Source organism: Crinia signifera, chromosome 11 (genome assembly GCF_055691185.1).
Source record: "Crinia signifera chromosome 11, ASM5569118v1, whole genome shotgun sequence".
Lineage (NCBI taxonomy): Eukaryota > Metazoa > Chordata > Amphibia > Anura > Myobatrachidae > Crinia > Crinia signifera.
This window is the reverse complement of record NC_139227.1, coordinates 75,979,155-76,051,243: the sequence shown is the minus strand read 5'-3', so window position 1 is coordinate 76,051,243 and position 72,089 is coordinate 75,979,155. Positions and strand designations below refer to the sequence as shown.

The window sequence follows — 72,089 nt, the reverse complement described above, 5'->3', positions numbered from 1 at the left end:
AAACTTATATACAATGTCCACAGTAGCAGTGCCCCTCACACATAATGCCTACAGTAGTTTTGTCACTATTATACACATAATGCCCACAGCAGCAATACCCCTTACACAAAATGCCCATAGTATGTACCTCTTACACAAAATGCCCACAGTATTTACCTCTTACACAAAATGCCCACAGTATGTGCCCCTTACACATGCCCACAGTACGTGACTCTTCTACACATCTGTCTGTTATTGCAGCAGCTCACCACCCATGTTCTTCCAGCTGCTTCCCCTCATCTCTGTGTCCCTCCAGACCCCTCTCACCTTGTCTTCATCATGCACATAGCCTGCATCTCTTCGGTGTTCTTTTCACTTCAGTGCTGGTGACGGTATGACATCACATACGGTGGGCCTAAAAGAAAGCAGCGGACAGTTTTTTCTGTTGGAATTATTGTGCTGGGGTGTAGTGAAGAGGGAACTAGGGGTATGGATCATTCAATCGACACTCCTTAGGTTGACACCAGGAGGTCATTAGGGAATGAATGTCCACAGGGTCCTTAGGTTGACCGGTGGAAGGTTGACACTTATATTTGTAAGGCGTATAGATCTAGCTGTCTAGTTCTGGACACTAAGTGTACGGCAGCCCCTCACATCGCTCGATACGTTAACCATGTTTCAGGCACGGTGCCTACGCTCAGCACACTATTCTATACTCCCTCATGCCCTAGTGGAGGGTAGGGCATGGACTACCTCCTGTTCTGAAACCACGGTGAGGAAATAAAGAGATCTACCACAAAATTTACAAATGTATTCACAATTATTATGTATTTAACATCCTCAGCATTTATTATATTTGTACATCTGGCCACCTGAAATGGTTGTTTACTCTGTACAGTCAGTGTCGGTAAACTCAGTTTCAGTTGCAGGAACGGAGCTCCACCACCTGCTCAGTTCCACCAGTTAATCCTTTTGAATATGTCTAAGTTTGTGGTAGATCTCAGTGACCAGGTTGCTCCCCCTGATACAGCAATAAAATGAGAGTTGGATTGGAAACAAGTATCAGATCCTTTTAATCCTTAAAAAATTTGGAGGAATTGGGGCTTATTTCCTAAGAGTTGTGAGAACTGGGAGAGGATGCTCGACTGGTACATGAATTATATTAGATGGCCAGCACAAAAATGCCTATCTTAATTTTATTGATGAATTTGGTGGAGCCCATTTTGATGAAGGAGCCGGGAGTGACCATGAAGTCCTGAGACCTATGCTCAAACTGGTACTTGTGAGTTATCCGGGCTGCCGATTTTGTCCTTAAGTTTGGTTAACTTAAGGACACCCGACCGACGCGATGCCCGCGATTTAGCCCCAAATCGGGGGCATCGCGTCGGTCGTGGCCGTTATAAGGGGCCGCGACGCGATGCCCACGATTTCCCGTAGACAGTAATGTTAAAAGACACGATGGACCCGATTTCCCATAGACAGTAATGTTAAAAGACGCGATGGACCCGATTTCCCATAGACAGCAATGTTAAAATAAAATGACCATGTGAAATTGGCCAATATGTTTTTAAAAAAAATGTTTCATGGCCCCCCACCACCGTTAACGCCACTCCGCTATTGACGCCAACCCGAAGCGTGGCGAGCGCAGCGAGCCCGCGAGGGGCGGCGGTACGCGTCCTCCGACCTTTTCATGCCCTACTATCCACTAGGGCGTGGAGTGAGAATAGAATAGTGTGGCGAGCGCAGCGAGCCACCGAGCCCGAAGCGTGGCGAGCGCACGCGGACACCTGTGAAGCCCGCAAGGGCACGCGGATACCTGTGAAGGTGTCCGCGTCCCCTCGCGGGGCTCGCTACGCTCGCCACACTTCGGGCTCGGTGGCTCGCTGTGCTCGCCACACTATTCTATTCTCACTCCACGCCCTAGTGGATAAAAGGGCATGAAAAGGTCGGAGGACGCGTACCGCCGCCCCTCGCGGGCTCGCTGCGCTCGCCACGCTTCGGGTTGGCGTCAATAGCGGGGTGGCGTTAACGGTGGTGGGGGGCCATGAAACCTTTTTTTTTTTAAACATATCCAATGTGAAATGGCCATATTGGCCAATTTCACATGGTCATTTTATTTTAACATTGCTGTCTATGGGAAATCGGGTCCATCGCGTCTTTTAACATTACTGTCTATGGGAAATCGTGTCGGAAATCGGGTCCATCGTGTCTTTTAACATTACTGTCTATGGGAAATCGTGGGTATCGCGTCGCGGCTCCTTATAACGGCCACGACCGACGCGATGCCCACGATTTCGGGCGCGATGAAAAAATCGGCAGCCCGGATAACTCACAAGTACCCTCAAACTAATCAAACAGTTGGATGTTTTTTTTATTCCAAAGAAAATATAAAAGTATTAAGGGCAGCAAATAGGCCTGACACTTTGGATTGAGGCTTAGAAGACTAGGCTGAAAAATGTAATTCAGTTTACCTGATCTTAAGTAAAATTCATTTAAGATGAATACTTCTTAAGGTGCCCACACACGGTACAATTGCCACTTGCCACATCCCATTTCACAGCTCAAAAAGTATGTGCTGCACATACTTTTTGAGAATTAGATCGCATCGCATGCAATGCGATCTAGTCAATAATGCATACAATTCTTGTACCGTGTATGGGCACCGTTATATCTCTCTCAATTATCATGAAAGATTTGAGGCGCTTGTGTCCAAACAGCGTAGAAACTGAAATCCACAATGTGTGCACTGAAGCAAGAACGTTTGCTATCCAAGTGCGTTGCAATATTGCAAACCGAGAAAGAAGTTTTGGAGGTGGCAAACAATATTATCAAGTTGTATGGAAAATTATATGCTACACCCAGATAAAGACGTACAACTAATTAGGTAAAGCGGTTCAGATGTTATGTATGTTGTCAGGCTATAACTTACATCATCACATCCAGGCATTGGCCACATAACTAGGTTGGGGAGAAACCAATACACATTTATGATTGAATAGAAAATCAGAAAAGCATCAGATGGCGCAATCAGAGACAGACCTACCTTTACCTGGGAGATCAACTTGTATTTCTCCAGAAATTTACCACACCTTTTTTTTTCTTTTTTTTTTTAACTATTGATTAGAAGATTAAGACATGTGTGATATTATTTCAAGAAAGCAAGTAGTTTAAAATATTACTATAATCCCATTGTTTATTATCTATTCTACAGGGAACCAACAAATCAGTCCAGGCCATTTTAGAATATCTTTGGAGCATAAGCAATAATTTATCTCCCGATGCGAAGACATAAAAATGCCGCCCCCCCAATACATAACGTGGTAGTGAAGAAATCGTCGGCGCCCTAAAAAAGGGGGTTTAATATAAGGGGTGTGGCCTAGCTATAATGGGTGTGGTCTAGCAGGAAAACAATTACCTTACACCTCACTTTTGCAACTTGCATGACCAGACATTGGTTACCGCAGGAATGGTCGGTGTCCTCCCATGCTTAAGTTGGTGGGCGGAAGGCCACACAGTGACATATAAACATAAAGGCCCACACAGTGACCTAGTATGCCTCACAAATCAAGCCCAAACAATGACCGGCTACATAAATCAATATACACTGTTTATCCGTGATACCAATTACACATTATGCCACACACCGCGATGCTAATTACGCATTACGTCCTACACCGTGATGCTAATTACACATTATGCCCCACCCCATGATGCCCATTACACATTATGCCGCACACCGTGATGCCCATTACACATTATGCCCCACCCCATGATGCCCATTACACATTATGTCCCACCCCGTGATGCCCATTACACTCCACACTGTGATGGCAATTACACAATACTCCCCACACCATAATGTCCATTACGCCCTACACCACGATGCCCATTACGTCGCCCATTATACATATGCTCCCCACAGTGCCAAATATGCCCCCACAGTGCCAGATACACAAATGCCCCCTAATGCTAGTGTCAACCTTCCAACCCTGTCAACAGTAGACATGTCGATATATTTCATGTGTCGACCTAAGCCATGTTGACCTTCAGTGGTTGACCCAATGTATGTTGATCTAATATGGGTCAACGCAATGACTGTATACCCTGCAGTAATACATGGGGCTCCTGAAGAAGCAGTGATGGGATCCCAAATGTTCTCCCAAATCACAGGCTCCTATCAGAGCTGATGACTCTACCGGTGTATTTAAAAAAAAAATTGCAGCAGTAAAAACCCTTTCACCATTTACTTCTAGGGCTTTTCACAACATCTCAATTCTCATAATGAGCTTCCTAATAGTGGCAGAATATGGTGGGCAGCTCTGCTGGTCTGCGAAAAGAAGCAAGGATGTCTTCTATCTTTCTATTATCTACATATTTTGGGGCTCACTTGCCATAGGATCGCAAAAGCAACGGATCGCATTGCAATATGGGATCCTATTGGTGGGATGTATGACCCTGCAGAAGTCCCTGCGATCTGTTGTGCCAGGTGTCGGGGGACTGGGCATACGTAGCTATAAACAAAAATACAAGAAAAACCACAGCGCTTGTTTTGAGGAAAGATCAAATTAATAAAACACCATGGGATATTGCAATTATAACACTATTTATTTAAAGAATTAAAACTTAAAGAAATATAATAAAAAAATATATATAATAAAACACCTAAGTAAAAACTTATGAACCATGAATAATTAGCGTGGTGAATTTAGGCAGTCTCTCACATTGGTGAATAATTGTATGGTGTAGTCCCGTTCCTAGAATTACCTCTTGACCTTATAACATTCCCCTCGATTTGAAAAGTCTCATACACTCACTTCAGCAGATCTCACTTGTAGTTAGCTCAATTAGAGCGATGAGTTCCTGGAGTGGAGGTTCTTGAGCCCAGAAAGATGTAGCTGCAAGAACTTGGGGTCTTAGGGGCTGGTTCGGGGCGATCCTTAATCCAGTTATAGTCGGATATCCACACACCAAGCTTGCTCCCGCGACCAGCTGATTACCTCTACGGCACCGCCGCCAGAGGTTTCTTTTCATCAGAGACCATCTCTGGTCGCCGATGAAAAGGGGGCATGGAGCGATATATCGTTCGCCGATATATCGGCCGGCAATATATCGCCGGGCGATATATCGCCTTGTGTGTACACACCTTGAAATTTGGACAGACTTTTTCAAAATACCACCCCAAAGGGGTAAAAATAGGTCAAAATTGCCAGTTAACCTGATCTATTATTCCGGGGCAGTATACCTATTGTTGCTGAAGCAAAAATGAGTTATTTTTCAGTAGGTGTATATATTTTTAAGCAGCATGTTAATCCAGGTTTAAAAACAATTATTTTTTTCTTCAGTTTACATTGGAGGATTGTTAGGAGTTTAGGGGCAGATTTTTTTTAACCTGGAGAAATAACAAAGTGGCCGGTGATCAGGCTGATTTCATCGCAGCCGCCGAGTAAATCCAAAGCTAATCAGAGCCTGCGAACAGTGGTGCCCAGTGGGGAAATTATTAACCTGTGAGCGTCTTCCGAATGGTTTTAAAAATATTCCCACGGCTGCAAAGTCTTTGCCGTACACATCTGTTCACAAGGTGTCCAGATTTTTTCACAAAGTGGGATATCACTCTGGCAGGGTGACGTTTACCTGATAGCTGGTTGCTGCAAATTAGCAGTTGTGTAATCAGGTCTGAGTAAAGCCTCTTTTCCTTATTGCTACCTGGATCCTAATTGCAGTTACACTTTCAGACTATGGCCCTTATTCTGGTTCACTCGTAAAGGCAAATTCCTTCTCAAATGGACAAAACAAGTGCACTGCAGGTGGGGCAGATGTAACTTGTGTAGAGAGTGAGTTATTTATTTCTGTGCAGAGTAAATAATGGCTGCTTTATTCTTACACTGCAATTTAGATTTCAGTTTGAACACACCCAACCCAAATCTAATGCTGGCCACACATCAGACCAACTTTCCACCAACCATCCAACTAGTTGCTTGGATGGAATACAAATATGATACTGGATGGGAGCAAAGGACAATCAGAAATGTGTTCACAAACCCAGGAAATGGACAAAAACATTCAGTCAAATTGTTTAAAATCAAACAGGTTCAACTACTGTACCGTGTCTGAGCGACAGTTTTTGGCCTTTTCCAGATTTTGGGAGTAAATATCTGAAATAAATATTACATTTGCTCCCATCCAGTATTATATTTTTATTCCATCCAAGCAACTAGTTGGATGGTTGGAGGAAAGTTGGTATGATGTGTGGCCAGCATAACTCTCTGCACATGTTACATCTGCCCCACCTGCATTGTACATGGTTTTGTCCATTAAAGGAGTTTGCTTTTGCAAACCAACCTGAATCACCCCCTATATACCTGCCTTACCCTCAGCTTATGTTTTTTTTGTTAAGCTTCACTACAACTTTCTGATGTTTGTATAGATATTTGAAAATGTTCTTGTTTGTCACACATCCCTCCGGCGCTGGATTAAGGGCCTAATGTGGGGTACACACCAGGACGATATGGCCCAAAATGAGCCAATTTACATACAATCTCGACCGATTGTATGTAAATCGGCTATGTTTTGGCCCATTTCCCTGCCCTTTTGATGCGATCCCGATCCGACGCGCGGCCCCGCGGGTTGTTAGGTCTTTTCTGAGATCCTACCTGCTGCAGGTAGGCTCTCAGAAATGACCATTGTAGTGGGTGCGGATTGCGATCACATCAGGGGCTTTTTCTGTGCCGGTCGGCTGCTCCATCAACTCGTGAGTGGGTCGTACTTTCCTGTGACGACCCGCTCATGAGCAGGATCGTCCTGGTGTGTACCCAGCATAAGGGCCAGATGTATCAAGCTAAACAAAATGATAAAATAGAGAATGATAAACAGCCATCCAATCAGCTCCTACCTGTTATGTTACAGCCTGTGTTTTAAAAATATCAGGTAGCAGCTGATTGGCTGGTTGTTTATCCCTCTCCACTTTATAACTTTTTGAAGCTTGATATATCTGGCCATAAAACTGGAGCTAAAAATATTCAATGGCTTATTGTGAAAAGTGGAAGAGGTGATGCCAGTTGGTGTCTGTCTGGTCATCAACATGTAGGGTCTACTTTTATGTAGACACCTGGAGCTGCAGCTCCATCTGCCCCATTGTTTATTTGGCCCTGCCTCCTGGGAGCTGTAATTTTGGACTTTGGGCATCCTGCTGTAGCATGCAAGTCCTTTTATGAAGTCATCTGAGAAAAATGATGGTAGGTGATCCATCAGATTCAGCACCCAAATGAGCCAGTACCAATTACCAGAGGCAGCATAGAGTGTACACAATGTAATGCCGGTCTTTCCACTTAATGCGCAGGGCACAAGTAATACAAATAAAGCCAGCTGTGGTCCAGCAGGTGGCAGATGTACAGAGATGAAGGTTAGATGTATAACACTTCCTGCTTCACCTCATTAACGAGGAGCCTTGGCAAGATGTATTAACATCTTGTCCACCGAAGCAGGGTAGCATAAACTCCCCCCTCCCGCTGTACTGGGCATGCACAAGAGATCTCGCTATTCACGAGATCTCCTGCGCAGCCCGGAGCCATTGACAGGGACAGCGCTGCATCGATATCGCCACCTGCAGCTGTGGAAGTCGATAGCTGCACAGGGCGAAATGCTCAGCGCTGCAGACCATTCATACATTTACCCTGCATATCTGCCTGCTATCTTTTATAGCACGGGGTCAATGCAGGTAGGAACGCACCTATTTTCTGTTAAATTGCACCTTTACATAGAAACCAAGAACAATACCCCAGTGATTTTGAATTGATAGAAAGGCCTAATTTGTTCCATCAGATTTCTTTTACATTACATATAGGTGTCATATATGTGGACATTGGGACTGTCTTAATAATATTTCATGCTTTCCAGTGTTTAAATATATATATTTGGAGTTTTCAATACTGTTGCTAAGATGGACTCTGCTGCAGTGCAAATAAGCTGTGTACACACGGGGGCGATAGGGGCTGAAATCGCTGGAAATATGGTCGCAGGCGACCATATTGCCAGTGATGGGAGTGTGCCCCGGCAATAAATCGCCGGGTGCGCGCTCCCGTTTTCAGCCCCATTCTAATCCAGCTGATTACCTCTGCGGCACCGCTGGCAGAGGTTCCCTTTCATCAGTGACCATCTCTGGTCGCTGATGAAAAGGAGAAACTGAGCAATAAATTGCTCAGCCATATATTGCTAGCAATATATGGCTGAGCAATATATCTCCCCCATGTGTACGGGGATATAGAAGGTACAAAATTAACCGAATTAAATGATTCCCAATATTTGTTAATTTAGCAGCTTCTGCTGGGCATGCATTGTTTAATTACTGGCCCAATCAGCTGATCATTAAACAGTGTGATAAAGCGCAGAAGAACTGCGTATAAGCAGCAGTGCACACAGTACAGTAGTCAGTATCTTCACTTCCTTCACACACTCATTATAGATCTCGGGATACGGTCATTGGGTCACCAGCATGTTGGTCGACATGAGGTTAGGTTGACAGGGTCATTAGGTCGACATGGGTTAGGCCGACAGCCAAAAGGTCGACATGGTTTTTTTCACACTTTTGTTGAGTCGACATGTGCCAACAGGTGGTATTTCATGCCCTACCATCCACTAGGGCGTGGTGGGAGAATAAAATAGTGTGCAGAGCGTAGCGAGACATGCGAGGGGACGCGGTTTGCAGAATGAGGAGCACTGTGTTCGAACTGTCTGCCATCACCGAGGACAGCATTGCTGCCATGCAGACCATATTTCAGGTGGATGCTAAGGTGACCACCATGGCCCAGTTCAGTAGCGCACGCAGGGGGGGTTTCTGGGTACTCAGTCTAAGGGCCCTCAGCTAAAAGCTGAGGGTCCCCTCTTTCCATGGGTACAAGAATTGTAAAAATCGGCCCTTGGGAACCGGAGATATCTGACTTCAAAGCAGTGGTCCCCATCCAAGCCTATTAATTGTTATTCCCAGTCAGATATTTCAGGTTCTGTCTGACTTAGAGTTTTTCTGAGGGTATATTCCAAAAGCTGGGACTCTCTTCCTTTGATGGACACTAGTAGCTTGTCTCTACTGTTCCCAAAACCAGAGATATCAGCCTTCCAGCAGCTGGTTACTGCTCCAGCTCCACACACCTGGTATGCAGTTTTATATCCTCGTGGGCAGATTGCTCTGCCTCCTGAACTCTGATCCCCTAGTCCCCAATACCATTTGGTAGGTGGGATTCTCTAGTTTTTAATTCCATTAAAATCTAAGAAATCTATTTCCGGGAACTGGAGATATCTGCAGTCAAGCAAGCTGTCCTCCCACCAGAAAATTATGAATAATGAGCCCACTCCACTATACACCCCTCCTCTGCATATTAAACATCCTCTACCACCCTGGAAGTTATGTATCGGGGCCCCTTCATTCAGCCCAATGCCCCCTTTTCCCACCCCAAATCCCACCATCTGTGCAGTAAATGGGTAATTAGTGGAAATTACATGCAGATCGGTTGATATAATACCCCCTACCACCCGCAGGACATCAAAGCTTCCCCCACCCCTACCGCTGGAGGATCGGTAGGGGCCCCAATACATTGCTATGTCCAGGGGTCTACAATGCTGTTGAAGCCCCTGTATTTATGTATGTATGTATATATATATATATATTTTTTTTTTTTATTATTATTATTTATATACATTTGGTCTATCTATAATACTTTAACTGACCCGGCATATACTGGGTCACCTAAGTGTCCATCTCTGTGCTTTGTTCCACCACTCTGGAAACCCCCTTCTGAAAATCCTGCGTTTGCCACTGCAGTTAGAGAAGAAAAGATTGGCATCTCATCTGGATTCATACACATGCCCTAAATCTGATCTTCTGGGTAAAGCTCACAGATTATGGAGCGGTTTTAGTGTCATTTGTCAAAATAGGTGTGAAAACTGCCAAGAAAACATATTAATTATAAATAATAATATATTATTATAATAACATATTATTAACCCTTTGAGTGCCAACGAGATCCTCAAAATATCCATAAAAAATGCCAGCACATTTTTTGGGGGTTCAATTAACAAAACACAGCGACTGAAAGAACAGTCGCTGTGAGCGATGCTGGCAGTTTTATATTTTGAGGATTGTTCACAGCAACATTGGCACTTAAAGGGTTAAAGCTCTGGCTACCCTGTGATGATACCCAGCGTAAAAATCATTCGATGGTGAGCCTGTTAGGATGGGTTTTGGACATCTTATACCCCATTCACACCAGAAATGCAGGGACAAACCCGGGAATTCAGTTCCCGGGACAAGCAGGGACATTCCCGGGTTTGGACCCATTCACACCAGAAATGTCCCTGCATTTTCTGGTGTGAAAAGGGGGCGGGAAGGAGGCCGGCAGGAGGCGGGCAGTCGGCGGGATGGCGTCGGGCAGTCGGCGGGATGGTGGCGGAGGTGGGGAGAATACTCACCCCGGTTGCTTGTCCTCCGCACAGGCCAGGGATCCACACAGGTGGCGGCGCAAATGACGGGACAAGCGGCGGATGAAGATGGCGCAGCTCTCCGGCGCCCTCACTGCTGCCGGAGAGCTTCGTCATCATCATCCACCGGCTGTCCCGTAATTTGCGCCCGCCGCCTGCATTAATTCCCGTCGGACAGGACACGGAGGACCCGGCAACCCGGGTAAGTATACCCTACACCTTTCACACCAGCCAGGTCCCCGGGTTGAACCCGGGAACAACCCTGCTACCTAGCGGGTTGAAATTAGCCCGGGATTTTGTCCCGGGAACCTTTTACACCAGCGCTAGTACCGGATTGTTCCCGGACTCAACCTGAGAATTTAGGCTGGTGTGAATGGGGTATAAATTGAATGGACCCTGCAAATTCACGGCTGAACGATTATGGGCCAGATTCTCTAAGCTTCAAAAGTAATAAAATGGAGAGTGATAAACAGCCAGCCAATCAACTCCTGTCTGACATTTTTTAAACACAGTCTGTGACGTGGCAGGTAGGAGCTGATTGGCTGGCTGTTTATCACTCTCCATTTTATCACTTTTGAAGTTTAGAGAATCTGGCCCTAAGTCTGAATTGGCCACTTTGTGTGACAACAGGTGTGATGGCGGTTGTACAAACTCTGTCTGCGAGATGGGAAATATACGGTTTCTCCCTCCGCACAATATTTGGGTGCTACATAATAATTTTGGGGTACTTCCTTATCTTTGCGGCCACTGATACGCCAGTTACGTTAGCTGCTACTTAAGGATTTTCGGCGAGGAAGTACCCTACCCTCCTGTGTCCACGCCACCCTCCTGTGTCCATGCCACCATCTATTACCTTTAGTAAAGTTGTGGCGAGCGAAGCAAGCTGCCGGGCCCGAAGCGTGGCGAGTGGAAACAGTGCTACGTAAGTTCTGTAGTAAGTGGTGGCCGCATATCCACAGATATTTCATGATAAATAGGCCTCAGTGTATGCCCAGCACATCTGCTGAAGAATTGTGTACATTATGTTTTGCTTCATAATAATATGAAAGACAGTAGAATAATAACAATTATAATACACTGCTGTTTGGCTTTTTCAATATACTGGTATTGTAGATGTTGGGACACTGGAGAGACTAGTTTAGAGTAAACCTATATACTGTACAGTGGTAGAATGGGCTGGGCTAGTGTATATGACACAGACAATGCAGACATACACAGGTATCTCCCCACATATCACACGGGTGTGCTTCTGCGCTGTCCTGTATTACCCTGCCTGCCAGTCACAGCTGCAGATGCCTCATGGGCCCGGATCACTTGGGCGGAGACTGGGCAGGGCGCCACGCTGCCAGCAGACCTTGCATAAAGTTAGGGCGCAAGGCGAATAGTGACGTAAGGGTTAATTAGAGACGGACAGAACCGTGCAGCATGGCTGCAGTGACGAGCAGGAGTCCTGCATTATTATATATGCAGGGCTCAGGCTGGGTGGAGGAAATTATAAAATATAGATACACTGCGCAGCGTGACATGAAAGTGAGAGACTGGCGATAGCAGGGGGTGTCTGTCTGAGAGGTTGCTGGGGAGAGCCGGAGATAGGGAGTGTCTGCTAGAGAGACAGCCCAAGCAGGGAGTGTCTGCAGGACGGCCAGGGCAGGGAGGGGACTGCTGCATACAGAGACAGCAACAGCCCTAAAAGAAGTGCTGCTGCGGCTGCGAGGAAGGGTGAGACTGCATACACCACTGCTGCTGCTGCGCCCCGAGACCCTCACCCGACGCTGCCAGGCTCCACTGCTGCCCAGGTGGGTCTCGCTGCCAGTCCTGGCGACACCTCCCTCTGTTGTCCTCTATTTGGAGTTGGTCAGGGTCCTTGGACAGGATTGGGGGCACGTATGGGGTAACAAGGCGCCCTGGCTGGCACCACTTCTATTATTACACGGAGTGGCTGGTACCGGTGGGATTGGGCAGCTGGTACAGTGTCTCCCCTGCAGGGTTTGGGCTGCTGCCGCTCCGGTTTGGCACACCTCCAACATATTCTGTAATTACATTTTTGGAAACCAGAAATGTAACACTTGTGTGTTCTAAGCATGTAACCATTTTTGGTCCAAATAGTAAGTGCTTTAATTTTGTTTTATCCCAGTTGTACAGTACTGCACACTATATGCTGATTCTATAGAACTAAATGTAAATTCATTTTATAGGTCATTTTCTCTATTGTAAGTGACGTAAATTGAGTATTTCACAAGTAGACAAAACTAGATACACTAAAGTTTGTATCAACACAAGAGATTGTTTATTGCTTAATGCATTTTACACTATTCTAAAACTTGTTGCCAGGCAGTGGCGTGAACTCTTCACATTGGTCATACCGATTCGCTAGCGTTCCGGTAGGCAGCTGCCCATGGGCGGCACGGATGGTTTAATGGGTAGCATTACTGCTTTACAGCACTGAGGTCATGGGGTCAATTCCCACCATGGTTCTAACTGTGTGGAGTTTGTATATTCTCCCCATGCTTGGGTGGGTTTCCTCTGGTCACTCCAGTTTCCTCTCACAATCCAAAATTATACTGGTAGATTATTTGTCTTCCAACTAAAATGAACCCTAGAATGAATGTGTACATGTGGTAGGGAATATAGATTGTAAGCTCCACTGGGGCAGGGACTGATGTGAATGTTCAAAATATTCTCTGTAAAGCGCTATATAAATAACTGGTAATGGACAAAAATAATTGCAGATGAAGTTTGTCCTATAACACATACCCAACCAGGCTGCCCAGATTTGGCCTACTGGTCCACTAGTAGAAAAGGAAAAATGAAAAGATATTTACTTTAGCAGGAAAAAATGGGTTCTATAATCATTAAAGTTCTTTTTTCCATTAATAAATGTTCTTGTACCACCACTTTCCTTATTAAATAAGAGAAAATCTTTGCCAGAGTGTCTTGGTGAAAGCTATCACTAATAATACCGGGAGATGGGTTATCACCACCTGGTGGGCTTTAGGTAATAGAAAGATACCCTGTATTAGGGATGGCCATCGTTGCCATTGCCATCGTTGCCATTGCCATCGATGGCAATTCTGCAACAGGCCATCGATAGTGCTAAACTATGCAATGGATGACCATCGATATTTTTACATATCGATGGTCATTCATTGTGTTTGATTGATTGGCCTGTGGAGCAGTCAAAACACGGGGGGCGGGGCTTCGCGGGTGTCGGGGGCGGAGCTATGCTCCGTGTTCCGACACTTTGAAAGAAAAAAAAAAAGGCAAAACATCGTTTTGCTGTTCCATCGATGGAGGGAAACCATCTGGTTCTCCCCCATCGATGGCAAAAGTATTCGACATCGGCCATGAACCATCGATGATTTTGAATCATCGATGGTCGATGGCCATCCCTACCCTGTATATCTGTCACAAATACATTTTCTCCCTATAATAAATAGGCCTGCAATGCACAAAACATACTCCATTAGATAATGTGGCTGCCAATCCCGTAATGACTGGAAGATATTTTTTATTAGTCACCAAGGAAACTAAATCATCCCACTGACTACATGTAGACAGAACAGCATTGTGCTTAGTTACCGTCCCCTCACTTTTTAGCTTTTTAAATCTACATTTTCACATTAAACCTATAGCTGGCTATTCTGAACGTGTCTACATCCTTCATAAATAAATATTGGTTACTAGTAGGCTTTTAAAAAATAAACAAAAGTTGTAATCCCATAATATTAGGTTAAACCAGACTAAACCACAGTCTGTTCTTGAGTGCAGTTATTGAAGTTACAAATTCATCCCATGAGCACAAGGAGTTGATTGTGATCCTTCTTTGGTTGGGATCATGCAAAGTACAGCATATGCAAAATAAATGAATCATGTTTGTTGTAGAACCCCATAAGAGTGGATGTTTTGGATATATTTGCCTGATTTAGAGACTGACACAGTGTCATTATTAACACAGTTGAGCCATTACTGTGCATGTGCAAATCCAAGTGTCCGATAGCGATGCAGAAAGCAATTGCAAACCCCACCACCTGAGGAGACGTTTGCAATCCCTCTGGGTGGTGACTGGGAGGTGGCCTAAAATGAACACAAATTTTGGCTGTGTTATGGGAGTGTCACAGGCTTGTGTTGGAACACTGATTCATTCCTAATCGCAAATCCACTGATGCAAAGGCAATGTTCAGTTGGATTTGCCGAGAGTAGCTAGGATAGAACCTAGGCTACCATTAATGTTGATGGCGCACCCGATGTTGCATCAATGTTTGAATGTTCACGCTTTCCATCGCATTTGCACAGACTATGGGGCCTGAAAGTACCCACCTCAGCGCTCATACACTCCAACGCACGGTGGAGCACAAATGAAAAGGCTGAGATTAGCATGTTTCCATAAACATTGATTGAGAAATGAACATTTTCAGAAGTGAAGCAAATCCCGGTATCGCAATAATGCATGCACTGCCTCGGGGTCAGTCACTTTTTCCACAGTCCGTTATGATGCTGTAGTGTTACTTTTGTAGGGAACACAGCCAGTCTCCGTCCTGCAGTGAAGTATTCCACACAGTGTATATGCTGTATTTTACATGAGCCATGCTACCAAAGGAGAAGTGTTTTATGTTTATGGACTCATGGCTCTTTCCTCTTCTTCTTTTTTTGATCCATTCTATCAATGCAATTTTGTAGACCCTTTTTTGTGCTTTCCAGGTGCTGCATTATTAGTGATATAAACACAAACTAACATAGAAAGTGCAGTAATACGCATTTCTTTAAAAATAGACCACACAAAAAGAAAACAAATTTATGTGTGGGGAATTTTACAAAGGATCAAATTACTTTTTCTTATTTCTTGTAGATATGTGTTTAAAACTTGTATGTATAATTCAGTGACTCATGTTTTCCAGAAGTAAACTCAGATCTGTTGGGGAGCCAAGATGAGTGAGGAAGTCATTGTTCCAGTGTACGCTACAGGAATCTCTGCCCAGCTGCAGAAACAACGGGACCAGGAGCTGGGTATAGGAAAACATGAAAACGCTGTGAAGTTCTTGGGGCAAGATTACGATCGGATTCTGCATGAATGTTTGCAGAATAGGACTCTCTTTAAGGATGAAACCTTTCCACCCTCTCCTTTCTCACTGGGGTTTAAAGAGCTTGGTCCAAACTCATCTAAGACCTACGGAGTTAAATGGATGCGACCTTCGGTAAGAGACAGTACTGTATATCAATGTCATCGATGGGTCTATTTATATGTGTAATACAGAATTTGGTACTTCCTCATCTTTGCGGCCACCACTTATGCTATGGAACTTACGTAGCGTAATCATCCCCTTGCCATGCTTCGGGCTCGGGGGCTCGCTTCACTCGCCACAACTTTACTAAAGGTAATAGATAGTGGAGTGGTCACAGGAGGGTGGTGTGAAAGTACCTTAAGTTGTCGAAGACAGGTGGCCAGACCTCACCAATTGCTTTCAGAATAGCAGCATAGCGGTGACCGCAAAGATGAGGAAGTACCCAGAATTCTTATTTTCCATATTGGCAGAAGAAAAGAGTCATTTCATTTTCATGGTACACAGATTGGACGTGCTGGCCCCATAGGTGATAATGAAGTTTTGGCACTTCCATAATTGAAAAAATAAACAATGGTATTGAATTGCGGCACTATAGTGATGATGATACGTGTACTTATCCATCTGCACCTCGGAGAGACGATGGAATGAGCCTGATCTCTTTTAGATTTTTTCCCTACTCCACTAGGCAGATTTTAATGTGACATCACAACATGTGTGTCACACTGTGGTACTTTTCAAGAGTGACATCCGCTTCAGCACAGTAATGTTAATGATTTATTTCACAAATCGCTTCCGTGCCATCGAACCTGCTGTCAATCACCAGTGAATCTATTCAGATTTAGATATTTGGCCAGATTAAACATATTTAACATTTCTTTAAAAAGATCCCTCAGAGGTCCGTTGATTCTGAGATGATGTACCACTGGAAATCACCGAGCTGTCTGGCAGCCCACATTAATTTGCTGTAGTAAATATACACTGATCTATCTGTGCACCTCTGTAAGCAGAAATGAAGCAAAGGCAAGTGGCTGCATAGTGCACCTGTGACTATTGCAGGGATCCTACCAGGCCATTGCTGGATTTGTATACAGAGCACTTTGAGTGTATTAATAGTGTGATGCATACAAATGTACAATATCTCACCAAAAATGCAAGTCCTGATCGAAATGCAATGTAAAAATGACAAAGGATATAGCTATTTTTAAGACGTACATCAGGAACTATGGGCCTAATTCAGACCTGATCACAGGACAAATTTGTTCTCAAAATGGTCAAAACTATGCTGCACTGTAGGTGGGGTAGATGTAACATGTGCAGAGAGAGTTAAATTTGGGTGAGTTATTTTGTTTCTGTACAGGGTAATTACTGCCTGCTCTATTCTTACACTGCAATTTAGATTTCAGTTTGAACACACCCCACCCAAATCTAATGCTGGCCACACATCAGACCAACTTTCCACCAACCATCCAACTAGTTGCTTGGATGGAATACAAATATGATACTGGATGGGAGCAAAGGACAATCAGAAATGTGTTCACAAACCCAGGAAATGGACAAAAACATTCAGTCAAATTGTTTAAAATCAAACAGGTTCAACTACTGTACCGTGTCTGAGCGACAGTTTTTGGCTCACATGCGAGGCCTCTGCAACTGCCAGGATCCACGGAAGCTGGACCACAAATGATAGAGTGTATGCGGTTCTTTAGTATACGATGTATTGTATGCGACTCCCAGCAAGTGCTACCAGATCCTGATGGATCCAATAAATCTTATTTGCAGCACTTGCGATCTTCGGATCCGCTCCGATGCGCACGGGGTCATACGATTTGGGCACTTTTCACCAGATTTCTCAGCCCGATCTATCGGAACCGGGAGAAAAGGGCCCTAATCGTTCAAGTGTATGGGCCCCTTTACATTTGCCCCACCTGCGGTACATAGTTTTGCCCATTTTGAGAACAAATTTGTCCTGCGATCAGGTCTGAATTAGGGCCACTGTCCATCTCTGCATCAGTTCTATGTGTTTGTGCACACAAATAAAAGCAAACCATGCTAAATATATAAAGACCTTAACCTCTACTGTAGACTTAGGCAACCAGCTCCTCGGTCACTTTTGATTACATAACCCCCTATCAATGTGTACCGGCAAGAAGAGCTTGAGTTTTTATTTACTGACTACAAAAGTCTCTTCTTGCGGAGTGACATGAAGCGATGAGTGATATACAGCAGCGAGCCACACCCATTGTACTGAGTGGTATAGAGAGGCTGTGGTCACTGCAGAGAGATACTGCCACATCAGAGAGTCATGTGACTCATCAGTTATTGCACGCAATCTCTTCAAAAAGCTATATGATAATAGTAAATATAGTATGACCGTGTCGCTTCAGCAGTATGAAGAATGGGACAATTGGAGTAGGCCAGGAAGCTAGCACCCATACAGCCATATTTTATTTGTTCTTCAGGTTATCCAAGTAGAGACGGTCTCACTGTAGCTCTGAACTAGTTTTTTTTCTACTGAGTCACGACACAGCACTGAAAAGATTTGACCCACCAGGATATTCCCCTGAGGCCACCGAATGACACGTAGACCTCTGCAGTACTTACCATAAATGTATGACAGTAATACATTGAGCTGGGGTGGTGTTTTGTAACAAGACTGGGCAGGTACTGTAGCAGGAGGAAAACAGGATAAGGAAAACAGGATAAGTGACATTCTGCTAGGTAACCTTCCTGCCCCTTGTCTTTACACTACAGAACAAGGCTGACTGGTGCCTCATCCATAAGATATACAAATTATGTGATCAGGCGATACAAGCTGCACCAGGCAATTGCAGGCCAGATACTGTATAATTGCAGATAAGCAGAATTATCTATAGGTGTGGTAGGGGATTGTGGTTGTTACCGGGCCTGAAGGCTTTTAGCTGTGTAACACTTAAACCATCCAGCATAATATTGGTAGATACTGTAGTAGTGTCAGTGTCTTACTGCAGAATGTATCTGTCTGCAAATATATCCTGAAAATGTGCATGATCATGATTTTAGCAACCATGCAAAATAAATCATTTGATTTAAATGGGAATCTTGAAAAAGCCAGGTAGTCTTTTTATTAGTTTCTTTTCAGTGGAATAGGTGATTCCGCAGGCACGGCAGCCTGAAGAACCTTGGTTTTAAACCAATCGGCATGATGTCACCAGGTACTAGCTTATTGGGTTCTCTCATTCCCAGGCAATCCTTTATCAGAAGTATGATCTTGTACTAGCTGAGGGAGATAAGGATACGAATAAAAGTTGTATTCTACCTGAGGTTTAAAATATATACTGTACTTCTGGCGGAATCGGTACATTTAGGGGCAGACTTATTAAGCCTGGTGAATAATGTGATAAAGAGGCTGATACGTTATCACAGGCCAATCAGCTCTTAACTGTCAAGTTACAGGCTAGGTTTGAAAAATGACAGGAGCTGATTGGCCGGTGATAAACTACCAGCCACTTTATCACTTCACCAGGCTCAATAAATCTGCCCCTATGTATATATGTATCATAATTACATGTTATGTATTCTACGGTTCTTGCTGACTTTCAGTTTGAAATTACTTCAGGTCCATACACGCTGGGCGATTTTTGCCCATGTACAGAGATGATGCTAAAAATCGCTCAGTGTGTATTTTCGCCGGTGTAAGTGATTTTTCCCGACTATAGCAGGATGCTATGGAAAGCCATCCACCTCATTGCTCGTCTGCTGTTAATACCAGCAGACGAGCAGCGGACGCTGGTGGTTATGCGGGAGTGCGCATCAGCTCCCTACGCTCATCGCTGTCACATACAAACTGGGCGGCTTTTGAGCTGAAAGCAGCTCAAGCGACAAAACTGAGTGGCTTTTAGCCCAAGGTCGCCCAGTGTGTATGGGCCTTTAAATGTATTCCCCTTGCAGTAATAAAATAAAGAACACGTGTATATTACCTCTGTTTCTGTGTGTTAAAGCAATTGCTGGTATAAAGGCCTCTAGGGTTTAGAGTTGCAAATTATGATTGGCCTATTATGGCTACTGATAATAGGTCCTCCAGGGCTTGGGGAAACTAGGCTACTGCATCAGTGTTCACGACTGAAACTCTGCGCTATTAAGTTCATAGAAGATTATGGGAAATTTTAGGATTGAGGATTTTGATTATAGTACATCTTAATTTAAGCTTACGTCCTTTTACGTTGTTTTTCCTAATGTTTACATGTAATCGATCTTATTGTTAGCTCAGCTCAGTTATGGCAGTCATAGTTAAAATACAGACAAAAGCAAAAGCAGATCCTTGGCAGAGTTCACGGAGCAAGCTCAGGGGGTGGATTTGGGCCATGATGGCCCCACCCACCATTGTGCAATGCCACGATTTGGGTCATCACACAGCATGATGCATTAGGCTTACCAGCCTTGTCCCGCCCACTGCACTGCTTGATTGGGCAGGATTCAGATGACTGGCCTATTATACTGCGAGTCCAACATTCATGAGTTGTGGGCGGGTAAGATACAACTCAATGGGAACGGAGACTTCTGTTTGGTACATGTATACAGAGAGAAAAGTTGGATAAACTGAATGAGCGATATTACAATGATGTTTAGGGGCATTTATCATTCATATAGGAACAGTTATTAGTTAGGGGGTGTTTTATATAGGATATTGCATTTACTCTTCATTTTTTTCCAGTTGTCAGAAAGCACCTTGATCACGCATATCAAAACTATGGCCCTCCAGCTGTTGTGAAACTACAAGTCCCAGCATGCCTTGCCACAGTTAAGGAATGCTAAAACTATGGCAAGGCATGCTGGGATGTGTAGTTTCACAACAGCTGGATGGCCACAGTTGGAACATGCCTGACCTAGTTGCATGCTGGTACATACATCTCTGCTCCATACTGAGGTACAGCCATAGAAGTGATACCTAACATGTAATAATTACATATTAGCAGCTTTGCCTCCCAGTAACATAGATGCTGATTGTCACTTGCTTAGTTGTATTTCTCATACCTACAATTACATAATTAATTCATGGTAAGCATTTTTAAGTGCCTACCATAAATCAAGGCAGGTCTGTGGTGCTATCATGCTGATGATGTTATTGCTTTTGCATAATTTGAGGCACATGTTCTAAAAGCCTGAAATTATTAAAATAGCAATACAAAAAAAATCCTATAATCCACAATAAATAAAGTTGACGAATCACATTTACATAAAAACAAGAGTGCCTAATTTATTCCGGGTACAGGCACTGGAGCGATTTCAGAACGACAAATAGCCTACATTGCTCAGTATGCACACTTGTATGGTCTCATGCGACGTCAACAGGTTTGATGCATTGCACATCACACCTAGAGATATCAAGCTAGAACAGAGTGATATGAAGATTGTTCTAATGTGTACAGGAGCAACAATAGATCCCATGTGACCAAACAATGCATAAATCCCATGTGACCAAACATATGTGCTGTTCCCAAATCCCATGTGACCCCCTGTTCAGCTATTGGCAGGATTGCAGTGTGTACGCCCAATCTTGCTGATTTTGGGCTCAAGGGAAATTAACAGTGAAGTTGGCAGGATTGCTGGTCGTTCCGGTGTGTACTCAGCTTAAGCGCTGCATGCAACTTTGTGGTACAACCTTTATAGCAGCCAATTCTTATTTTACATCAGAGTATAGAGCTACAGCTACAACTATACATCAGGACTACAAATGTGTGTGGTCTATGCTTAAACACCCTCCACAATGTTGCTTTGTCCGAAAGCCAAATATGACTGACCTCTCACTTCAAGTACACAAATAGCAGTTTTACATTTGATAATTAATGACATTATATTAATGTTGTGTACTAATATCAAAGTGGAACGTTCACATTTATTCATAACCTCTAAATACTCCGGCATTGTTCTTGAGATTTTTATGGGAGGCTCAAGGTCGCTCTGCACAACCCAGGAGAATGACAGGAGCTGAAACCCTGAACCCGCATTAGCCTCTGTGTAGGAACATATCAAAGAAACATCATTGTGGCCTGTAAATGTGCTCCTTGAGCCTGGAATGTCACTGATGCTTGTCCTCGGTCCAGTACAAATTATGGTATGATGCACAGGGACTGACACAGAGATGGAAGTAAATTGAGCATACAGTACTTAAAATAAATATAATCTGGCAAAATATACGGGGCTGTGCACATCTCCAGGTCTGCACCAGCAGCCCATGCACCTAGTTTAGTAGAATCACACTTGCCTACTCTCCAGGATCAGTTGGGAAGCTTCTGAAAATCAAGTGACCCTGCCCAGACCTCCAGAAGGGTAGATCTGGTACCCAGATCTACACTCTGGAAGCCAGCTCTCTGCTTATCACAGCCCATACTGGCAGGTCTGGAGGGAGGAGACACCTCCCAATGGGGATACCTTTATTGTGGGTGAATAGCAGGTACTGACTTCCAATAGGAAATAACAGTGAAGCCAGTACTGTCTCACGAACTGCATCTGGCTTCACTGACGCTGAGCAAGGTGGCAGGCCATAGGTAGAACCACTGATAACAAGTCTGCTGTGTGTGTCAGAGTACTAGACTCACAGAATGAGGGCCAGATGTGTCAAACTTCAAAAAATTTTTTACAATGGAGAGTGATAAACAGCCAGCGAATCAGCTCCTAGCTGTCATGTTGAATGCTGGGCTTGAAAAAATGACAGGTAGCAGCTGATTGGCTGGTTGTTTATCATTCTCCACTTTATCACTTTTTGGAGATTGATACATCTGGCCTACACAGAGAGAAACTGGTAAGTGGCTTACCGTGATCATTGGGCCTATATGTCTAAAGAATTGTATTACATTAAAGCCATTTAACTTGACAATAGCTTGTTACATACACCTTGATGTGATAGCGAGAATCGCTCTAAACTCAAACATTTGAAAGGTCCCCTCTAGAAATCCTGCATTTGTCCCTAATCCCAGAATCTCTAATTATGCAAAAAATAGGAGACAGCATATGTATGAGCATAAGTAGTATCAGAAGTAACTTTATAGCTACAATATAAAACATTGTTACAACAGCAACGTTAATGCTATTCACTATATTGTAGCTAAAACCTCAGTGATCTCAGAATTCCCGAGTGTGTTGGAAACACTATTTATTGCATCATATTCTCATTCAATTGTAACAATTCCATTGATACATTCTGTGCAAAAATATCAACTTGCACCTGGCCACAAACTAAAGCCTCATGAATCTAGGAAACTACATGAAGAGAATAATGGCTATACCTGAGCTTCATACAGTAGGTGACGCAATTCCTGTGTGAAGGCGGGAGGTCTGACCGACTGTCCACTAAGAGCTGTGCGGCTTTAGAGTGATGTGAGAGACGACTACCTGGGGTTACTGCTGGTATTGCTGCCACGCTTTTCACTTTGTATTTTAATTGTACAGTATAGGAGCTTTTTATTATATAAAGTTACTTCTGATACTTATACTCATTCGTGTGCTGTCTCCTATTTTTTTGCATGTCTGTGGAGCCATGGGATCTGCTTTTTGGAGAAGAGCTGCGCCGTACCTATCTATGAACACCTGAACTAGTTCACATAAGGTCTAGCGCAGCCTGTTTTTTTTCAAGACGTTTTTGTTGTATAAAGAAACCACTAGTGTTTGTTGCCATTTTTTTCTCAAAGTGTAATGTGCTTATGGCCGGGTGTGGTATAATACCCCGACAGTCGGGATTCCAACAGTCAGTACTCCGACATCGGAATCCCGACTGCACAGCGTGGGGAGCGCAATGAAGCCCCTTGCGGGCTCGCTGCGCTCGCCACCTATTTTATTCTCCCGCTATGGGGGTCGTGGACCCCCACGAGGGAGCAGTCGGGATTCCGACGTCGGAGTACTGACTGACGGAATCCCGACTGTTGGGGAGCCGTCCGGCACCCCTTATGGCCTTATGCCAGTGATTCCCAAGCTTTTCTAAATCACGACACCCTAGAGTGTCAGCATTTTTCCAAGGCACCCCTAGGCCCCCCAAAAATGCTGAAAAAAGAAATATAAAATTAAGTAGATTATGTTTATATGTGTTTTTTTTTTTTCCGGTTCAGTTCTGTGTTAAAGGGCAGGATTTGCTTCTGTTTGTACACATATTTTATGATTTGCAGCCACCAGCACTGGATTGGTCCTGGACCACAAACCTTGGGCACCCCTGCAAGTGTCCCACCCCAGGGAGCTGTGGCACACAGTTTGGTAACCACTGCCTTATGCATACCTCCCAGCTGTCTGTCCCGCTAATTGAAGGCTGTCCCGTGGGCGGGGAGTGGCCAGTTGGGGGGGGATCCGGAAATCAGCACTGCTAATCTCTGAAGAGCAGCCGGTGATCATTAAGCAGATGCCGTGCAGACCATTTACCATTTTAATAGCAATCTTCTTGTAGTCCAATGGCCAATAGCAAATCTGCATAGCTGACTGCAGTTTGTCATAATGTAGCCATCATTATAATGAATGTTGTTCTGTCAGCTGGATGAGTCAGTACACAAACAGAAGTCATCATCTTTACGCCAGGCCTCTAGGTCCTATAAAGCATAAGCCTGTGAAATGTGTATAATTATACCACATAGCCAGGAGGCATGCATGCTACATATACGTATACATGCAGTCACTGCGCTTCACCTACATCTGTCTGAGTCTGTCCCATTTTTCCAGATGTAAGTTAGCAGTGACTGTAAAATACAAGAGACGCTATGGGGCTATTCAATCCCTGTCCCTTCCTCGACTGGCTCGACGTTGATTCCGCAGGTGGGATTCAATGTCCCACCTGCTGAGTGCCGAAAATGGGGCGTGGCCACAAGAAACAGCCGGAAATTGTCGAGCTGCAACTGGGAGCTCAATAATTCTCAGCAGAACGGGCCCGACTGCTTGTAAAGTCAGGCCCGTTCTGCTGAGATCCCTGTTCAATGCATCGGATAGGGCCCCACCGCTATTTCCCCCGTCGGGAATAGTGGCTGGAGATTGAATACTCCCCCCCCCCCCCCATGTAAGTACAGTAATAATTGCGTATTATACCTGAGTTAATGTGTCCTGATGAGCATTTGTATGATGACTTGTTGGGTTTCAGGTATGACATGGTTCAGTGAAAGTTACCCCAGCACGGTGAAGCACTATGACTTTGGGCTAGGAAATAGTTGCTTATCATGCTGATTTGTGTCATAAGTTGTAGCGTGAGAACAACCCTGAGAGCATGAGAGCATTTCTTCCTTAGCAGTTAATGGCTATGTATGTCTTTATGAATGGTTTTATTGCCTAAAGAAATGCAGTTGCTGATCCATTATTTTCCCCAAGAGACTGTTTTAACATACTGTTATGTTTGTTTGTAGGTTGGCGTCCGTGTTTCTGATGGTTAAAATGGCACACTTGTATAGAAAGCCCTAGAGCTGACCCTGCACTGGCCTACCTAGTGGCCCATCTCTTATAGCTGCCCCTGCACTGGCCTACCTTGTGGCCTATCTCTTATAGCTGCCCCTGCACTGGCCTACCTAGTGGCCCATCTCTTATAGCTGCCCCTGTACTGGCCTACCTAGTGGCCCATCTCTTATAGCTGCCTCTGCACTGGCCTACCTAGTGGCCCATCTCTTATAGCTGCCCCTGCACTGGCCTACCTAGTGGCCCATCTCTTATAGCTGCCCCTGCACTGGCCTACCTAGTGGCCCATCTCTTATAGCTGCCCCTGCACTGGCCTACCTAGTGGCCCATCTCTTATAGCTGCCCCTGCACTGGCCTACCTAGTGGCCCATCTCTTATAGCTGCCCCTGCACTGGCCTACCTAGTGGCCCATCTCTTATAGCTGCCCCTGCACTGGCCTACCTAGTGGCCCATCTCTTATAGCTGCCCCTGTACTGGCCTACCTAGTGGCCCATCTCTTATAGCTGCCCCTGTACTGGCCTACCTAGTGGCCCATCTCTTATAGCTGCCCCTGTACTGGCCTACCTAGTGGCCCATCTCTTATAGCTGCCCCTGTACTGGCCTACCTAGTGGCCCATCTCTTATAGCTGCCCCTGCACTGGCCTACCTAGTGGCCCATCTCTTATAGCTGTCCCTGCACTGGCCTACCTAGTGGCCCATCTCTTATAGCTGCCCCTGCACTGGCCTACCTAGTGGCCCATCTCTTATAGCTGCCCTTGCACTGGCCTACCTAGTGGCCCATCTCTTATAGCTGCCCCTGTACTGGCCTACCTAGTGGCCCTTCTCTTATAGCTGCCCCTGCACTGGCCTACCTAGTGGCCCATCTCTTATAGCTGCCCCTGCACTGGCCTACCTAGTGGCCCATCTCTTATAGCTGCCCCTGCACTGGCCTACCTAGTGGCCCATCTCTTATAGCTGCCCCTGCACTGGCCTACCTAGTGGCCCATCTCTTACAGCTGCCCTTGCACTGGCCTACCTAGTGGCCCATCTCTTACAGCTGCCCTTGCACTGGCCTACCTAGTGGCCCATCTCTTACAGCTGCCCTTGCACTGGCCTACCTAGTGGCCCATCTCTTTTATAGCTGCCCCAGTACCGGCCTACCTAGTGGCCCATCTCTTATAGCTGCCCCTGCACTGGCCTACCTAGTGGCCCATCTCTTATAGCTGCCCCTGCACTGGCCTACCTAGTGGCCCATCTCTTATAGCTGCCCCTGCACTGGCCTACCTAGTGGCCCATCTCTTATAGCTGCCCCTGCACTGGCCTACCTAGTGCCCCATCTCTTATAGCTGCCCCTGTACTGGCCTACCTAGTGGCCCATCTCTTATAGCTGCCCCTGTACTGGCCTACATAGTGGCCCATCTCTTATAGCTGCCCCTGCACTGGCCTACCTAGTGGCCCATCTCTTATAGCTGCCCCTGCACTGGCCTACCTAGTGGCCCATCTCTTATAGCTGCCCCTGCACTGGCCTACCTAGTGGCCCATCTCTTATAGCTGCCCCTGCACTGGCCTACCTAGTGGCCCATCTCTTATAGCTGCCCCTGCACTGGCCTACCTAGTGGCCCATCTCTTATAGCTGCCCCTGCACTGGCCTACCTAGTGCCCCATCTCTTATAGCTGCCCCTGTACTGGCCTACCTAGTGGCCCATCTCTTATAGCTGCCCCTGTACTGGCCTACATAGTGGCCCATCTCTTATAGCTGCCCCTGCACTGGCCTACCTAGTGGCCCATCTCTTATAGCTGCCCCTGCACTGGCCTACCTAGTGGCCCATCTCTTATAGCTGCCCCTGCACTGGCCTACCTAGTGGCCCATCTCTTATAGCTGCCCCTGCACTGGCCTACCTAGTGGCCCATCTCTTATAGCTGCCCCTGCACTGGCCTACCTAGTGGCCCATCTCTTATAGCTGCCCCTGCACTGGCCTACCTAGTGGCCTATCTCTTATAGCTGCCCCTGCACTGGCCTACCTAGTGGCCCATCTCTTATAGCTGCCCCTGCACTGGCCTACCTAGTGGCCCATCTCTTATAGCTGCCCCTGCACTGGCCTACCTAGTGGCCCATCTCTTACAGCTGCCCTTGCACTGGCCTACCTAGTGGCCCATCTCTTACAGCTGCCCTTGCACTGGCCTACCTAGTGGCCCATCTCTTACAGCTGCCCTTGCACTGGCCTACCTAGTGGCCCATCTCTTTTATAGCTGCCCCAGTACCGGCCTACCTAGTGGCCCATCTCTTATAGCTGCCCCTGCACTGGCCTACCTAGTGGCCCATCTCTTATAGCTGCCCCTGCACTGGCCTACCTAGTGGCCCATCTCTTATAGCTGCCCCTGCACTGGCCTACCTAGTGGCCCATCTCTTATAGCTGCCCCTGCACTGGCCTACCTAGTGCCCCATCTCTTATAGCTGCCCCTGTACTGGCCTACCTAGTGGCCCATCTCTTATAGCTGCCCCTGTACTGGCCTACATAGTGGCCCATCTCTTATAGCTGCCCCTGCACTGGCCTACCTAGTGGCCCATCTCTTATAGCTGCCCCTGCACTGGCCTACCTAGTGGCCCATCTCTTATAGCTGCCCCTGCACTGGCCTACCTAGTGGCCCATCTCTTATAGCTGCCCCTGCACTGGCCTACCTAGTGGCCCATCTCTTATAGCTGCCCCTGCACTGGCCTACCTAGTGGCCCATCTCTTATAGCTGCCCCTGCACTGGCCTACCTAGTGCCCCATCTCTTATAGCTGCCCCTGTACTGGCCTACCTAGTGGCCCATCTCTTATAGCTGCCCCTGTACTGGCCTACATAGTGGCCCATCTCTTATAGCTGCCCCTGCACTGGCCTACCTAGTGGCCCATCTCTTATAGCTGCCCCTGCACTGGCCTACCTAGTGGCCCATCTCTTATAGCTGCCCCTGCACTGGCCTACCTAGTGGCCCATCTCTTATAGCTGCCCCTGCACTGGCCTACCTAGTGGCCCATCTCTTATAGCTGCCCCTGCACTGGCCTACCTAGTGGCCCATCTCTTATAGCTGCCCCTGCACTGGCCTACCTAGTGGCCTATCTCTTATAGCTGCCCCTGCACTGGCCTACCTAGTGCCCCATCTCTTATAGCTGCCCCTGTACTGGCCTACATAGTGGCCCATGTTTTGTGCATACAGCGCTTTGTCACCGGATACCTAGATTACATTTTAACCCTGTTTATGTTGTTTATTTATTACCAGTTATTTATATATCGCATTATTTATATATCGCACAATATTTGAACATCTGTCCCTGCCCCAGTGGAGCTTACAATCTGTATTCCCTATCACACATACACACATACTTTTATTCTAGGGTTCATTTTTTGGGAGCCAATTAACCTACTAGTATATTTTTGTATTGTGGGAGTAAACCGGAGTCCCTGGAGGAAACCCATGCAAGCACTGGGAGAATTTACAAACTCCACACAGTTAGGAACAGTAGGAATCGAACCCATGACCTCAGTGCTGTGTGGCAGTAATGCTAACCATTACACCTCACCATCCATTCTGCCCAATGACTAAGGATCCTCATTGGCCAGGCAGCAGTACATGATGTAATGTGGAGATAAAGTGTATATGCTACTTTATAAAAATATATATCATTTATGTGCCAATTATAAATATAATGCACTTGATATCGGTGGAGTATATCTTATAAAAAAGTATTAAGATACAATATTTATTTTTCACTGATTGTTAGTTATAACGAATAATAAAGCAATATATACTGTATGGTATCCACTTACTATTATTATGGTTCTCTCATTTTTTTCTCTCCTTTTTGTCTTTACAGCAAATTGTCTCCAGTCCCCAATTTATTGTAGATGGTGCCACAAGAACAGACATTTGCCAGGGGGCTCTTGGTAAGCGGGAAAAAAAATCACAAGTTTTGGTTTTGTGTGTGTATAGTACAAAAGAAAGAATAATGCTATGTATCTTATAATATTCCATGATTATAGATGCCTCGGAATTGTACTTGAAAATCTTGCATTCAGTAATCTGTAGAGCATTCTCATAACATAAACATTTTTTTAATATATATATAGAAGTCTCAAAGTTAAATTATAATTTGATATACTTGGCTTAATGTTTCATTTTTTTTATTATTATTATTATAATTATTATTATTTTTTATTTTGAATAAGAAAAATATAAGCTTCCATTTGTCACACAATTTAATTGAAAGCTTATTATTTCTGCGATAGGCTGCTTATTGGGGAAGTACAGTGTAAGTGCAGTGCTTGTGCTATATTAATTTTGTGCATCGGCACACATCACATCACATCACACAGCACAAAAAGTTTGAGAATACTTGTACTAGATTGCATTGCATCTCATTGCATCATGTTCAGTTCTAGTACAAAACGCACAATACCTATCTCACCATGTATGGGCACCTTTAAGATATTTGTACCCCTACCCCCCTCTACACTGTCGCAGTGACCGGAGTTATTGTTGGGTCTCAGCTCGGGGTAAATTTGCTTCTAAAATTAACCCAGTGATCTGGAATAAGGAACAGGGTTGGACTGGGAAGTACCCCTGTAATGGGGCAGTGTAAATGTACAAGTCGATGGAGAGTTAGCTCATAGGCACTTGCAGATGAGGTCCAGCCTGCACTGTAAATGGGTTTTCATGCTACGATAATCCTGCTTGAAATCTGTGTTCTGTGACCTGGGCAGGACGCGGGCCTTTGGTGTAAAAGGGATATTTTTCATGAAGCAATTTGCCCTTGAAATAAAAGGAAACTGCTGTAGCCGGATATATGAGGGCAGAATTGAGTGTTGCTTGAAAGCAACATGCTTTCTGGTTGCCAGCCCTTGCAAACAGCTACACCTACATTTTACCTTGAGGGTTGTAGCTAACAAGATCCCAGAAACTTAGCCTTTTGGGTCTTGCATGCATGTTAGTCCATTGCATTAAGTGCAGAAGCCCTTTTGAAGAGGGATCTTGTGATCCCTCTATGTAGGCTGTGGAGATCCCAATGCCAGCCTAATAATTTTTGGATTGGCCATTCGCAGCTGGTAGCAGTGTCCCAGCCAGCTCCAGAATCTGTAAGCAAAGGTAGCCATACACTTCTCCCAGGGGAGGAGTTGCTCTGAATCCCCCTTAAACAGCCCTGCAGGTTCACTGGTGACAGGATCGCATGCGATACACTGTATGTGCTCCTTTTTGCATGTGATGCTTCATATGCTATCCCAGCCAAGCCTGCCTGCCTTGGCTGCGATGCGACACATCCTACGTGCGACCCAGTAGCTCCGATGCACTGTGCACGGGGCCGCGCATCGCATCAGACCTGATGTCAAACACATTAGATTTGGACACTCTTGAAGTGATTTATTGCTGTAATCTTATAAAAATTGTCCATATCGCCCTAGTGTATGGGCACATTAACAATGATGGCGTATGTGATAACTCACTGAAACTTGGAACCGGCTATTTTTGTAATCCATGTCCAGGTGACTAAGACTTCTTTTAAAATCCCTTTTCCAATACAGATTAGCATCTGCAAATGTAAAAATAGCTATACATGTAACATAAAAAAAAAACAAAAAACATTTTATAGTGCAGGTGTAAATATCCAGTATTATAGCAAGGGCCAGTAGCAAAGACAATTCTGCAAGTCTGGCATAGCCACTAGAGTTATGATCAGTTTTCAGCAATATTAATGTATTTGACAAGGCAATGAAAGCAAAGTGCAAGTAAAAAAACCTTTTCAGTGATTACCATTATGTACACACGGGACGATTTTAGCCAATATCGCTGGCTAAATGGTCGCTTAGCGACCATATCGCCTGTGGTTTCTGTGTGTACTGGGCGATAAATCGCTAGGAATATGCTCCCACAGTTAGCCGTTAATGGTAGCCAGAGCGCTCCGATTTTCTAGTCAAAATAGAATAGATGTTTAAAGAAAACAAAAGTTAAAAAAAAAAAAATTCGAATGAATGGGCGGCCACTGATTGGCAGAGAGTGAGGTCTCTCTACCAATCATTGGCCATCCATTAATTTGTAAGGGAGTTTTCTAATCTCCCACCCGCCACTGCAGCAGGGGGGTGCAGAGAAGGTAGAGTGCATCTCCTGCCCGGCGCTTCCCTGCCCTGCAGATATCAGCCAGAATCTAGTGAAATTAAACCCAAATCACATAATGTATGGGGCCTTTAAGCCCCCATACACCTTATCCGATCCCAACAGTCAGGATGTAGAATACTGATGGCTGCATCCAATGGATATAATCCCAACACTTTTTGAAATGTAAGCTAATGCTACCCCTCTCCCTCACCCTATCCTTACCTACATGCATTCCCCATCCCTCCCGGCAAACTTAATTTCAGGATTCTGACTGTTGGGATTCTGGTGCTGGTTTTCTGTACACTGGTTGTGTGAACATTGGGAGGCTAACTACATCCCGCTAACCTACAGCACGTGTAATACTTGATAGGCAGTAACACATCCATGAAAACAAGGGTTACACAGTGATTGGTAGGAAAAGAGACCATTTCACATTACTTGCGGAAACAAAGGGATCTTTCCATAGGATTGGATGCCTCCTGGAGTGCTATTTTGACAGAATTTCTGGCATTTGTGCATGTTATGCTCCAGTCTTGTAACAGGGAGATGCTGTGTTTTATGCAAGTAGAATCCTTTATCTTAAGTGTTCTTACATTAAGGTAGCATCAGGTGTGCTCCTATATCTGCTGGTGTACTACAAAATGTTCCTATATGTATCTGTAGTACAGGTCACTGTTGTACACATACCAGTTTGGTGTACCTCAGTTCTCTATTGTATTCTATCCATTGTTTGTGCAATTGAGCACAGGGGGCGTTCCAGGGCGTGCTGTGTGTGGGTGTTGTAGGCTGGCTATGCAGTGTGTAGTTTTATATTTGGGTGTGTGACACAGGGATTCCCTCAGGCGTCCCTCCCTCCTCCTGTCACATTTCTCTTCTCTGAGTCACTGCTCTTTAGCTAAGGCGTGTCTGTATTCCTGTGTGTTGTGCATTTACAGTAGTGCACCCATTATGCAGAATGTTGTGTTACGCTTCATTATCACTTGGTACAGAAAGATTTATAGCACTGTAATATACTTTACTCTCTGTGACTGCTGTGTGCTGATGCCGACCTTCGTGCTCTCATGTTCTGTGTCATTTATGTCTTCTATATGTGGATCATAAATATACAGTAAGGGCTTGGTTTCTAGAGAATGGGCATATAGTTTGACTCAAACTTGTGCCACTCTGCATTATGGTTTAAACCCCTATACCGCCCATTGTCATATTTCTTCTTCACTGTAAACTATTCAATTTTTTTATTTTGTTTTCCAACGGAATAGCCGCCATTCCGAATGCTTTTGTCTGAAATGCGGCCAAATTCGTCAGGTTTTGACCCGTTTCTGACCATCTCAACCCGACTTTAAAATAAAAAGTCCTATTGTGGAGATGAGGCAGGGAGGATGGCGCCATCTCCTTCTGTCGCTTACCCGGCGCCTGGCCCAGTGAGCAGCAACAGCTCACCCTGCGCCTTCGTCCATTGTCCCGCCTCCTCCCATCGCTCACTAGTCCCGATGCAGAGCCGGATGAGCAGCAACAGCTCACCGGCGCCCAGTTGTCCCACCGCCTCCTCCCGTCACTCACCCGGTCTCGTAGCCAGGCCGGGTGAGCAGCAGTAGCCAAATCCAACATTCAGATTTGGCTGCATTGAATAGGGGTTGTTTTTTTTAAATAAAGTTTCTTTATTAGCCAGTAAAATAGAAACTGTACAGATCATTGTAACGCATTGATCAAACACATACAAAAATAATTATGCATATCCATTTCAAGCATGAATATAATCTGCATACGATTGTATTATATGTATGGTGTTATGCACTTGTATAATTAAAGACAACGTTAAACTCTTAATGTCTGAGTTCTGTACATTTGAAATATTTATACCAATATATCAATTTTTAACATTTGAAGAAAGAGAAAAGGAAAAGAAAGTATATAAGAAAAAGAGGGTATCATGCAAACATCGATGAGGGGATATAATCCACATACCAAGAGAGTATCACATTGAAACAACATGTCCTAACGAATAGATAGGTAGGAACCGGTCGGCGCGAGATAGTAGTGACCTAATTCAGACACATCTCTATTTCAACTACCAATCCCCAAAGTGGTTACTAGAATGCAGACCCAGTGATATTATGAATGAAATGAAGAGTGTGGGGATTCCAACCATCTGTTCCAAATTTTTTCAAACTTAGCCATAGTACCTCGGGACATATATACATATTTTTCACTCTGTACAGTTGTGTTTACCAGGGCCTTCCACTCCGCCAATGTAGGTCCCAGACCAGCCATCCAGTGCCTAGCTATCACCACCTTCGCAAGAGAACAGAGATTTATTACATACTGACATTCTGTATTGGTAAGAGGGGCATTTTCCCTACAGCCCAGTACACATAGCTTGGGGGTCAGTGCCTGATCAGAGATCCCAGTGGAAACCACAGTCGCCTGAACCCCAGCCCAGAAAGAGGAGACCAAGGGACAATCCCACAGTAGATGCCAAAAGCACCCTTGCAGGGAGTGGCATTTAGGACAGTCTGGGGTGGCACGTCCTCCAAAGGTCACCAGTTTTGCTGGGGTCAGATATGTCCTGTGCAGTATGAATAGTTGCACCTGCTGAAATCTCGCAGAGACCGTAGCATGTCTGGGGAGTGCCAACGCCTCCTCCCACTCTTCCTCCCCAAGCTGCCCAATATCCACCTCCCACTTAGACAATAGGGGTTGTTTGATCCATTTCGACAAATGCATTGACAGATGACCTGGGATGTATAGTTCACCAACAGCTGGAGTGTCAAGGTTAGCCATCACTGCCCTAGTGTATGGACATCTTCACTGATCTGACTTGCCACAATATTCTACAACCTCTCAGTTGTTTGAGAAAGACTCATCCCCTGTAAAACTTGGTTTGTATCTTTAACATAAATGACTTTGGTTGACTGCAAGAAGTAAACCTGGCTTTATACACTTTTCCTTTTTAAATTCTGAATGGTAACATATGATTGACCCATGAAAAAGTTCGACATGCACTTGACAAAAGGCAGACACAAGCAAAAGGTCGCCATGTAAATTTTAAATATACTTTTTAAGTAGTGGCTATTATTTATGCCATGCAAGGGACATGTATAAACTAGTACACCGTCTGGAAAGCAATTCCTATGTATTGTACAAGCTGTGTCGCAGTGATTTCCACATGTCTGGTTTTCAGTGTCTGACCACTACATTTCTAACACTTTCGAAACCTCTGCTTTTGAAACCTTTCACCATTCTATTTAGATTATTAATTACTATTTTCTGACAGAGGTCTTAAGGCCCATACACAGGTTTTCCCCTACAACTTCCCCTTCATTTTCAGTATGATCACAACCGCACTGCTCTGTTTCTCCTATAGCCGCCGCCTTGTTGTGCACTTGTGGGCTATCAATCATATTTTCTCACGTCACTCGCTTTCTGTGACTACTGCAACTTACACTGTCTGCACATTCTATTTGGTCACATTCTGCTGCGGCTGCTTTCGCACCTTTCCCATAGAATCTGTAACCATATACTATTGCTAGTAAAAGTACTATTGTGTGTCAGAATGGGCTTTGGGCATCTTTAGACGCTATAATACAGATTGGTGTGTCTGTATGCGCCACCACTGGTCTCACTACCAAACTTAAGGGCACCATACATCAGCAATTAATTGTGACAATTTTCAGATATGGAGATGATTGCCACAATAAATTTTAGATGTGTGGGCTCCCCCTTTTGGCAATCCCAATCAAAATCGCCAATCGATTGCTTAATCAGGTTTTTAAACATGCTTAATAATCTGGTATTATCTGCAGATCTTTTTTATATGTGTGGGCATTCCCAATTTGTCTTCTTCATCTATTTACATTATGAACAGCAATCGATTGGGCAATTTCCAGATATGAAGATGCAATCTTTAGATGGAAAAAATCTGCCGATCACTGAAATAAAACTGTAATGTGTGGGCAAAGTCAGATAGATTGTAAAATCCATTTATCTGGCCAAAAAATCCCTGGATCTGGAAATCCATTAATTGTGATTGCTGATGTATGGGGCCCATTACACCAGCTCCATGATAGGTGCAGATTTTCCATCTGAGTATGCCCTACAGTGTAAGCGATTTAGAGCATACAATGGACCAATGGCGGAGCAATATTGTGTTTCGTAACAACATATCCCCGACCGCGCACAGTGTGTGCAGGGGATTCCGTGGTCACTAGAGACTGCTGCTTGCATTGATGTGCTGCACGTCAAACAAGGAAGTACGGAACATGATCATTCCATTCCACGTCACTCCAGTGTGTACACATAATCTGGGCTGATGAGCATTTGTTCAGCAATCATCTGTAATGCTCCCATAACATCCCTAAGACAGTCTATCAACATGTATCTGAATAGGCACATTCTAATCGCAACCAAGGAACCCACAATACATTTTCAATACACTTTGGTGTGCTTTTAAAATGGCTACTATGATTTTTTTATTTTTTAAACACATTTTTATTACTCTACTATGATTCTTTATTATCACAATTGGGACACATGGGCTGTGTGACTTAAAGAAAATCACTGAATCTGTGAATCTTATTAAGTGTAATTTTCACCATTTTCTCATTCTCAGGTGACTGTTGGCTCCTCGCTGCCATTGCTTCTCTCACACTAAATGACACAATTCTCCATCGTGTGGTTCCGCATGGCCAGAGCTTCCAGGACAATTATGCAGGAGTCTTCCATTTCCAGGTAACACACATTCATACCTGCAGGAATAGGAGGGGGTAACACTCACTTCCTCCTGTCATTAAAAAGTCAAGGAATACATTAGCTCCCCGTATATTTGGGTTTCTAGAATTCTGTGTATTATCTCTTGTTACAGTAAATATAAAATCTCATTACATAACCGTTCCGTATACGCTGATAGAACATGAGATGTATTGTAAGTAAGAATGGCCTTCCTTGTTTATAATCAGCCTTGTTGGGTCTGGTACGCTTAGGGGCACGGAGGCTGGAATACATAGATGAAATACTTTTCCCATGACCACATTAACATCATACATATCCTAAAGGTCTATAGTGCACCTCCCTCGTTAGTAACCATGTTGTCATGGGTCCTGTGTTGCTGTCAGGGCTGTTTGCCTAGCAACATGGGCTGGAATGAGATATTACAAACTAGCCATCAATATTCATCTGTATTACTTGGTTTCCAATTTATTGATTGGAATGATTCTCGTAGCTTGATACAGCAAAGTGGCCCAATAATGAAGTTGCCCATAGCAACCGATCAGCTCTGAGGTAGCATTTATCAAGTGCATTCTATAAAAAGTTAGGTCGATACATTGGTCCGCATCTCCTATTGGGACAGCACAGTAGAGCAGTGGTTAGTATTGCAATGTAATTGATCTGAGGTCTTGGGTGAGATTTAATGGGATGAGAGATTCAGAAAGTGAGAGATTTGGTGAGAAATCTCCATTTTTTTTAAAAGCGGCAATCATTTACACTGCAAAATCAAACAGTGTAAATGATTGCCACTTTAAAAACCTGGAGATTTCTCACCAAATCTCTCACTTTCTGAAACTCTCATCCTATTAAATCTCACCCCTTGGCCTGTATCTTACTTAAAAGAAAACAAAAATAATCACAGCACTCAGAGCATTTCTGGTGTATAAAATATAGAGGGTAAGATACTAGCAAAGGTTTCCAGTTCCCAGCACCTCACCCTCAAGCTGTCATTCCAAGAAGCACAAGTCACCAGCTGTCTACACTCTACACATGGCTTTGCGATAAGGGCTGGTCCCTGTTGGAGAAGGAGACTTGTGCAAATTGTTATCTCTATCCTCTCTGAATAGACAAACTAATACACTAATGAGACTGGTTATGTTACTGGGATGCCAGAACTGGATGGATATATATATATATATATATATATATATATATATATATATATATATATATATATATATATATATATATATGTGTGTGGATGTCAGAGGATCGTTTGCTGGGATACTAAAATCCGAGTAAAGCACACTCTTCTGTGACCACTGCCTTTTTTCACCCCTTGCCTGGCAGGATCTGACTACTAGGTTTACTGTAATGTCCCTTAGAAATCCACCAGTGAGACTATCCCATAATGCTTCAGTATTTCTACCCCTTCTTAGCTACTAAAACACTAATGAACAATGCATAAACTATTTGTGCTTTTAGATCTTAATTACAAAAAAAAAAAAGATAGACAACGGGGAAGAAAATCAGCTCACCAATCTACCCAAAAGTGGTTAAGCAGAAGACCTATCAGAGCCTTTATGAGAGTGAAAACTGCTTGCACAATAAAACTGACACCCAACAATATATAACATACAATATAAACCAATCATATAATGTGTGAACATCTGCACCAGCCAGCTTCATGCTGGCTGGTGCAGATGTTCACCTTTTATGGTTCTGTATGTTCACCTTTTATGGTTCTGTATTACAGCGGTATATAACGGTAATACAGAAATTGTCTCTTCAACTGACCCGATTTCAAATTAAATAGAGGTAGCAAACACCCTTTAACCCCTTCCTGACAGAGCCAGTTTTTGCGTTCCTGACAGAGCCCTTTTTTTCAAATCTGACATGTCTCACTTAAGTGGGGATAACTTTTTTTTGCTTTTACTTATCCCAGTGATTTTGAGATTGTTTTTTCGTGACACATTGTACTTCAAATTAGTGGTAAATTTGGGTCGATACAGTCTGTGTTTTTTTGTGAAAAATACCAAAATATCGTGAAAAAATGGAAAATTTAGCGATTTGCAAAATGTTAAATTTTCTGCTTGTGAGACAAATAATCTTACCACTCAAAATAGTGAATAACTAACATAGGCCATATGTCTACTTTATGTTGACATCATTATTTCAACTTCCTTTTAATTTTTTGGGACACTAGGAGGCTTACAATATGAATAGCAAATTCTCAAATTTTCAAGAAAATTTCAAACACTGATTTTTTTAGGGACCAGTTCAGTTCTGATGTAACTTTGAGGGACTTGTATGTGAGACACCCCCATAAATGATGCCATTTCAAAAACTGCACCCCTCACAGTATTCAAAACAGCATTTTGGAAGTTTGTTAACCCTTTAGGTGTTTCACAGGAATTAAAACAAAGTGTAGGTGAAATTTCAAAATTTCTTTTTTTTTGCAGATTTGCAATTTTAATACATTTTTATAAGGAACACAGTACATTTTACTAGAGAAATGTGACTAAAAATTGATTCCCCCAATTCTTTTGTTTTCATAAATATCCTATATGTGGCCCTAGTGTGCACGGTGACCAAACCACAGGCTTCATAATAGAAGGAGCACCTACTTGATTTTGGAGCCTCCTTTTTATGAGATTATTTTTTAGGCACCATGTAGGTTTCAAGGCACCATAAGATGCTAAAAGTTAGGAACCCCCCCACAAGTGACCCCATTTTGCAAACTACACCCCTCAGGGAATTCATCTAGGGGTATAGTGTACATTTCAAACCCCCAGGGGTTTCACCAATTGTGGTACAACTGGGCAGTGAAAATGAAAAATTATTTTTTTTACACAAAAATGCAGTTCTGGCTCCAAATTTGTCATTTTCAGAAGGTATGAAGGAGACAAAGCACCCCAAAATCTGTGCCCCAATTTCTCCCGAGTACGGCAATGCCTCACATGTGACCAAAAAATACCAGTTGGGTGCATGGCAGGACTCAGAAGGGAAGGAGTGATTTTTGGATTTTGCGGCTCAGATTCTGGTGGAATTTTGGTGGGTGCTATGTCGCATTAGCAAGACCCCCCAAGCACCAATACAGTGGAACCCCCCCACAAGTCACCCCATTTTGAAAACTACACCCCTCAGGGAATTCATCTAGGGGTATAGTGTACATTTCAAACCCCCAGGGGTTTCACCAATTTTGATACAAGTGGGCAGTGAACATGAAAAATTACATTTTTTACACAAAAATGCAGTTCTGGCTCAAAATTTTTCATTTTCAGAAGGTATGAAGGAGAAAAAGCACCCCAAAATCTGTGCCCCAATTTCTCCCGAGTACGGCAATGCCTCACATGTGACCAAAAAATACCAGTTGGGTGCATGGCAGGACTCAGAAGGGAAGGAGTGATTTTTGGATTTTGCAGCTCAGATTCTGGTGGAATTTTGGTGGGTGCTATGTCGCATTAGCAAGACCCCCCAAGCACCAATACAGTGGAACCCCCCCACAAGTCACCCCATTTTGCAAACTACACCCCTCAGGGAATTCATCTAGGGGTATAGTGTACATTTCAAACCCCCAGGGGTTTCACCAATTTTGATACAAGTGGGCAGTGAAAAAGAAAAATTACATTTTTTACACAAAAATGCAGTTCTGGCTCAAAATTTTGCATTTTCAGAAGGTATGAAGGAGAAAAAGCACCCCAAAATCTGTGCCCCAATTTCTCCCGAGTACGGCAATGCCTCACATGTGACCAAAAAATACCAGTTGGGTGCATGGCAGGACTCAGAAGGGAAGGAGTGATTTTTGGATTTTGCAGCACATATTCTGGTGGAATGAATGGTGGGTGCTATGTTGCACCAATACAGTGGAACCCCCCCACAAGTCACCCCATTTTGCAAACTACACCCCTCAGGGAATTCATCTAGGGGTATAGTGTACATTTAAAACCCCCAGGGGTTTCACCAATTTTGATACAAGTGGGCAGTGAACATGAAAAATTACATTTTTTACACAAAAATGCAGTTCTGGCTCAAAATTTTTCATTTTCAGAAGGTATGAAGGAGAAAAAGCACCCCAAAATCTGTGCCCCAATTTCTCCCGAGTACGGCAATGCCTCACATGTGACCAAAAAATACCAGTTGGGTGCATGGCAGGACTCAAAAGGGAAGGAGTGATTTTTGGATTTTGCAGCTCAGATTCTGGTGGAATTTTGGTGGGTGCTATGTCGCATTAGCAAGACCCCCCAAGCACCAATACAGTGGAACCCCCCCACAAGTCACCCCATTTTGCAAACTACACCCCTCAGGGAATTCATCTAGGGGTATAGTGTACATTTCAAACCCCCAGGGGTTTCACCAATTTTGATACAAGTGGGCAGTGAAAAAGAAAAATTACATTTTTTACACAAAAATGCAGTTCTGGCTCAAAATTTTGCATTTTCAGAAGGTATGAAGGAGAAAAAGCACCCCAAAATCTGTGCCCCAATTTCTCCCGAGTACGGCAATGCCTCACATGTGACCAAAAAATACCAGTTGGGTGCATGGCAGGACTCAGAAGGGAAGGAGTGATTTTTGGATTTTGCAGCACATATTCTGGTGGAATGAATGGTGGGTGCTATGTTGCACCAATACAGTGGAACCCCCCCACAAGTCACCCCATTTTGCAAACTACACCCCTCAGGGAATTCATCTAGGGGTATAGTGTACATTTAAAACCCCCAGGGGTTTCACCAATTTTGATACAAGTGGGCAGTGAAAATGAAAAATTACATTTTTTTACACAAAAATGCAGTTCTGGCTCAAAATTTTTCATTTTCAGAAGGAATGAAGGAGACAAAGCACCCCAAAATCTGTGCCCCAATTTCTCCCGAGTACGGCAATGCCTCATGTGTGACCAAAAAGTGGCAGGACTCAGAAGGGAAGGAGTGATATTTGGATTTTGCAGCACAAATTCTGGTGGAATGATGGTGGGTGCTATGTCGCATTAGCAAGACCCCCAAAGCACCAATACAGTGGAACCCCCCCACAAGTGACCCCATTTTGCAAACTACACCCCTCAGGGAATTCATCTAGGGGTATAGTGTACATTTCAAACCCCCAGGGGTTTCACCAATTTTGATACAAGTGGGCAGTGAACATGAAAAATTACATTTTTTTACACAAAAATGCAGTTCTGGCTCAAAATTTTTCATTTTCACAAGGAATGAAGGAGACAAAGCACCCCAAAATATGTGCCCCAATTTCTCCCGAGTACGGCAATGCCTCACATGTGACCAAAAAATACCAGTTGGGTGCATGGCAGGACTCAGAAGGGAAGGAGTGATTTTTGGATTTTGCGGCTCAGATTCTGGTGGAATGAATGGTGGGTGCTATGTGGCATTAGCAAGACCCCCGAAGCACGGTGAAATTATGAACCTAATATTCCATAGATGTGTGGTATATTTTAAAACACTCCTTTATACATAGGCCGGGTTTGTCGGGGCAAGTGTCACACTGGAAAATAGTTTGCTTTCTTATTCCCTTTTTATAGCAAACTTTGCACCTTTTTTGTGTCCTGCCCTTTTTTCCAGTGGAGGGGATTTCATCAGGAAAATGCTGCCCTGGTACAATACGGGGGCCAGTACTAGAAGTACTGGGGCCCTCTGCCTGCTGGTTCCCAAATATTAGGCCCTTTATGACTTCCTCTTGAAAGTGCATAAATGTCCCCCTCTGGCCGGTAGAACGGAATAGCACGTAAGCGTTATACAGTGCCATCTGGATGATATACACGGCCACCTTCTTGTACCAGATTTTTGTTTTTCGCAGGGCACTGTACGGCTTCAGTACCTGATCTGAAAGATCCACTCCGCCCATGTACCTATTGTAATCCAGGATACAATTAGGTTTTGAGGTGTGGGTACTGGTACCTCGTACAGGGACGGAGGTGGTACTGTCTCCGTGAATTGTTGTCAGTATAAGGACATCCCTCTTGTCCTTATATTTGACCAACAACATATTTTCGGTGCATATTCCCCTGCTTTCACCCCTTCTCATTACTTGGGCAATGTGCGTTTTTGGGAGGCCTCTTTGGTTCTTGCGCACAGTACCGCAAGCTGCTGTACCTCTTGAACCAAGGGCCTTAAACAGGGGGATGCTGGTGTAAAAGTTATCCACATAGAGGTGATAACCTTTATCCAGGAAGGGGTGCACTAAATCCCAGACAATTTTCCCACTAACACCTACGAGGGAGGGGGGGCATTCTGGCGGTTGAATTCTTGAATCCTTCCCTTCATAAACCCTAAACCTGTGGGTGTACCCTGAGGTGCTTTCACACAGTTTATACATTTTTATGCCATACCTTGCCCTCTTACTGGGAAGGTACTGGCGGAATTTAACCCTTCCTTTAAAATGTATAAGGGACTCGTCGATACAAATAAATTTTTCTGGGATGTACACCTCTTCAAATTTGGCACTGAAATGATCAATGACCGGCCTGACTTTGAATAGCCGGTCAAAGGTGGGATCATCTCTGGGTGGGCACTGTGCATTATCGGTGTAATGTATAAATTTAAGAATTGTCTCAAATCGAGTCCGGGGCATGGCCATACGGTAAAATGGAGTACTGTACAGAACATCTGTACTCCAATATTGCCTAATTTCTGGCTTTTTTACTATGCCCATATGAAACACCAGACCCCAAAACGTCATCATCTCTACTGCATCTACAGGGGTCCACCTAGCAAATGATGACGTGGGGTTTTGAGCAATAAACTGCTGGGCATATAAATTAGTTTGGTCCACCATTAAATTTATAAAATCATCAGAGAAAAATAATTTGAAAAAGTCAATTTCTCTGAGACCTGTGGAATCAAATTGGATTCCTGGCATGGCCAAAAACTCAGGAACCTGGGGCTCAAAATTGTCTGGTGGTGGGGTCCATACGAGATCAATTATTGGGGGGGGGTCTCAGCTGATCTACGGGGGCGTCTTTGAGGGGGTCCCTCATCACCAGAGGAGGAAGAGGAGCTTAAGGCGAATCCTTCAAATTCCCCGCTTGCATCACTGGCTGTGTCAGAGTCAGAAGCAAGCAGGGCATATGCCTCCTCCGCTGAATACATTCTCCTGGATGACTGGGAGGACATTTGGGAGGACATTTGGGATGCCATTTTTATTTTTGTGTTACAGGTAGTGAAATGTTTCAACACGTGTATAGTGTAGGGGGGGGTACAAACTTTATTTCAACCCGGGGGGTATGTAGGTTGTAGTGTGTATGTAGTGTGCAGGAAAAAAAAATACTTTATACAAAAAAAAAAAATGGAGGGGTTAAAAAAAAAAAAAAATTGAAGGGGTTAAAAAAAAAAAATTGAAGGGGTTAAAAAAAAAAAATTGAAGGGGTTAAAAAAAAAAAAAAAAAAAGTCCTGCGCCAAAAATTGAGCACAGATGTTGGTCAGTAACGTCTGTCACTGAACAGCGCTCAAAGGCAACAGGAATTTGATCAAAAAAAAAAATATATAGATCAACCCTGTGCCGAAAAAGATGATCAGTGATGTACGTCACTGATCAGCGCACAGCGGCCACAGGACACCCACAAAATCACAGTGTGTGTAAAAAAAAAATTAAAAAAAGACCCCACAGCACACACACAAAAAAAAAAGGTGATCAGTGATGCGACACTGATTACCAGTGAGGTGCAGCAGGTGCACAACCTTTGGTGCAACTGACAGGTATATATAAAAAAAAAAAAACCTCTGTACCCCCAAAAAAGTTGCTGATCACCTCAGATATAGTGATCAGCACAAAAGGCGGGGGCAGCAGCCAAAAAATTTAGCACTCTCTATCACTCTCTGTCACTATCTCTCTCTATCTCTCTATCTCTCACTATCTATCACTCTATGACACTGCAGCAGCAGCACTGACAGGTATATCTATATATAAAAAAAAACCTGCGCCCCCAAAAAGTTGCTGATCAGTTAATTTATACTGATCAGCACAAAAGGAGGGGGCAGCAGTCAGTTATATCAAAAATATATAGCACAATCTGTCACTATCTCTCTCTATCTCTCTCTCTCTATCTCTCTCTATCTCTCTATAACTATCACACTGCAGCAGCACAAAATATAGCACTCTGTCACTAGGCCTCTCTATCTATCTCTCTCTCTCTATCTCTCTCTCTCTATCTATAACTATATCACACTGCAGCAGCACAAAATATAGCACTCTCTGACACTATCTCTCTCTCTATCTCTCTCTATCTCTCTCTATCTCTCTATAACTATCACACTGCAGCAGCACAAAATATAGCACTCTGTCACTAGGCCTCTCTATCTATCTCTCTCTCTCTATCTCTCTCTCTCTATCTATAACTAGATCACACTGCAGCAGCACAAAATATAGCACTCTCTGACACTATCTCTCTCTCTATCTCTCTCTATCTCTCTCTATCTCTCTCTATCTCTCTCTATCTCTCTCTATCTCTCTATCTATCTCTCTCTATCTATCTCTCTCTATCTAGCTAGTACACTGCAGCAGCACAATTTCACAGGAAGGCACAAGTAGTAACAGGATCCAGGAAGCAGTGATGAAGCAGCGATCAGGTAAGTATGGAGCAAGCTATGGAGCAAGGTTCTGGTCAGTATGGCGGCAGGGAGGTACGGTGACCGCACTGCACGCTATTCCAGACCGGAATGGCGTCTGCAGTGCAGTCACCGTTAGTTTAAATCCCCCTCCTTGGCTGTGATTGGTCCGTCGGTCCGACGAACCAATCACGGCCTTTGGGGGCGGGCGGAGTGCGGTGGGGTGACACCAGTGTCACCCTTACACCCCGCGGTGATTGGTGCTGTACTTTACAGCACCAATCACCTCTGATCCCGTGTCACCGGCGAACGTTATTCGCCGGTGACACAGGAAAACGCTGTAATTGGCTGTTCACACTGAACAGCCAATCACAGCGATCGCCGACGGGGGGGCGGCATCGCAGCCCCCCCGGGGCATGCACGGACATGTCTGCTGTCAGGGACAGCAGACATGTTGAAACTGTCACCGCGTCTATAGACGCGGTGACAGTTAAATGCCATGACGTACATTTACGCCATGTGTCGGGAAGTACTTCCCGACCATGACGTAAATGTACGTCAAATGTCGGGAAGGGGTTAAAAGGGTCTGCATTAAGTCTCTGTTTCCAGACCCCTTGCTTATGGTTTCTTACCCAGCCCTTGGACAGTGCACTATACTATTTTGCTTGTGTTCATTATAAGAAAGAATATCTATTAGGTCTGATGCTAATTATTTTCATTAACATCTGCTACTTGGGCCTGGTCAGTTACACAGCTCACAATTGTAATATAGTCCTGGATCATAACTGCTGAATATCCTGCACTCAACACCCAATGCTTTATTGGTTTCAAGAGCAGGCTATATGGATGTAAGCTTGTATGCGGTTATCTCTGAGCTATTTTCTGCCCAGTACATGCATCCATGTCCATCTATTAACAATGTGATATTATGCAGGGAATTTTTGAAAATGTAACAACAGAAATCCCCACATAATGGGCGGTATTCAACGCTCTGACGGCGAGCAGTGCCGTGAGAGTAATCCTCTTCCTCCCCTTCACTCATCGTTTCCACCTCACTGGTTCCTTTTGGCGAGGTGGAAACGGCCAGTGTTGATAATAAAATGGCGAGGCTTGCCACAAAATGCAGCGGGTTTGCTGCATTTGTGGCAAACCTCGCCATTTAAAGGGGTCCTCGAGGATTTCTCCCTAACATTGAATATGGTGAGGGGGTTTGATGGCTTTTCCTCGCCGAAAATAAGCCATCCTCACCATAGAAAACCCCCTCGCCGCGGCATTGAATACCGCCCAATATGTTTGCAGTGCATTGCCTGGAAACATTAACATTTAAATATTTCCTCTACAAGGAACACCAGAACACATTAAGCAATAAAACATGACCCAAATAAGTGTAATTTCTGCTTATATAGGTAATAATCACACTGCCAGTGTATGGTCAATATATTTGTATACTTTTAACCAGGGCTTAAAGTGGTCCTGGAGAAGTGGTGGAACTCCCTTCCCTTACAACGGCAAGCACCCCCCCCCCCCCCCCTGAATTGGGCAGAGCCTAGACCAGTGTCAGGAAATTTGTGCCCTACCTCCCATTAAGGGACACATTACACCGGATGTAGTGCCCTTGATTCATATTAAATCACACAGTAGTGCCCCTTATACACATAATGAACACAGTTGTGCTGCTTATACACATCTTTCGTGTCCTTTTAGTGGCACTTCTTCACTTCAGCGGCGGTGGTGGCATGGCATATGCCTTGCCAGAAGAAATGGTTTGGACAGGCTTTTCTGTTGGAATTACTGTTCAGGGCTGTGATACAGGTGGAACTCAGTTCCCCCTACCATTAGAGGTGGTGGAACTCAGTTCCACCCAGTTCCCCCTCACTTTAACCCCTGCTTTTAACATCATAATCAGTAGTGCATTATTGTGTAAAAAACTGTTGATCCGTCGTATTGTATAAAGAATAACCAGGTGAAAACTTTGCATTTACAGCTTTGGCAGTATGGCGAGTGGGTCGATGTCGTTGTGGATGATTTGCTCCCAGTTAAAGATGGGAAACTGGTGTTTGTGCACTCAGCTGCAGGGAACGAATTCTGGAGTGCGCTGCTGGAAAAAGCCTATGCTAAGTATGAGCCCTACTCATCCAATATACCTAAAAGTACCCCTACGAATTCTAGATTCCTCCCTGTGCAAACACCTACCAACATGGCCAATACTTTGAAAAACTTATGTAGTAATATAAAATCTATATATCTGCTGTCAAAATGAACTTTATTGAATCAGCTTTTCTTGTCCATGTGCAAACTGTGCAGAGCTAATGGGAGTTATGAGGCTCTGTCTGGAGGAAGCACCTCAGAAGGTTTTGAAGACTTTACAGGAGGAGTTACGGAATGGTATGAGCTGAAGAAACCTCCTGCTGACCTGTATACCATCATCTTAAAGGCTTTGGACAGAGGTTCCCTTATGGGTTGCTCTATTGATGTGAGTGAGCTCTTGGGGTCTTCTCTATTCCATGGAGATCAAATAATCTCCCCACTTCCTCTTTCCTGTCCTTTACAGTTTCTGTTTCTGTCGCTGTCTTTGATTTTTCCATAGCATGCTTGTTAGCTGAAGTGTAAGTGACTGGTGTTGAATATACCAGGGTGTCCTAGCTCCAGTAACCTGGGACCTGTACTAGTGCATGTTTTGTACATCGGTGTATTTTTTACTGACAGACACATTTTAAAAGATCCACAGAAGGTGCTTATAACCTAATGTGTGATCTGTAAAACATCCCTGAGGATTGTAATTGGGAAACTGATATTTTCAATATGTAAACACTGAGCACTAAATGCAAAACTTTAAGTACTTGAATGTCTGAGCCATTCCATGGTTCATTTCGGTAACTTCTAGTCCCCACCAGTGGTGGCTCCTACCTGGCCATGCTACCGGCAACCCCCAACTGCTGCCGCTAGTCATCACCGCTGCTCCTATTCATCCCGGCGCATGTGCAGTATTGGCGATGGTACTGCACATGTGCATACCCCTGGCTTCCATGGGCTGCAGCCCATAGAAGCCAAATTGGACTGCAAGGCAAGGAGTGGCTTCCTAAAGGAAGCCAGCTCTCTGCTTATAGCAGTGCGGACTGGCAGTCCCAGAGAGAGGGAACACCTCCCAAAGGATCTACATTTCTGCAAGTGACTGGCAGGTTGGATATCCAATGGGAAGTCACACGGACTGCATCTGACTTCACTAAGGCTGGGCACAGTTTTGGATTTTAGTTGGAAGGAGGTCTGCAGTCCTGCAGCCCATAGGAAAAAACTGCCACTGGTCACCACTAATCAGTTATGATTGTAATATCACTTAGGACATCTGGTGCTTCATCTATCATTGAGATTGGTCTTCTCACTTTCCTTTTAGCTGTCCCTTTTGTGTTCCTGTTTGTAGACAATAATTTCACATTAATTATTAACTGCCTCACTATAGTTCCCATTTTGAATATAAATGAAATGTGAACAATTCTAGATGGGACTGATTGTCCTGCTGAATATGCACCAGTAATAGCATTGCAGTTCCACTAGATGTGCACTGGATCCGATCAGACGTCAATCGCCTGCGATTTCTCGGCCCAATGCATCTGAATCGGATAAGAAGAGACCAAATTGCACTTTTGTATGGGCACCTTAACAGTTAATATGTGTCCCCCCCCTTTTTTTTTCTGCAAATATTGCTTTGCCTATCTGTTTATTTAATGCTCATGTACTTGTCACTCATTTTTGCTTCTTTATCATAGATCACTAGCGCAACTGACATGGAAGCTGTAACTTTCAAGAAACTAGTCAAAGGCCATGCATATTCCGTAACTGGAGCCAAAGAGGTAAGGATGGATCTAGTGCAGAGAATAAATATATTTATTGTCAAAAGTTTTGCCATTATGTTGTCGTTTTCATTTTTTTTTTCACTTAAAAATGACATACTGTACAAAGACATTTAGAAAGGCCTCCTATCCCCTGCTGTGGCCCGGCTTGCCACCTATCCCCCTGCTGTGGTCCGGCTTGCCACCTATCCTCCTGCTGTGGCCCGGCTTGCCACCTATCCAGTGGCGGCTCCTACCTTCTTAGGGGAGTGGGGCTGCCTCTGCCTAATGCAGACACCCCCCTCCCCCTGTCATCGCTGCCGCTCTCCTCTTGGTCCCCGTTGCCTGTCCTATGATGACAGGCGCCAGGACTGGCGCATGCGCAGTACAAACATATGTACTGCGCATGCAGCCAGCTTCTATGAGCTGCTTTGGAAACAGCCCATAGAAGGAATCTTGGTTCCAGTGCCTGTACAATATAAATGACAGGCACCGGGACCAGCGCGTGCTCAGTACCGATATAGGTACTGCACTTGTGCAATTGCCGATTTTGCATGGCAGCCCGCAGCAAGGCATCCCGGAGGGAGGGAACACCTCCCAATGGGACTGCCTTGGTGGTGACTGGCAGGTCGGACTTCCAATAGCAAGTCATTGCCAGTCACAGTGAAGCCAGTGCAATCTCACAGACTGCATCTGGCTTGACTACACTGGCGGATTTTACCTGGCGGGGCTGCAGCTCTGCAGCCCATAGGTAAAAACCGCCACTGCACCTATCCCCATGCTGTGGCCCTCCTTGCCACCTATCCCCATGCTGTGGCCCTCCTTGCTGCCTATCTCCTAGAGAGGGGTTCATAGTATAAAGCTGGTGCAAAGTATGCATATTCTCTGTTTCTATTACTGCTTGTTTATCTTCTCGTGATACTGTAGGTCAACTACAGAGGTCAGAGCACAAAACTAATTCGGATGAGGAACCCTTGGGGTGAGGTAGAATGGACTGGTGCCTGGAGTGACAAGTAAGATTTATTACTATTATGTATCAAGCATTTTCTATATAGATATTGCATTTTTTGCAGACTATAGCCAAACGGCCTCTTCTAAATGCAGTAATATCTCTTTCTAGCTCAGGTGAGTGGAATTCTGTGGATCCATCAGAGAGAGATCTGAGACTTAAAATGGAGGATGGAGAATTTTGGTGAGTTCTAAATAAAGAAAAGTAATATTGATTCAGAATCATTCTAGAGTATCTTGGTGATTTATTAGTATTTCTCCTAGAAACCGCTACAGTCTCTTTTGAGTTGTTCCTTGCATTGGGGCCGATTTATGATCGTATCACATATGCAATGTGATCTTGGCGGGATCTATCATCCAGTATTGCATTGCAATATGCAATCCTTTTGGACGAATGTATCTCCCTGCAGCCAATTAACTCCTAACTGCCATGCTAGAGGCTGTGTTTGAAAAAAGACACTTAAGAGCTGATTGGTGGGTTATCATTTTTCCTTTAATTACTTTTCAAGACTTAGTAAATCTCACCTGAGGAGTCATGACACATGCATCCAATTTCGACCTTTTATGATAATGACCACATCTTTGCAATGGGCTTCAAGTCGCAGTATGCTTAAGATGAAAGTTATTTAGCCTTGGGATGTAAAAGAAGTGTAGAGATACATTTTTACGTCAATTTAAAAATTTGGCCAAATATATAGCTATTTCGGATTTTTCACCTGCTTTTCTGATGCTTAGTACATAAGGTGTCACCCAATACTGTAATAATAAGCTGGAGCTCAGCAGTGCGTCATGTAAATGCGCTCACAGCTTACTGTGTATATGAAGGAATGTGATCAGGGCCGGTGCAAGGCACCGGAGCGCCCCAGGCGAGTCGGGGTGGGGGCCCCCCGGTGCCGGGGGGAGGGGGGGGTGATACCTGTGGAAAAAACTTGCGGCCCCGGCGTCCCTGCAGTGCTGGAGCGGTCAGGGGTGTTTGCATAGCGCTAGTTATTTTCTATTCACTACAGGGACCCCGCCGGCCGCAGCCAGCTTTATACACATGACGGCGCCGCAGGTACCCCTGCGGCACGGACACCCCTGACCGCTCCAGCAGCACTGCAGGGACGCCGGGGCCGCAAGTTTTTTACACAGTTCGCTGGGGGTGAGGGGCGAACTGCCGCCCTCCAGGTGCCGGCAAATGCCTAGAGCTGCCTAGTGGTGGCGCCGGCCCAGAATGTGATATGGCAGCTCCTACTAACAGTTTGTGCTTTCTCACTGACTCAGATGTGCAGGATTTGTGGGGCTTTGTATACTAATAGACTAGCCATTTGCTGCACCCTGGCGTAAAGCTTACTTGTGTACTTTGGCTTGCACAAAGGCTAATATACTGATTGTCTCACAAGCCATTGCATAGTACTCGTCATACATGAAATAACCCACACTGACAGACAGCTGCAGAGGAACCAGTTCGGACAAGAAAATGATCTGTAGAAACCCACATTACAGGCAGCTTCTAGATCTAACCAATGCTTACATTGTTTGTGTGATCTTCTCAATAGCCATAGAATCTCCGTTTCTGAATACATAAAAGGAGAGTGTCTCTAGGCTTATATAAAACCATTTCATGGTACCCTCAATTCACATTTTGCTAATTAAGGGTATTGAATGCAGTATAAATGTGTGGTATATTTGTTGATATTTATCATGTTGGCGTGGTCCTAATGATGAACTACAGCATGTAGACATTGACCACCTCTGACGAAATGTCAAATATGTTTAGGATGTTGACAGAATGTCCCTGGTGGTGATGAATGCACTCTAGTCACAGTGCCGATTTTGTGCAGAAATGCGTTGCTGTTTTAAATTCTTCTCTTATCCTTTAATTTTATACCCGATTTTAAACTTTTATGTTTTTTTTTAAAGATTTTAAAATCCATGCCATTATACGAATATTGGATTATTTCCGAATGTTGGTGTATTTATGTATATACTAGACTACATAATGTTCCCCACTATAAACTGTATCTATATTGATATAACAACAATGGTATATTATTTGATATTTGTATAGATGTCATGTTCATTCTAATTGATATTATTGTTCTGTATTTATTTTTAAACATGTAATGATTGATATCTGTCTTATTTAAAGTTATATGCAAATAAATAAAAAATAATATAAAATGTTGGGTACTTGTGTAGTTTCACGGCGCCAGCCGTGCGTCTGAGTCCCCTTGCGGGGCTTGCTTCGCTCGCCCACGCTGCGGGCTCGGTGGCTCGCCACGCTATCTAAAATCAACTCCATGCCAACGTGGATAGTGGGGTATGAACTATCCACGTTGGCATGGAGTTAAGTTACTTTATTTTAGATAGTTTGGCGAGCATACCCAACCCGGAAGTAGCACGGCGCCATGCTGGCGCCGTGAAACTACACAAGAACCAAATGTTGTTTATCCATGAGAATAGTGCGTTGTATTATGAAGGAATGAACCTGGCTCATAAAGTCATTTGGTTATTGATTCATTAGTTTTAGTTAGGTCAGCCCTTTATTTGACAATTGAAGCCCAGATTTCATGTTTAAGTAAGAGGGTGCTTGCTTCTAGAGTGACAACTCTCTGCAGCTGGTGTTCAATTTATGCCCCCATAACAGATCTCTAGTTGATAATATGACCAGGGGTGCTGACCGCTCTGCCGGGCCCTGCTTAAATGAGGGGGCGTGGCAAAAAATAAGGAGGGTCCGGCAGGGTGCGAGTGGGATCGCTCACCTGCTCAGAGAGGGAGGACAGACTGCCGCTACACCTCTGCTCAGCACTGAGCAGCATGTGCTGAGCTGGGGAGAGAGGCTGTGCTGCAGAAACAGCCTGTCCTCTCCTGCCTGGCTCTCTGTAACAGTGGAGGGTGTAGCGGGCCCTGGGCCTCTCCATCATACCCAGGTAAAAAGTACCCCCCCCCCTCCCTCCCTCTTGGCGCCACTGATTATGACCCATAGTCATTTCATGTCATGGTTTATTTTCTTAACCATAGTGGTTCCCTAGTTCAGGTTATGACACATTGAAGGACAGTAAATATTCTGCAACACATTATCGCAAATCACATTCACATACAGTGTGCCCAGTTTTATTATCCCATACTATAGTGCCTCAACTGGATTTTGTGCCACATTATATTGACTCCACTTCATGTTATGGGCCAGATGTATCAAGCTTCAAAAAGTGATAAAGTGGAGAGTTATAGCCTGTAACATGGTAGTTAGAAGCTGATACATCTGGCCCTATGTAACATCATAACACCCTACAGTTCTATTTACCACATTACAATGAGTACGTCCAGAACCATACTCGGATATATTAAATGCCCCAAGGCAAAAGATTGTAATGGCCACTATGTACCAATCAATGGTAAACAAAGCATACAGTATAAAACATATAACTTGACCAGGATGTGGAGTCCTATAGCATCTGCACCCCCTGAACTGTCCTATATTGCTTTGTTCCCATTTATGGAGAGCAAGGGACTAGTTTTATATAACAAAAGTGTTACATTTAAGATCTGATCTATAAAATACCCTTTTTAGCACCAGAGATACTCTGGGGGAAATTTACTAAGATGTGTATTCTACTTCACATGTGATGTTGCTACAATCAGATCCTTTCTACTGTCTTCTAGAGGGTGCTAAATAAATAAGAAGTAGATTTTGATTGGTTGCCCATAACAGCGTCACCTGTGAAGTAGAATACACATCTTTAGTAAATTTCCCCCTCTGTTTCTTTCTATTTTGAGAATGTCTGCATCATGACTCTAGACCAGGCATTCCCAACCATGGTCCTCAAGGCACACCAACAGTGCAGGTTTTAGTGTTATCCAGGCTTGTGCACAGGTGACTGAATTATTAACTGAGTGATTCTGATTGAACCATCTGTGCTGAAGCCTGGATATCACTAAAACCTGCACTGTTGGTGTGCCTTGAGGACTGTGGTTGGGAATGTCTGCTCTAGACTGTAAACTCCTTAGAGCAGGGCCCTCTTCCCTCTTGTTCTCACAGCCCTCTTCTCTCACACATCAATTACAGCTTTCTTACCCACCTACCAACTATACCCACATCTCTTCTCACTTGTGTTCATTCATTTCTATTACTGACTACTAACCCCTGGTAACAGGCAGACTACTCCTGCTTCCATACCTCTCACCTGTATTGTGTACTAGGAATTGTGCTACTAATTGTTTCCTGTGCTCTGTTTTTGTTCTTCAGTTACTGTAATGTTTAGTTCTGTGTACCATGTATTATAATTATGTGCCCTATGTACAGCGCTGCAAACCACTTGTGGCACCTTATAAATAAAATGTAATAATGACTGTCAGCATTGTGATGTGTGTGTGTGTGTGTGTGTGTGTGTATATAGCCCGTAGGAACTGGCACTCCCTTGCGCTGTATCCTTTGGATGTGCCCTGCTGCCTTTACCAAATGCCAGCGGCGTGTATATGCAAGAGCAGGAAAGGTGGCACTCAGAGATGATTGTAAGAAGTGAAACCAATATAGGTTTTTTAGTGACATACGGCAACGTTTTGGGGCAGAGACCCTTTCTCAAGCCAACAAAACAACTCTTGTTTTGTTGGCTTGTGTTGCAAGCCACATGGGTGCACAACATTCTATCTGTAGAAATTATATGCAAGCATCATGAGAATAGGGGTGTTGGGGAAAAAGTATAATGGGCAGAGATTGTTATGTGGACGAGTGAATGTGTTCCCTAGACTTTGCACTGAAAAAGTGTGCTATATAGTACTCCACCGCAGAAGTGTAAGTGCAGGTGTCCTGTGTCATGTACCTGGTTGTGGGATTGATTCATTCTAAGCCAACGTTTTGTTTTCTATTTCAGTTTGTTTATTTTAGTGTTTTTTCTTTTTCTCAGGATGTCTTTCCAAGATTTCCTCCGGGAATACACGCGCCTTGAGATTTGTAATCTCACTCCCGATTCCCTGAAAGCCCGCAGATATCGCAAGTGGAACACAACTCTTTACAATGGGTCTTGGCGAAAGGGAAGCACAGCTGGTGGTTGCAGAAACTATCCCGGTAAGTAACTCACATACATAATGACATGGTAGGTTAGGTTGAATAAAGAAGTTTGTCCGTTAAGTGCAAGTTCTAGGTGTGATATCCTCCCCTAGGATTATACTATTTATTCCATATTTGGCTTAACTAGTGAGTTATGTTGGCATTATTTTACCAGCTGCTCCGTTCCCCAGAGCATGTTGATTTATAGCTGAATGTTATTATCCTTAAAATATGTGCCCAACCTTTTTCTCAATGTATTTATTGTGTCTGCCATCACCGCCTCATCTGGCATAAGTTTTACACCTTTACTGCCCTCATCGTAAATAACCCCTTCCTTCCTACTGAGGGTATGAAATCTCCTCTCGTCTAAGCTGATGCCCTCCTGTCCTGGTCAAAAAGGGTGATTGAAAGTTCCTTATATTGTCCCTGATATATTTATATATGTTAAGCATGTCACCTCGTTAGAGTTGATTTTCAGAAATGATGATTTTTAACATGTCCGTTATTAGTATCACCAATAGCTGGAGGAATATATTTTTATTTTATTTTCAACAAATACTGTTCTGTAGGCCAGAACATTACCCTCTTTTGGGCGTATAAAATTCACATTATAATGAAAAATACACACACACACGTTAATTTTACATCTCTCTAACCTGTATGGCAAGCACATATTTTGTATTTTGGGAAAGAACCTGACTGGTGGGATGCAACCATTTACAAGGCAAAACTATGCATTGTAACCGATTCTACCACTCAATTTCATCCTGCCCAAAATGTCATATACAGTAGGCAGATTAGATTACTTATTAACACTGTTTCCTGCACAGCCACATTCTGGATAAACCCTCAGTTCAAAATTAAGTTGGAAGACGAAGATGAAGATGACGACTATGGCTCAGAAAAGGGCTGCACCTTTCTCCTTGCGCTAATGCAGAAAAACCGAAGAAAAGAAAGACGATTTGGGAAGGACATGGAGACTATTGGCTTTGCGGTGTATGAGGTACGCTATAGGCTCAGCAATTTATTAGGGTTATAAGTGGGATGCAGCGATGGCTATTTTTAGGTAATTACTTCGTAAAAAAAGTCTGACATCTGCACAGTAAGAGATTAGGAAGATCATTGCTCCTCTAGTGTAAGGAATAGAGATCATTCCATAAAACATTCCTTTCACATCGCAAAAATAACCCAGGTCAATCACTGGTTGTTGCCGGGTCGGCCCGGGTCCCTGTGTGGTGTAAAAGGGCCTTTTTAAATGTCCCAGGTCTGACCCAGGTTGCTGTGCAGTGTGAACAGGTAACCTGTTTCCCGTTCACACTATGGAGAAGGCAGCACTTGGAGCTCCAAGCTCTGCCTTGTCCCCCACCCCTGATTATGCTCTGCCCCACCCCATCTGATTACCGGGTCTCTGTAGAGGGGCTAAACAAAGCAAATGCCGGGTCGCTGCAGTGACAGACCCATGTCCAAATCCCGCATGCAACCCGGCATTTGCGATGTGAAAGGGGTATTAATGATGCATTCCCATGTAGCCATGGGATGTATATATGCAAATGAGAGGCGTGAGATGCAGGACCAATCAAACGCTGCATTCTCCGTGATATCAGTGAGATCACATCTCCTTATTGAACCTCCCTTTTCTGCAGTGTTACAATCCCAGTATTTGAATAGGGGCTGTAAAGAGAACCATTGAACCACCCCCAAGAGCAAAAACTTCAGTGTAGGCTGAGTTCTACCCTGCCTGGAATTAGTGGTTTATTTTTCCCATAGCAACGTCCCATTTGAGATAGAACTCCCTTCTTAGTAAATTTCCACCACAGTGTCCCCAGTTCATATTATGCCACATAAGTGCCCTCAGGTTCATACTGTTCCATATTAGACTGCCTACTAGTTCTAATGATGCCACTCTATAGTGCCTCCATTTCATATTGTGCCACAGTACTTATAATGTGATATTATGTTACCCTCTGTATTACAATGAGCATATCAGATTGTTACTTTACTGTGTCCTCCAGTTTATATTATGCCACATTACAATGATTCCTTACCATTTTAACACACTACACACCTCTCACTGAAAATGTTATGTCACACAGTTCAGGTTGGGCAATGTATCAGACCCTATTGCACTAAAGGCAAATCTGGAAATTGGCCTAGAACTTTACAACCTGGGTCCGGGCTCCCCTAAGACACTGTGCACCATAGCAGTGACACCCCTTGCACTCAGTATAGTTACGCCCATGCCTGGGAGTATAGCTTTGTGTTTAAGAAACTATGGTCCTTTCAGTTCAGTGTACATAATTGCTGTATCTGTAGCTCTTAGGAGAGGATTTAAATGTTTTTTGGTACCCTTATTCATACTTGGGGCTAAATGTAATAAGGTGAGAGTTTCAGAAAGTGAGAGATTTTTGGAGAGTTTCCACATTTTTTTTTTTAAAGCCGCAATCAATTACATGGCAAAATGAACCTGGTTTTGCAGTGTAAACCGCTTTAAAAAATGGGAAAACTCTCCCAAAATCTCTCACTTTATGAAACACTCACGCTATCTCATTTGGCTCTTAATCTCCATTCGCTATGGCAAAATATTCAATTAATTGTGCCAGTAGCTGATGGTAACTGCCCAAATAGACCAGGTTTAGCCACGTTCATACAGCTTTCAGATCACAAATGCAGGGTCACACCAGGACTTTGAAACGGTTCAGTCCCGGAGCAACCTTGCATGTGTGGTCTGCTCACATTGCCTCTGCGAACCAGAAATATTGCCAGGTTGCTGGCGTCATGTGGTGGCTTGTTGGACGAGCATCGGGGGTGGGAGAGGAGGCAGCGCTTTAAGTTGGTGCTGCTCCAAGCGCTGCCTCCTCCATAGGGCGGTATTCAATGAGCCTGATTCGCCATGTTTTTATGGCGAATTTGTGCTGTTTGGCGAATTTTTGACAAAAACGGTGAATCACCCTATTCAATGACCACATGGCGAATACATTTGAAGGTTTTTTTCGCCATGATTCACCAAGTAGCAATCGCTATCTTTTTATGGAGAAGTGGAATGTGAACTTTTAAAATAAAGTGTTTTGTTTTTTACATTTGGTGTCTAAAAATCAGGAATTTTATTCTGAGGAGGGGCATGCTATTTTTATTCATGTGCTGTAAGCACATGAATATATATTTAATTTAAAAAAAAATATTTTTTTTTTTTTTTTACACAGCAGCCAGCAGGGGGCGCCGGAGCCGAGCCGCTCATTACATATTCATATATTCACTGCACTCGATCGTTACGATCGTGTGTAGTAAATATACGCTCCCCTGCTGGCACCCCCGGAGGGCAGCCTGTGCTGCCTGGCACCCGGGGAGCCCACCTGCCCCCCACAAACGCTCAGGGGCAGGCAGAGAGACTTCCATCTCTCTGCCTGGCACCCTCCTCAGGCTCCCTGCGGCATTCGCCGCAGGAGCTCATATTCGCCTGTCAGGGGCAGCGAGCCCCTGACACGTTGAATACCGGAGCCCGCTGGCTCCAGAACGTGGCGAATGTGCAGCGAATCCTAAAAAGGATTCGCTGCACCTCGCAGGTATTCACATTGAATACCGCCCATAGTGTGAACGGTAAATGGGTCACTCGACCCATTTAACCCGTTCACACTGCACAGCAACATGGCAAGGAACCGGTAAGAACTCTGCTTTTTACCTGTGACTACCGGTTAGCCGTCACCCCTTTCACATTGCGCTAATTACCGAATCGAACCGTCTTGTACCCAGTAATTAGCTGCAATATGAAAGGGGTGTTAGTGAAGAAACTATTGGACGCACTGCTGAAATGTCCCCAAATTACAGACTTCATGTTCTTGCAAAAAATGAGATACCAACCCTCATTAATATTATACCATCTAGCTTTCTTATTCCTGTATTGTAGTTTCATCAGTAGGTTCACCGTCTGTTGTCTGTCACTGTCACTGATTTGTATATCTGTGCTTTGTGTTTCTGCAGGTCCCTAGGGAGGTACGTACACTGCGGATATATCTCTCAGACTGAAGGCCATGTGTGTGTTCTCTCACCACTCACATGCTAATATTCCCCATAAGTACTGTGCATTCTAATGGTACACGTCTCTCACCAGTATAGCAGAGATCACACTTCTACCTTATGCTTGTATGGAATTGTTCCTGCCTCCAACTCAATAATCTGTTTTAAAACACACGTATCTCAAAAATTTCCTAACCTTTTCTGTTTGTTGTCAGTTATTTTCTGCTGGCTTCAGGCACAGCTATTGTAAAGTTGGGAAAAGAATGCAAATTGTATTTTTTTGATTTCTCAAACCAGCCAATCCTTGTTCTCTGAGATATCTAGATTTGAATGTAAAAGATGCATATTTTCTCCCTTCAGGAGAAAAGTTCTATAAAGTATTTAAATTGTAATCCCAGGGTGGTGTAGTGGATGTGGGATAGCGCGCTGACGGGTGAGGAAAAATTCCTGCACTAAATATACTCCAGGTTTTCCTCTTTCAGCACACTCCATATATTTCCTTGATGTCATATTAGTGGGTAGGTGCAGATTTAGTGGTCAGGGTGCACCGAGGCGCATTATTTTACGCTCCCCCAATCACATCACTGCCCCCTTAATTTTGGGGCTAATCCGGATGCTCAAGACTCCCCAACACACCTGGTCTTATCATCCTGGTGTGCCGCCCCCCCCCCCCCGCCCCCCCTGGAAAGTGCCACCCCTCGGCACGTGACTAGTGAGAAATACACCACTGCTAATGGGGACTCTCCACTTTACATCCTCTCTTGTTACCAGGGCAGGCGACAGGGGGGGTCAAGGGGGACAAGTGTGACGGGCCCCAGAGATTCCATGCCCCGGCACGGCCACTGCCTGTACTAGCTGGAAGCAGGATCTGGAGCAGCGAAAGGTTAAATGAGGCTCATGCAGAAGAGCATTGTGCGGATTTGGGATTAGGTGGGGGGCCCCAAAAATATCATTGTACGGGGCCCCAAGATTTCTGTTTCCGGCCCTGCTTGTAACTAGAGCAGGACAGGTACATAGATAATGAGCATAACAAGGTTACCATGGATAGAACTCACTAATTAGATCAAGGGTTTTGGAGAAAGATAAACCGGAGAGTGGTGAACTACCAGCCAATATTTGAGTTAAGAGAAAATTGGGTGATCCTTTATATCTCTCCAAGGGTTCGTAAATAGACCCCTTAGGAAGTAAGGAACAGTGAAATTTGTATATCCCTTTAATTACATATGTGTTCCAGTGTATTTTGCATGACGGGTCTGTGTTTCTGCCTCCCTTGTTTATTATGTTACGTAAAATATTTATTTGCATATTTTCTCCTTCCCACTTATATTTTTTACTAACCTTGATTAAGGTATATTTATCTATTTATCCTCTTTAAAATTATTCTCTATTTTGTAATTGTTGTTTTTTTTTTTTTTTATAGTAACATGTAATTTTCTGTTTCACTAGTTTTTGGGTCAGTCAGCGGTGCACCTTAAGCGCGACTTCTTCCTGTCAAACTCATCGCGTGCGCGTTCCGAGCAGTTCATTAACCTGAGAGAGGTCAGCACCCGACATAAGCTTCCCCCTGGGGAATACATAGTCGTACCGTCTACCTTTGAACCCAATGTGGAGGGAGATTTTGTACTGAGAGTCTTCTCCGAAAATCGTCACGGAACTGTGTAAGTGTCAGTAAGAAAAAGGCGTCATTCAGTAGCAAAGAAGTGAACAATAACAAATTTCAGAGGATTAAAGTAAGGCTGAAGGGTGGAGTTGATAACAAGATTAATCTAATTAATTCTGTAGGTTTAAATGTATTTTATGTTTGCCATATATATGTATGTAATCTATTGAGGAAAGATACTCAAGACATTAGGGACCAAATGTAATAGGGTGTGGGGATCTGAGAGTGAGAGATTTTGGGAGAGTATTCCCATTTTTTATTTTTAAAGCGGCAATAATTTGCGCTGCAAAACAAGGATTATTTTGTCCAGGTAAATTATTTCCGCTTTAAAAAAAGTGAACACTCTCCAAATCTGTCCTTTTTTAAAGTGCCAATTATTTAAAAGGAGGAGGCCAGGGTGGTTTTGGCCTTTTATAAGATTGCCACGTCATTGGCCAGACTCACCAGGATCTCTCCAATATCTACATGTCACAGGCTATTACATTTCCTCCTCTCTGTTTTTTCCTAAAAATTTATATTCAGTCACCTATTTATTCTTTTACTTCCTTTTAGGGAAATGGATGATCCAATAACTGCCAATCTACCCACTGAGGTAAGTTCCATATTCCAGCTCTTCATACTTCCCATAATCAGAAAATGAAAAATAGAAACTAAACAAATGGTACCAGCATCGTATGGCTGGGTCATTAAGGGGCCCCAGTTGTAGGATGGTTAGTCTCATCTCATTCTTCACTTTGGTTTGCTTAACCATTGCAGAGTGCATGGTCAGGGCCCTTGATCTATCTATTAAAGACTGCTAGTGCATGCATGATAATGTACCACATTAGTAACAGCAATGCACTGTAGAAAATACACCATAGTCCTGTGCAGTATAAGCTAACATATGTATACTGTGTAATTTTAGGTATAGAACCTTCAGTCAACCAGAAGTTTCTCCTATACCCCTGTGGACCATTCCAACTCTGCCCACAAGTGGTTGCCTAATAACATACTAGTAGCTGTTCTGGCATCTACACCAGTGGTTCTCAACCTGGGCGGTAGTGCCCCCTGGTGGGCGTTTTTGATCTCAAGGGGGGCGGTGGACGTTTTACGGGACTTTAGGAGGGCAGCGGATCCATCGGAGAGCTGCGTAAGCTGAAGCATCAGGCTGGCTATAGGATCCAGATCCCATGGTCAAGGAAGTCTGTTTCCGATGGTGCAGAACCCTGGACTTGTCACGCTTTCAAGACCGGGGTAACACGTCCCCGTTTTGTAGACCCTTGCACGGTGTGACATCACAAGGCTTGTTCTGCACATGCGCAGAACAGACCCCCAAACATCATCTTTGTATGCAACCATCGAGTTTGCATAGATATATAAATGATGATCTTGATGCAAGTATCCAGGCATAAGAATAATTTAATATGTAATTATGTACATTAAGTCCAGTTTGCATTTTCTTTATATTTATATATTTCTATATTTACAGGAAACCTTGTCTGAAGGACAAATTGATGAAGCATTTAAGACCCTTTTCAGGCAGCTTGCTGGAGCGGTATGGTGATGAATATGTAACATTTATTGTATGAAGTATACATGTGGATGAGAGACATCGGGTGGTATTCAATCTCCCGCCGCTATTCCCGACGGGGGAAATAGCGGCGGGACCCTATTCCATGCTGTCTTTCCCTACAGCATGGAATAGGGATCTCGGGAATAGGGAACCTGACTTCAGATGCCATTGGGAACGTTCTGCCGAGATTTATGGCCGTATCTCGCGGCCACGCCCCATTTTTGGTGCTTGGCAGGCGGGACATTGAATCCTGCCTGCTGAGATGCACTCGAGCCGGTCAAGAACCAGCCCGACAGTCGTGACCCGGGAATGAACACCCCCCATTGCCTTTTCTGTGTCATCGTGTAACTGTGTCTGAATATGTAACCAATCTTTATGTGTGCGAAGGGCCACTGATGCATCTCTTCCTTTTATACAGGATATGGAAGTTAGTGTGCAGGAGCTGCAGACCATATTAAACAAAATTATTTCCAAGCGTAAGTATGTATGTTTGTAATAGATTACGTGTTGGCAGATAAAACTAGTGTTGGTCCAGGGCAGTGAGGAAAACCTGCTTTTTAAAGTTTTATTAGATCTCACTGAAAGTCCCTAACTTATGACGACTCCAGTTAAATATAGCAGAACAAGTTGTTAGCATGCACAGTGCATTTCATTTTATGTGGCCTGAGATATGGACATGCATGCAGTATACGGTTACACACCACAGAGTTGCTCCTTTAATGCACAATGTGAAAAGAATGTCCTTGCCACCTGGTGGGAAAACTTGGTATTACAGGTTATTTTTGTATTTATAACGGAACAACCTAAGTGTCCACATCGGCTGCTGTGCGCATCCAAACTGTGAATTGCTCCATTGGGCGCCATCTAGTGGTAGCCGGTGGTCACAACACATGCATAAAGGTAAGGAGCAACGTTAGCCTTATATTGTATAGGAATTATTTTTGTTCAATATTTCTTAACTGCAATGCTTCCACCAAAAGACTCCATTGTACTGCATTCCAAAATGCTGTTAGTGCTACCACTGTAGTTGGTTGACCCAACATTTCTACCCTTCATTGTTACCAGAATGTTAGATACATCTGCCTGCTAGAACTGTACATTGTCATTATCTCACTGATATTCTAAATAAATGCCTGAGCAGGCCTATTACAAATATTTAGTTAAACTCTTTTTCATCCTATAAAACTAAAGCAGAGAGACCCAAAGTACTATATATGTAGTAATAGCTCTGACTAAATGCTTACCTGGCTAACCGGAGTGTAGGTAGCTGCATCATGTCATCATTGGATGCGGACGGCTATTATTTTTTATATATAAGGTGTCACAAGGGCTCGGTAGCACCGTACAAGGGGATAAACAGGATGCATAGGCTAATACAGACCGTATATTCATTTACCTAGATACATTATTACAGTGAACATCATTTTATAGAGAAGAAAATAGTAGAGGGCCACGATCACCCACCCACGGGGCGGCGTCTACCTGAATTCTGGCCGATACGAATTCACGCCCGTGTGATCAGGACTGAATTACCCCCAATAGGAGAATAGGGCAGAGGCTGCAGAGATAGCAGGAGTGGTAGTCACCTAGAAAGAAAATAATAGTGTTACAACATGCTGGGAGGCTGGATGAACGTGTAATGAGCAGAGGGGCGGTTAGCAGCGACCTGGGAGAAATCCTGATTGTGTGAGCGGGGGATTCAGTATTGAATCCCGGCGGTCGGGATCCCGGCGTTCAGAATCCCGACGCCGGAATCCCGACCGCCGAAATGCCGACAAGGGGGGGACGTGGATCGCCCCCCCTTGCGGGCTCGCTGCGCTCGCCACGCAGCGGGCCCGGTGCCTCGCTACGCTCGGCACGCTATTTTATTCTCCCTCCAGGGGTGTCGTGGACACCCACGGAGGGAGAAAGTGTCGGCATTTCGGCGGTCGGGATTCCGGCGTCGGGATTCTGAACGCCGGGATCCCGACCGCCGGGATCTTAACTGCATCCCGTGAGCGGGAAGTTGTGATCAGGTAGGCGGTGATGCTGTGATCATTAGCGAAGTCATTAGAGTTTTGGATGTTGCTAAATGATATCCTCTGATGTCTTGAGTTTAGTGTTCCCTATCATGCACTTGTTCTTATGACTATTGTTCTTGTTTAAATGCAGATAAAGACCTTCGCACTAAAGGATTTAGCCTGGAGTCCTGTCGCAGCATGGTGAACCTCATGGATGTATCCTTTGTTGTACAGAAATCATTATAGGAAATGTATATTGGTTTCTAGTACAGTTAAACCAGACCTAACCAGTGTGCTACTGTAGGTCTAATCTAAACCGCATGGGGCAAATCAGAATTGGAAAAGGATCTAGGAGTTCAAATAGACAACAAACTGGGGGTGTAGTGCTCAGTGTCACGTAGCTACTAAGGAGGCTAATAGGATACTAACCTGAGCAAAAAGAGGTATGGTGTCTAGGGACACAATGGTAATTCTAAAGCATTGGTCAGACCGCACCTAGAATATGGAGTACAATTCTGATCCCCGCACTCATAGGTGTGCGCAGCCCATTTAATTAGGAGGTGCACCATTGGAGGGGCTTGTCGATCCCCACCAACTGGGCGTGTCCGTCACCGCCTACTGGGCGTGTCTGTCACCGCCTATTGGGCGTGTCCATCAACGCATCAATGCAAATTTAATAGAAGGTGATTATTTTTGTATATTCTCTACAGAATGAATCACCCCCCCCCCCACATAGCAGAAATAAGGACAGCGCTGAAGGCACGCTGCAAAGATTTACACTGTAATGCCCATTACACATAATGCCACACACTCTAATGCCCATTACACAAAATGCCATATACAGTAATGCCCATTACACATAATGCCCAATAAATATTATGCAAGGGCTTATGAATTGTTTGTAAAATATGGGCAATAGGTACAGTGCCATACACATAATGCCCATTACTTATAATGCCTCCAGTAATGACCCTTACACGTAATTCCCCCAGTAGTGCCCCTTACAAATGTTTCCATATTAGTGCAGGAGGGGAGAGAAGAGGGAAGGAGAACGCTTACTGTCACGGCCCTGTGTGGTGTGCGCTCAGCACCTATGTTGCTGAGCAGCTCACACCAGTGCTGACGGATATTTGAAATAAGGTGCTGGCTCAATCAAAGCTTGCCCAATCACTAACTCTGACAGGCTGGCAGACAGGCACCATATTTCAAATGTTCAGTGTGAGCCCTGGTACCTCCTTGTAGTTTTCTTAGTATACAACAACCCCCTCCTTGTAGTTCTGTTATTTAAATGTTGGCAGCCTCCACACCCACAAACCCCCCCCCCCCCACTCCTAGATAATTTAGTTCTTCTTTTATACTGTATCATGTATGTATGTATCACTGTATTCAGGGCCGGTGCCAGGGTGTTCGGCGCCCTCCTGCAAACTATAAATTTGCGCCCTCCGATACTTTACAAAGGGAAAGTGCACACCAGGGGCGCACGCTGAAAAAAGGGTGTAGTCTCACAAGAAATAAACGTAGACACACAATAGTATCCCCATTACAAGTTACGCCACACGGTAGCACAATCTTACTCACATTACACAACACGTAATGCCCCTGATTCTGATGACACCGCAGTGCAGCATGGTTTTGTCCATTAGAAAGAGAATTTGCTTTTGCAAATGAACCAGAATCAGGCCCAATGTCCGCAGGAGCAGCACTGCTTACAAACCATGCCCCTAGTAGCATCGGTGTCACTGACACATATTGTCTGCAGTAGCAGCACCGTTTAAACGCATAATGCCCATAGTAGCAGTACCGTTTACATGCTTAATATCCCAAGTAGCAGCGCACTTTACACACTTAATGCCCTCAGTAGCAGTGCCATTTACACACATATTGGTCCTTGTATCAGTGCCGTTTGCATGCATAATTTCCTAAGTAGCAGCGAAGTTTACATACATAATGCTCATAAAAGCAGCACCATTTGCACGCATAATTCCCTCAGTATCAGCGCCATATACACGCACAATGCCCATATCAGCCGCTCCATTTACACCCATTATGTCAATAGTAGCAGCACTGCTTACACGCACAATGAGGGTAATTCTATTTGAATCGCTCCACTGCGTGTTCGCACTGGGGTGCGATTTTTAGTATTTATGTGCATGTGCAGCCTCTGTGAGCGAGCGGGCACGGCAAATTGATTATTCGCAGGCCATCGTTGTGCCCATGGGAACGCCCTGCGTTTCATGGGCGTTCCCATGGAAAGTCACCTGTGACGAGGGTGCGGGAGTGAGCAGCTGATGTAAGCCGCCCACCCACTTCCCGAACAGGGCACTCGCAGACGTAAGACACCAGATAGGTGTCTTACATCTGCAAGCACCTGCAAAATCATTCGATGGTCAGCGACCATCGAAAGATTTTGCTCCCACACACACAAGGTTGCGAATGGATGTTTATGCAAAGCATCCATTCGCATGCCGGCAGGGAAATTTGACGTGCGAGGGCGGTCAGACGTTCGTGCGGGTTCCGGGCAGGGCAGAGAGGATCCACAAAGCCCAGAATCAGGCCCAATGTTCCCAATAGCTGCACCACTTCTACAAATAATGCCCCCCCACCCCACACACACACACACAACACACACTGATTGTCTCACAATCTCACTGATTGTCACCACTTACTGGCTGCCAGTTTGACACAGGAAACGCTCTCCAAAGTAGCTCTGCCCATTTTCCCGATTAGCCATGCCCCCTATGTCCCGCGAAGCTCCGCCCCTTTTCGGGACCAGCGGCGCTGACCTTAATGCTTTTAAATGGGAGTGGGACTGGTGGTGGTGGTGGGAGGTTTTTCTAGCTGCCGGCGCTGCTGCCTGCCTGTCCTGCGCTTTCACAGGCAGCAGCAGCAGCACAACTGAGCAGAGCAGTGATCAGCGATGATGCAGAGCGGGGAGGGGGAGCGCCTGACTGTATTCTAATATTTCTGTGCCCCCCTTCCCCTTAAATTAGTTTACCTATGACTGGCTTTGACTTGCTGCTTCCAGCGGCATTCTTGAGTCTCCAGGCCACTGCTCAGATCACCCATGTCTGAGCACTGAGCAGTGTCTTCTGGCCCGCCCCCCATTCAGCAACAGGCAGCCTCGTGATTGGCTGCCTGTTGCAACGCTGACCAAGAGGAGGAGCAACCCGTCCACACGCATATCTTTCATCTTTCATCATTGATTTCGGTATCCCCCTGCGTGCCCGCGCACCCACGATGGCACCGCATCCTCACTGCGGCCACAACACTGGTCAGACAGCAGCCAGACCGTCCGAGCACAGCATCATCACTGCTAGGCGTGTGCACGGGGGTGCCTGTCATTTGGAGGTGCCTGTGCACCCCTGGCACCCCCCGTGCGCACGCCTATGCCCGCACTACAAAAAAGACATAATGGAACTGGAAAAAGTCCAAAGAAGAGCAAAGCTAATAAAGGGTTGGAGAAATTGAAGGTACTTGTGTAATAGCACGGCGCCCGTTACGTAGTTAGCGTAGCGTCCTTGTCAGAATCAGTGTAGTGTTCACGCGGCCAGCGTAGTTAGCGTAGTCAGTCAGAAGTAGCGTAGTGTTCCCGCTAGCGTGGCCAGCGTAGTTAGCGTAGTCAGTCAGAAGTAGCGTAGTGTTCCCGCTAGCGTAGTCGGCATCCCTTTCAGAATTAGCATAGTGTACCCACAGCCAGCATAGTCAGCGTTCCTGTCAGATATGTGTTCCTGAAACACTCCCACTATCTACGGCAGCCAGACGCGTTACGTGTCCCCCCGACCTGTTCATGCCCCCACTATCCACGTCAGCGTGGAGTTGATTTTATAAAGTGTGGCGAGCGCAGCTAGAATACATGTAAAGTAATCGTGGATAGTCGGGGTATGAGCAGGTCGGGGGGACGCGTAACGTGTCTACTCGCCCCACTTCACACCGGTGCCCGCATGATCCCCTCTCCGCCGGCATCCGCCAGCACAGGGGATCTGGCGGTTACCGGCGCTGTGTGAGAGGCACTCACTAGGCCTGCCGGGGACAGAGCCGGGCTGCCGCGGTCACTACGCTATGCAGCCGTTGAGCTGCCATGGAGTCATTACGCTAAGTACGCTAGGCAGCCGTTGGGCAACGCTGACAGCTTAGTCTATGCTAAAAATGTAGCGTAGCCGGGCATCGTGCTATTACACAATTACCGATTTGAATTATGAAGACAGATTGCACAAATTGGGATTGTTTACCCTAAAAAAGAGACGTTTAAGGGGAGACATGCAAAACATGTATAAATATATCAGGGGCCAATATAATGAACTGTCAGGCACCCTCTTTGCCTTGAGGAAGGACTGTAGGACACGTGGGCATGAGTTTAGACTAGAGGAAAGAAGATTTCGTACCCTATAGGACCCCCATACGTTAGCCCGACTTGCCATGCGATTTATCATATGCAACTTCCGGGGAGCTGCAGTGGGAGATGCGGGCAGGGGGAGAGCCAGGCAGAATCAGCGGGCGAGGGAAGCTGGAGAGCTGCAGGGGGGGAGCCGGGCATGGTAAGTTGACAAATAGGCAGCAGGCGGGGAGGCGCTGCAGGGGAGGGCAGGGGACACAGCGGCAGCGCGCGGGGGACACGGTGAACCAAGGAGGGAGCTTTGCAGGAGGATCGGGGACTCACTCTGCAAGGAAAAAAAACCCAATACAAATGAATGGGCAGCCAGTGATTGGCTGTGAGCTCTCTCAGCCAATTGCTGATTGACTGAGAGAGCTCTCTGCCAATCACTGGCTGCCCATTCATTTGTAATGTTTTTTTTTCCTTGCAGAGTGAGTCCAGCTCCCTCGTCGGTTCACCAGCGTCCCCTGCGCACTGCCTCTGTGTACCCTGCCCGGCTCTCCAGCGCTCCCCACCCACTGCCTATTTGACAGCTTACCATGCCTGGCTCCCCCACCCCCCTGCAGCTCCTCAGCATCTGCCCCTGCTGATTCTGCCTGGCTCTCCCCCTGCCCGGTTCTCTGGCGTCCCCCGCTCGCTCCTACAGCCTGCCTCTCTTTCACTGCCCTCGCAGTGTCCCCCGCCCGTTGACCCTGCCCGGCTGCATAGAAGATGTGATGTGTCTGGTTTCAACTGGCAAACATTTGGAAAGGAGTACTTTTTACTAGAGATGTTCTGATTTACTCTGATTTCAAAGCAGGATCTTATTGGCTATCCCAAATCACATGACAGTTGTTGACAGTTGATAGCCAATAAGATGCTGCTTTGAAATCAGAGTAAATCGGAGCCTGCACATCTCTACTTTTTACCCCTTTTCACCCCCTAGTCCAGGCATTCCCAACCACGGTTGGTTTAGTGATATCCAGGCTTCAGCACAGATGGTTTCATCCGAATCCCTCAAATACTAATTAAGTCACCTGTGCTCAAGCCTGGATATCTAGAAAACCTGCACTGTTGGTGTGCCTTGAGGACCGTGGTTTGGAATGCCTGCCTGAGTCCAATTTAGAAGAAATTCCACCTTACTGACTGCTGCAAATAAATGTCACCGTTTTCAGACCACCCAGAAGGTCACCTGTTCAGTCATATTGATATGGCGCAAACATACTCTGCAGTGCTATATAGAGAATATTTGGCCATTCACACCAGTCCCTGCCCCAGCAGAGCTTACAATCTATATTCCCTACCATTTGTATACACACACACACACGCTAGGGTTCATTTTTATTGAGGGACGATGAACCTACCAGTGTTTGTATGTATGTATTTGAGAGGTAATAGTTTAAAGGTAATTAATAATATGCACTTTTAAAAAATGGCTTCTATTAGGTCTGTTTCTATAACATACCTATTTATCCGCTCTCTATCTAGTTTTTGTGGTTAATGTTGCGGTCTTCCAGTAAGAGTAGGGCACCACAGTAGGATCCTTCTAAGCCATAAAACTATCATAATGTTTTTCATATTTAAAAGATTATTCAGAACTGGGTTACTATGACTAGTGGATCAGTGATAGTATAAGTAAAATAACGTGCAAATACTTCTTGAAGAATCACTAGTGTTATCCTCCTTAATGTTACCACCACAGAAAGATGGCAATGGCCAGTTAGGAATAGTGGAGTTCAACATCCTGTGGAATAAAATCAAGAATTACCTGGTAAGATTTGAGAGCCCCAAAAAAGGAATGGAATTGCCAAAAACTGATTTCCAATTACTCTCCAAGGGCTACCCAATTCACCCCTTTAAGCAGGCTCTTACACTGGCTTATCGGGTATCTTGTTTCACCTGCCTCTAACAGGCAAAGCAAATTCCCTGAAAGCAGCCTAGTTTTGGAGCAGAACGTTTTTATCAGGTGATCTAGAAGGATCACCTAATAAAAAAATTGGCAAAACATTGGGAACAATAGCAAAAACAGCTGTTTTGACTCCCAATGTTTTATTGGATGTAATTGGATACCCCCCATTGTCTTTGAAACAATAGGGTTTCCCACCTGAAAAATAAAATGCACCCTTTCCTTTATATTTCTTTTCAACAGACTGTTTTCAGAAAGTTTGATATGGATAAGTCTGGAAGTATGAATGCCTATGAGATGCGCCTGGCAGTGGAGTTTGCAGGTCAGTTCCTTTTTATTATCTTATTATTTTTTGAATTTCAGATATACATAATCCAATTATAATGGTTGTCTGTTTTTTTGTTGTTCTTGTTTCCTCTAGGTTTCAAATTGAGTAATTCCCTGCACCAGCTCATTATCACAAGATACGCCGAGCCTGACCTAGCCGTGGATTTTGATAGCTTTGTGTGTTGTCTGATCAGACTTGAGACCATGTTCAGTGAGTACACACCTTGTTCTAAGGCTGTAGCCTCAGTCTCTCCTATCTTGCCATTTGCCCTGAGATTCGTACATCTGGCTCATGTTGGTCTATCTGTAACGGATATCCCTTTACGTTGTACTTTATATAGTTCCCAGTCTATCCCTAGCTTGAAATCTGTCTGGGAATTAAGAAGATCTTCACTGTCCTGTCTCAGAGACATCATACTCATGGTTTATACTTTATGTTGTCTCTCTACAGGATTTTTCCAGGGAATGGACACAGATAAAGATGGCGTCATCAACTTTAGCCTATTCACAGTAAGTCCTATGAAGTGGTCATTTGTGCAGATCTTGTATATTTTTTTTATTTTTTGGCACCAAAGACACAAATCACTTGAAAAATGGACGCTGCAGTCATTTCTGGGTGATTTGCGCATGCTCACTGGATATGTCCCCGAGAACAAGTAACAGGCACCATGTTCCCAGAGACCTGCACATACACAGTAGTCTCTGGCATGATGCCATCAGAGAGGAGGGGGCCTGCATTGGAGGCGACACGCGGGTCCTCTCTTGAAACGCCCCTGTATAGATGGCATTATAGGATAAGTAAATTCAGGAGTTTTACACCAATATATGCATCATGTGTATGTTTTGAAATGTCACCGATGGTCATATTTTGCATTTTCTTCTTTACTTTCAGTGGCTTCAAATGACGATGTTCGCATAGTAAATCCCTGACCTGCATGGGCTGGTTCTGCCAACGCTCCTGTAATCAATGCAAGTGCCTTTTCACTCTTGCCCCTTTGCCAAAGCGATGCAATGAGGCATGTCTCTCGGTGGTTTCTCTCCTGCGCCTGCTGTTCCCCTGTTTCTGTAGGATGCATTCTGTGTTAATCGTCATTATTCTGGTCCCTGATCCTCCCTTTTCTTCCTTGGATATGTGAACATCTGGGATAACAAACGGATTCACCAGTCGGAGAGATATCTGCCAAAATTTTGCTGAACCTCAGGTACCCTAGGAGTACAAATGTACCTCTTGGGTGCGCGCCTGTGGGCAGATGTCTTATGTGATATATTAGTTATACTCCTTTTGTTTTGTACTGATTTGTAATAGCAAAAATAAAGATTATCATGCCTTATTAAAGTCCCAAGCGAGCAACGCTCATAAACTGTACATAAAATCTTACTTTGTATTGCATTGCTTTCAACAACAGACTTTTATATATCTGAAAAAGCATTTTGTCTTTTATTGCAAAGTATTCTATACTGCATTGCCTCCATGCAGGGAGGTGCAATTCATTGTCCGCTAATGTAAACCTAGATTTATGCATTTGTGTTTTAGGGCCACATGTACTAAGCTTCAAAAGTGATAAAATGCAAAGTGATAAACCACCAGCCAATCGTCTCTTAACTGCCATACTCCATGCTGGCTTTGAAAAATGATAGGCAGGAGCTGATTGGTTGGTGGTTTTTCACTCTCCATTTTATCACTTTTCAAGGCTTAGTAAATCTCGCCCTTACACTTAAATATTGTGGAAAGTATTAAAAGCGCAACCTACTAAGACTTTACAACATCCCATTATTCATTTACGTCAGTGACAAGTGGTGTCAGAGTAGGCAGAGGCCATCCCTGTCGTCATACAAAAAAGTTATTCATAACTTTTAAATCTCATCTTTGTACTATACATATCATCTTTGTTCCAATCATTTTTATAGTCAAAACGAACCACCAAATCATATTGGTGTGTAAAATGTGGCTCTGATACTACTTCTGAGTGCTTCCCCAAGCATTGACCTCCCCTCACCTTACTGCTTTACGTCTTTCTGTCTATGGCCCTTATTCTGATCGGTGCGGCCCGATCAGAAATATGCGGTGATGTCCGTCTTGGCGAATCCCCGCCTTCCATACGGATCGCCACCTCCGTCCGTATGCGGATATGTGGCGGTCCGCATGAATGTGG

The 72,089-nt window shown here is 44.5% G+C and overlaps 1 protein-coding gene across 2 annotated transcripts; it reads left to right on the top strand.

Moving 5' to 3' along the window:
• Positions 1–12,039: 12,039 nt before the first annotated feature.
• Positions 12,040–71,362, top strand: CAPN1 (calpain 1). Of its 2 annotated transcripts, none has more exons than XM_083165034.1 (22): positions 12,040–12,242; positions 15,342–15,638; positions 28,736–28,805; positions 35,618–35,736; positions 46,250–46,383; positions 46,570–46,738; positions 48,030–48,113; positions 49,020–49,105; positions 49,213–49,284; positions 53,987–54,147; positions 54,960–55,132; positions 58,105–58,116; positions 59,587–59,798; positions 60,353–60,392; positions 61,269–61,334; positions 61,771–61,828; positions 63,504–63,568; positions 69,406–69,474; positions 69,853–69,931; positions 70,031–70,147; positions 70,388–70,446; positions 70,829–71,362. In XM_083165034.1, the coding sequence occupies exons 2-22, from the start codon at positions 15,372–15,374 to the stop codon at positions 70,853–70,855; spliced, it is 2,139 nt and encodes a 712-aa protein (XP_083021160.1). In that variant the 5' UTR covers positions 12,040–12,242; positions 15,342–15,371; the 3' UTR covers positions 70,856–71,362. The 2 variants fall into 2 exon arrangements, with proteins under 2 accessions (XP_083021160.1, XP_083021161.1); XM_083165035.1 differs by having other exon boundaries at positions 12,061–12,165.
• Positions 71,363–72,089: the final 727 nt, after the last annotated feature.

Coding starts and splice junctions, on each gene's coding strand:
- CAPN1 (XM_083165034.1), top strand. CDS start 15,372: ATGAGTGAGGAAGTCATTGTTCCAGTGTACGCTACAGGAATCTCTGCC. Junction 35,737..46,249: donor CAGGAGTCTTCCATTTCCAG/GTAACACACATT, acceptor TTGCATTTACAG/CTTTGGCAGTATGGCGAGTG. Junction 63,569..69,405: donor GCATGGTGAACCTCATGGAT/GTATCCTTTGTT, acceptor TTACCACCACAG/AAAGATGGCAATGGCCAGTT.